Genomic DNA, 72,089 nt, shown 5'->3' on the forward strand with positions numbered 1-72,089 from the left:
CATGAAGAGATGTAGATTCCTATTTCTTTCTCTATAGGAAACCTGTTCATGGTCAGACATAAGCACCTATAATAAGATTCCAAACAACATCCACATCTAGACTGTGGTTAAGCTCATAGAACGGAGAAGCACGGAGTTTTCAGTTAAGCACACTAGAGAAAGAAACAAATCAATCAAATCAGATGAAATCAACACATAACAAGAGTTATTCAAATTAGGGGCTTCATCTCAGCCCTAGATAAAAGATTAGCAATCTATGAATTCAAATAAAAAGAAAGAAAAATAAAATTGATAAAAGGAGAACATCCTTCCCTCTCTTCTTTCTTCCTCTCTCTCTTTCTCTTCTCCTTCTTCTCTCCAAACCGAGCTCTGGATCTCGTTCTCCCTTCTACTGCTCTCCCTTGCTTTGGACGTCTCAAGCCCTTTTATAGATACCAGGGGCGGTGGAGAGCTGTGCATGAAATTAGAAACCAGTGGAGAACTGGACAGCTGTTTACGCAGCAGCAGCGGAAGATCTTTCGCAACAGCGTGCTAAAGGTTTCCGTTTGCATTTGAAATGAGTTTTCGAGATGGTGCATGTTCTAAACTTGATTCAGACACCTAGGATACGGTATTGGCCTCCTGATGAATCTTCTGAACGGTCTGGATCATGCATCCGGTCGTCATTGAGATCACAAAATAGCCCGCAAGAGCTGGTCTGCGTCCGGACGCGAAAACAGGGATTGTGCACTAATCGCGTTGCGATGTTGGTGGGGCCCACTTCGTTGCTAACTTGATAAATCCAAGCCGTCCATTGGATGTAGGACAAAATTTAGGTCGAGCATGGACGGTTTTTACTATCTGTTGATGCGGCCCACGTGATTTCGCTTCTTGCCATCCATTCTGCTTTTGAATGGTTGAAAAATCAATCTTCATTGTCTTTTTCAATTCTGTCACCTAGGCTTGGATGAGAGGGACCTAGGGACTCTGATGGACAATCCGGATTGTCCGTTCGGACAATGTATGGGGCCCACAACTGCGAACTGACAATCTCTTTCTGGACATTGTTTAAAAACAGAAATTTCCATTTTTATTGCTGGAGTTGCGGGTCAAAGTCGGTTTGACCCGACTTTGACTACAGTGCACGACTGATGCATGAGTGTAGTATGCACGCACTGTTCGGGTGGGGTCCATTGCGATGTTTTTGAGCAATCTAATCCATCCATTTTATTTGTCTCCCCATTTAAGGCGTTGAGTCCAAAGTTGAGGCATATCCAAATTGTAGGTGGGCCCCAAATTAATGGTTTAGGGGTTGATCTATTTGTTGGGCCACTTTCTCAGTGACCCAATGTATGAAATTTAATATGTACGGTTAATTTATGGCCCCTAAGCCATGTATGAAGTTTCGGGCTGAATGGATGGTTGGAACCATGTGATCTTACATTCTAGACCTTTTTCGGGCCTCTTTAATGTGAACGACTTGATTTGCTCGGATCCCTGGCGTGTGAATTAGTCAATCTTGGTCCTCTTGAGTCCGTCCCTTGCTTTGGTGACTTCGGAGCATTAATTCGATGCTTGTAGTACTCCTTTTCAGTCCACGCTCCTAATTACTCCCTGTAACAAAAACACAATTAAAATATGATATTAAACATTATCATATATGTAAATTCAAGTAATAACTGGGGTCTGATATGCAATATTCGACCCTCATCACAACCCCCAACCAGCATTTTGCTAGTCCCGAACAAAACATGCGAAAAATAATTTCAGAAATAAAAGACAATTCCTGTAAACTCGAGTGACTTGTGAACAGATAGTCGAGATGTGAGAATTTTAAGATTCATGAATGGTGAGTAGAATTTTCTCCTAGAATCAAGCTTACAGTAAACTTTATAATCAAGTTCAAAATATTAATCCATTAATTAGAACAATTCTAAACATTGAGTTCCATGAGTGTATAGTGTAATCTCAGCTTACAATCATTAAGAGATCCAATTGTTAATTTCATATTATCATTGGTAATTAACAACAGAATTCATGACAAACAATCCTGAAACCAACACTTGCCTTACATATTAATTTTTCATTCTACCAGCCTTTGATTTTCTTTATGAATAGTAACGCCAAGGAGGGGAATCAAATCCTCACCTATAGGGAGCAAACTTATGGTGAAAACTTGTCGCCTAACTTTTTCTAAATGTCAATCATGGGGGATTGAATCTACACCTATAGGGAGCAAACCTATGGTGAAGATTATGCGACTTACCCTTTCAATTCTTCTTACTGAACATGATAAAAATTTTTTTTATCAGGTTGGTTCCTTTCACGCTTAGTGATTACCAAGTTAATCATTTAATATCGAATCAGAAGCTTCATGTGTAAGCGAGATGTGATATGTGAAATCATGACTCAATCAATGTTTACAACTTCTAATCATGGATTAATAACTCAAACTTAATGGTGAAATCTAACAGACAACTGAATCCAAGAGTCATAAATTACCAACATCATGTATCTTTTAATTCTAAATCCAAGATGGCCATTAAAATCACTTCAAATTCACAAGAAATTCCAGAAAAATTTAAAAATTTTCACAATTTTTTTGCTCAAGACCAAGAAAATACTGATTAGGTAACCTAATCTCCCACCCCCAACCTAAAATCTACATTGTCCTCAATGTAAAAGAAATAAGCATGCAATGCACACGGGACAACAAAAATAAAAGAGTGATGGAAAGATAGCACCTGGACGGAGAATCAAGATGCTTTTCCAAAAATATCAACGTAAAAGCGAGTCAGCACAAGAGAGAAATTAACAAAAGCAAAATAACAAAAATAAAATCATGAAAAGAAGATCCTACGTATACCACTTTTACAGGTGCTCTCGATTGCATTTAGCGTATGCAACAAGCCTTTAAACCCCTAGGTTGCCCATAGTAGATGAGTTGTAGTCTCGTGAGGGTTTGCAGCAATGTTACCCACAAACATTGAACTAGGAAAATGAAATGGAATGAAAAGTTGGGTTACCTCCCAGGAGCGCTAAGTTTAACGTCTTCAGCCAGACAAGAATGGACCATGAATTAATCAATCTTGATAACCTGGGTCCGCCAACTAAATTTCCTCAACACCTTGATTAACCAATCCCAGACTTTGTGGGAACAATTTGAACCATGCTATCTGAAATAGGGTAAATAATACCATCGTCTAATAATTTAAGCACTTCCGCTCGAACAACTTCTTCCATGATAGGGTTAAGCCTCCTTTGCATTTCACGCGACGTTTCCGCATTTTCTTCAAGATCATTATGATGCATACACACAGTGGGGCATACTCCCTTTATGTCTGCTATCGTCCACCCAATTCTGCCTTATATTCTTTAAGAACATTAAGCAACCTGTTCTCCTGTTCCTTCTCAAGGTTAGAAGCTATGATGACAGGCAGAGTCTCAGAAGGACCTAAAAATGCATACTCGAGATTTGTAGGTAATTGTTTAAGGTCAAGGTCGGGTGGTTTCTCAATAAATGGGACCAGTTTAGACTCAGAGGGTGGAAGAAGTTCCACTTTAGCTTTCCATTTTGTAGTCTCCATTATAGGAGTAGAGTCAAGCAATGCATTGACGTCTTGGATGGAACTTTCTATGTCAAAATCCATGCCAAAATGTGATAAGCAAGTCTCAAGTGCATCTTCAGAAGATTGAAGGAAAGATTCATGCACTAGACTCTCAATCATGTCCACTTCAAATATATCATCCGAGTCTGCTGGTTGTTGTCCAGCATTGAAAACATTGAGTTTAATCTTCATGTTACCAAAAGATAACTTCATAACTCCATTCCTGCAATTTATAATAGCATTGGATGTGGTTAAGAATGGACGCCCTAGAATAATCGAGATTTGACTAGTAGGATTCTGGACAGGCTGAGTATCTAGAACGATGAAATCTACTGGAAAATAAAACTTATCAACCTGGATTAGCACATCCTCAATAATACCACGGGGCACCTTAACAGATCTATCAGCTATTTGTAGTGTTATTTTAGTTGGTTTCAGCTCACCAAGTCCTAGTTGCTCATATACAGAATATGGTAACAAATTAACACTGGCCCCTAAATCAAGCAATGCCTTCTCAACCTTATGATCTCATATGACGCAAGAAATGGTAGGAGCTCCTGGATCCCTAAATTTAGGAGGGATGTTGTTTTGAATCATGGAGCTGAGTTACTCTGCAAGGAAGACCTTCTTATGAACATTCATCTTACGCTTTTGGTACATAAATGTTTAAGAAACTTAGCGTAAGCAGGGACTTGCTTGATAGCATCAAGCAATGAAATGTTAATTTGCACTTGCTTAAACATGTCCAATATCTCATTAAAGTTGTTTCCTTTCTTAACTGGTGGCAGACGTTGAGGAAAAGGTGCTTTAGGCACATAGGATGGCACATGAATGGTACCTGGTGAGTCAGAGTGCTTTTGGGCTTTCGATGCATTAGTATGTCTCTCTGCTTCATTTTGATCTTCTGATTTGGAATTTGATTCTTCCTTAGGCATCTCTACCTTGTTCTCGATCTGTTTACCAGACCTAAGGGTAATGATTGATTTGGCTTGCTCATGATATTGTTCTTGGTTTGAATTAGAGCCAATCTCATACTGTCCTTTTGAATTTGCCACAGGTTGGTTAGGCAACTTGCCTTTCTCTCTCTCACTCAATGTGGCAGCAAGTTGACCCAACTGTACTTCCAGCTTGGCAATAGATTGCGCATTTGCATGTAAGCTTTACTGGTTAGCTTGTAAAGTTTGTTGGGTGTCTTTTTGAAATTGAAGAGAACTCTGCATAAACAGATTGAGTGTATCTTTAAGAGATGGTTTCCTTGATTGTGTAGGAAGTTGTTGATATTGCGGAAACTGTTGAAGCTGTTGACTACTAACTTGTGAGAAAGGTTGTATAGGAGGATTTCCAGATGGTCCTCCTTGTTGTGGTTCTTTTGCCCAAGAAAAACTTGGATGTCTAGCCCACCCTGGGTTGTAGGTGTCTGAGTAAGGATCATACCCGGTCTCCAAAAGGTGTTCATAGCATGCTCTTGTTTAGAGGGAAATTCTGGAAATGCTGCACCAGATGGACAAGATTGCATAGGATGGGAGGGACTGGAACATATGGCACATTACTCAATTTGAGTTGTTTGTGGAGGTCCATTATTCAACATCAAAGCATCAACTTTCTTTGTCAGGCTATCAATCTTGGCATAAAGATTTGGTGTGACTCCTATCTCATATATGCCACCTTTCTTCTGTGGTTGAGTACTTCTTTCACCTCTATTTGAATAGTCCCATTGCTGGGAGTTTTCACACAAGGTTTCAAAGAAATTCCATGCTTCGACATCACTTTTAGTCATGAATGACCCTCCACTGGTGGCATCAACCATACGACGGTTTTGGGGTGTCAAACCATCATAGAAGTATTGAACCTATTGCCACTTCTCAAAACCATGGTGTGGACACTTAAGAAGTAAGTCCTTCCATCTTTCCCAACATTCATGAAAGTGCTCACCCTCTTTTTGTGTGAAATTAGTAATTTCTCTATGGAGAGTGAACAGGGAAGAACTTGTTTAAGAACTTCTTAAATAGTTGGTCCCATGTAGTGATAGACCCAACTTCCAGAGAATTCAACCATGCTTTCGCTTTATCCTTTAAAGAAAATGGAAAAAGGCACAAATGGATCGAATCATCTGAAAAGTTTTGGAACCTAAATGTAGAGCAAATGTCTAGAAATTCTTTCACATGATGATATGGATCTTCCTTATCTAAACCATAGAAGGAGGGCAACAATTGTATGACTCCAGGTTTAAGTTCAAAGTGTGCTGCCATGGTGGCTGGAAACACTATGCATGAAGGCGCATTGAATTGGATAGGAGCTGAATAATCTCTAAGAGCTTTAATTCCATTCTCGTCCGCCATTTCAAATAGAATGTTTCTAAATCTTCTACGAAATGTTCTTTCTATTTCAGGATCAAAAGGTGCTAGTTTTATGTTCAGAGATCTACGCCCTAGCATAAACTATGTTATTACAATGTAAGAAAGAAAACTAAACTAAGATGTAACCTACGAGAAATAAAACTGAAACTAAAAATTATGAATTCTTAAAAACAAGATAAAACTATGTAGATAAGAATTAGAAGAAAGAACCCGGAAAAGGAGAAACTTGATTTTCGAAGAATTTGGGAGCTCCTCCTTCACTTTGAAGACAATTTTTCCTTTTTCAGCTTCCTTCCTCAAGTCCTGTAGAAAATAAAAACAAAAATAAATTAAGTTTCCTAAAATGATGCGAGAAAATCCTAGGGCTACGAATTATGATAAGAGAGAATCCTAAATCGAATTGGACTGAAACAATCCCCGGCAACAACGCCAAAAACTTAATGTTTTATTTAAACCAATCTGATTTAAATGATTTTAAACTCACAAATATACAAATCAGATGTAGATATGGTACGTATTATGAGATCGTTCCCACCAGGACTGGTTGTTACAATTCGAAATTTACGACTCTTCTTAACTAATCTAACAAAGGGTTTAGCGAACTATTAAGTAAACTGTCACAAATCTATGAAAAATAACCGAGAGCAATAAGAAAAATTCAATTAAGGAGAACACTAGGACTTTCGAATCCACCCCTAATTATCCTAACCCTTATTTTACCTATTGATTCACCCTAATTTAGATTGATGTAAATAAATAAAGCACACTCTATGTCCTTGGTCGGACACACAAAATGTATAATCCCTTAAAGCATAAGGATCACATCTTTCCATCCATGGTCAGGCATGAAGAGATGTAGATTCCTATTTCTTTCTCTATAGGAAACCTGTTTATGGTCAGACACAAGCACCTAGAATAAGATTCCAAACAACATTCACATCTAGACTTTGGGTAAGCTCATAGAATGGAGAAGCATGGAGTTTTTACTTAAGCACACTAGAGAAAGAAACAAATCAATCAAATCAAATGAAATCAACACATAACAAGAGTTATTCAAATTAGGGGTTTCATCTCAGCCCTAGCTAAAAGATTAGCAATCCATGAATTCAAATAAAAAGAAAGAAAAATAAAATTGATAAAAGGAGAACATCCTTCTCTCTCTTTTTTCTTCCTCTCTCTCTTTCTCTTCTCTTTCTTCTCTCCAAACCGAGCTCTGAATCTCGTTCTCCCTTCTGCTGCTCTCCCTTACTTTGGACATCTCAGGCCCTTTTATAGATTCCAGGGGTGGTGGAGAGAGCTGTGCATGAAAATAGAAACCGGTGGAGAACTGGACAGCTGTTTACGTAGCAACAACGGAAGATCTTCCGCAACAGCGTGCGAAAGGTTTCCATTTGCGTTTGAAATGAGTTTTCGAGATGGTGCACGTTCCGAACTTGATTCAGACACCTAGGATATGGTATTGGCCTCCTGATGAATCTTCTGAATGGTCTGGATCATGCATCCGGTCGTCATTGAGATCACAAAATAGCCCGCAAGAGCCGGTCTGCGTCTGGACATGAAAACAGGGATTGTGCACTGATCGCGCTGCGATGTTGGTGGGCCCCACTTCATTGCTATCTTGATAATTCCAAGCCATCCATTGGATGCAGGATGAAATTTCGGTCAAGTATGGACGGTTTTTATTGTCTGTTGATGCGACCCACGTGATTTCGCTTCTTGCCATCCATTCTGCTTTTGAACGGTTGAAAAACCAATCTTCATTGTCTTTTTCAATTCTGTCACCTAGGCTTGGATGAGAGGGACCCAGGGACTCTGATGGACGGTCCGGATTGTCCGTTCGGACAATGTATGGGGCCCACAACTGCGAACCGACAATCTCTTTCCAGACATTGTTTAAAAATAGAAATTTCCATTTTTGTTACTGGAGTTGCTAGTTAAAGTCGGTTTGACCCGACTTTGACTACAGTGCACGGCTGATGCATGAGTGTAGTATGCACGCACTATTTGGGAGGGGTCCACTACGATGTTTCTGAGCAATCTAATCCATCCATTTAATTTGTCTCCCCATTTAAGGCGTTGAGTCCAAAGTTGAGGCATATCCAGATTGTAGGTGGGCCCCAAATTAATGGTTTAGGGGCTGATCTGTCTGTTAGGCCACTTCCTCAGTGATCCAATGGATGAAATTTAATATGTACGGTTAATTTATGGCCCCCAGGCCATGTATGAAGTTTTGGGCCAAATGGATGGTTGGAACCATGTGATCTTGCATTTTAGACCTTTTTCGGGCCTCTTTAATGTGAACGGCTTGATTTACTCGGATTCCTGGCGTGTGAATCAGTCAATCTTAGTCCTCTGGAGTCCGTCCCTTACTTTGGTGACTTCGGAGCATTAATTCGATGCTTGTAGTACTCTTTTTCAGTCCACGCTCCTAATTACTCCCTGCAACAAAAACATAATTAAAATATGACATTAAACATTATCATGTACGTAAATTCAGGTAATAACTGAGGTCTGATATGCAATATTCGACCCTCATCAGAACACCATCACAAAAATCCACTATAATTAAAACTTGAGTACAATGCGCATAAAGAGAAATACAAGGATAATAATAACAAAACTCCAGAAGCTCTGTGGTATGCTCCTGCTCCTGCTCAGCTACGGTCTAGCATCACCTGCACGCATCAATCGTGCATAAGCTTATAAAAAGCTTAGAGGGTGGTGAAAGTGTGTATGCAATATGAGCATGCTCAGAACGTAATATCAGAGTAATGTGGAATATACTGGTAAGTCCATGAATACAATCAGCTGTACCAAGGCTATGTGATGCAAGGCATGAATGCTATCGGCCATATCAAGGCTATGTCGGTCATACCAAGGCCATACGATGCAAGATGCAACTCAAACATATCAATCCTCATCTGAATCCACATCTCAATGCAGCTCACCACTGGATCATCAAATATCAATACAGTTCTCACTCTGGATAATCACCGGGGTCTAGTACACTCCAAATGACACTATCCCTTCCCTAGGCGTGTAGTCTAAGTGAGAGTAAGAAACCTCACTATCCGTCTGGCCAATAGTATCCCAATACCTATCCGACACGTCAATAGCGGACCCATTTATGAGCTGGTCAAACTTAGCCTAGCAATTGCCCCTATCCTCGGATGGGTAAGGCCACACTCCCTTCCAATCGACCGCGATACAGTAGGAGATGCGATCTCCTGGTATTCGACGCTCGTGCGCTCATGTATCCACTTAGTCTCGACATTGGAGTCATCCTCTAGTACCGTCGGGTTTAGGGATTTTCACCCAAGAAAATCTATGGCGCCTCGATGCTAGTGACAGTATTTTTAGTGTCTAATCCTGCCATCCATGACATACTTGTGGAGGCTATGGCCTTGATGTCGCTAGGGGGTACAGAAATCATATCACACAAATTCGAGATGCATGAATCATACTATCCAGACATGCAGCAATCCTGCGTGTATTGCGCGCTCATGTAGGGCAACTCCGCCTATCAGGGAGTCCCATAATAATTTGCCCAATGGCATATGCGATGATCAATCACTCCTCATATCAAGCATACATATGATGCGCATGGACATGGATCATGAAGCTATATTAAACACGTTATATGATGATGATGTACTCTCCACATATCAAGGATGGGCCTAAACGGCCAACTAGTATCAAGAATGGGCCTAACGATCATGGGGGCCCAACGGTTTGGGTTAACCCACTAAGGGGAGGTGAGAATGGGCCTAACAATGGGCCATAGGGAGAGTTACAATGTGGCCATTTAACCATCATTGCTCTTACAATGTGGACATCAAACCATCATTACTCTTACAATGTGGACATCAAACCATCATTGCTCCCAAGGCATGACCCATCATAAACATCATTACATATATCATGGTGGAATCACACATCACATCGGTCCTCATATACATCGCTTTGGGCCTCACACAAGGGTCTCACATACATTGCATTGGGCCTCACTCATGAGTCTCACATACATCACATTGGGCCTCATATACATCGCATTGGGCCACATCCCATCGGCCTCAAATATATCACAATGGGCTTCTCACCTAGGCCTTAAATACATCTCAATAGACCTCATGCCTAGGCCCAAATTACATCACATCGGGCCTCATCAAATGGGCTGCACATACAACACATTAAGGTGGGCCCTACACATTCAAAATGGGCCCCATCAGATGGATATTTTGGGTTAAACACGTACATCTCGTGGGGCTCACGTCCCATGTGGACGGTGTGGATTACATCATATGGTCCTCACGGATGCATGGTGTGGATTTAACACATACATCACGATGGTCCGCGGACGGACAACGTGTATATAAAATACATATATTAAGGTGGACCACACACAGATGGATGGCGTGGTATACAACACATCATCAAGGCAGGGATCCACACAGTCCAAAACGGACAAACAGCGTGGATGTAAGCCACATACATCACGGTCGGTTCCATATAGTACCGTCCAAATGGATGATGTGAATATAGAAAGCATACATCAAGGTGGGCCCCACCCCACGCTTGCAGCACGTGTGGTTGGGTCCCACCGTCCTGCCAAAAAATAGACGGATGGTGTGGATTAAATTCATACATCACAGTGCGTCCCATAGCAGCACCGTCCAAATGGACGGTGTGGATATAAAATATATACAGTAAGGTGGGTCCCACCGTCTTGGACAGATGGACGGCTGGGAGAAACACACATCTTGGTGCGCCCACACCGTACCATCCAGATGGACAGTGTGTATTCATAATACATACATCAATGTCGGCCCCGCCTGTCCAGAATGGACGGATGGCTAGGATAAAACTCATATATAATGGTGGGTCCCACCATCCAGTAGCCTGGACGGTGCTGGACACGTGCAGGGTGGGACCCCTGCTGATGGATGGTATTACACATACCTCGAAATGGGACCCAGAACTTGCAGATGTCAATACAGCGGCTATATAGCTACTATAGGCACACCAACCAATCTCCTTCCTCAACATGTGGGTCTCACGTAGGGCCCACCATAATATTTTATTATATATATATATATATATATTAGGAGCTGCTACTGGACAGCAGTTCGTCCAGTAAAACATGGTCCATCTAGCCCATTTCTTAGACGGTTGGGGCTGGACGGTGGAGATAAAACCCATACTACAGAGTGGGGTCCATGAAAATGGGAAAGATAGAGAGAGAGAGAGAGATAAAAAGGGTGAGAGAAACATGTGAAGGGGAGGGACCCCGCCACTATGGGCCCTCCCTTTACTCAATACAATGCATACATCAAGTGGGTCCCATCACAAGTGGGCCCTCAAATAAAAATCAACGATGAAAATCTTAAGATCACCCATCGATTACACTCCTTATAGGCTCCTTGGAATCCTAGCTCCTAAGATTCTCCTTTGATGGAAGATGATGAAAGTTAAAGGGTTGAGATGAATGATTGGGTGGTAGGGAGTGGACCTTCTCTTAGCTCTCTTGGAAGAGCTTAGATGGTGACTCCTATGGGTTGCTTGCAAATGGTAAGGAGAATGAGAGGGAGAGAGAGAGAGATGATGGGATGAAAAGGGATGGGTGAGTGATATGTGAGTGATGGCTGGAGTGGTGTTGCGTAAGAGATGAGATGGAAAAGTATGGGTGGAGAGAGAGAGTTGACTTTGGGGATGGGTTGAGTACTTGCTTGTACTTGATTGATTGATGTGATGGGTTGTAGAGATTCTCTTGGGATTCGCAACGCGCAGTGTTTTCTTCAAAATAAACGCGGGCCCACAACTTCTGCCCTGGATATCGCATCGGTGCGCAAGATGCAGTGTTGAAACCACAGCGATGACGTGGTCGCTAGGGTACAAGTCTCGAGTTGAGTAGACTGAGATATACGGGATGTAACTTAGGGTCGTGAGCAAACACCGGTTATAGGTCGCGGGTCACCAAAATTCTACCGGTAGGACCACGGGAGTTTAAGGAACGGTACAGACTAGGATACGAGCTTTACAGCTTTGCCCTCTTAATAAAAATTTTATCCTTGAAATTTAAACACTAATAACACAATTAGACAAGACTCATAAGGAAAATGAAAATATATCATCATTATATAAAATCAAAGACAACATACAAGATACAACATATAATCAATCATAAAAAAGATGGTGATAGTACTCTTGAATCTCAACCTCGTGCTCCTAAAACGCCTCATTAATAGAATGGTGACCCCACTGCACCTTCACCAAGGGAATGATCTTGGTCCGGAGGATCTGCTCCTTCCGATTAAGGATACGGACTAGCTGCTCAATGTAAGAAGCGTCCTCATGAACCTCTAACAACTGCCAATCGATAAAAGGAACGATGTCTGACCCACACTTCCTCAACATAGAGACATGAAAAATGTTGTGAATATCAGACAACTGAGATGGTAAGACAAGCCGATAAGCCACGGTGCCAATGTGCCCTGTGATCTCAAAAAGTTCTATAAATCTTGGGGCAAGCTTGCACTTCGCTCTAAATCAAACTACGCTCTTCATGGGCGAGACCTTGAGATATACTCTATCCCCCACTATAAACTCCAAGGGACGATGCCAACGATTAGCAAAACTCTTCTTTCGGCTCTGAGCTGTGCGCATCCTTTGTCTGATGATATCGATAACCTCTGACGTCTACTGCACAAGCTCAGGACCTAGGAGACGCCACTCCCCAACCTCAGTCCAACAATTAGGAGATCTACACAGTCTGCCATATAGTGCCTCAAAAGGAGCCATACCAATGTTCACTTGATAGTTGTTATTCTATGCGAATTCAACCAATCGTAGATGCTCATCCTAACTACCCTCGAAGTCAATCACGCAAGCCCGAAGTATATCCTCAATGATTTAGTTGACCCTCTCAATTTGCCCATTGGTCTGCGGATGATACACAGTGTTAAGCTGTAAAACAGTCCCCATCGCTCTTTGAAAGCTCCTCTAAAACTGAGACGTGAACCTCGGGTCTCTGTCAGAAATAATCGAAACTGAAACGCCATGCAGTCTCACAATCTCCTCGATGAATAATCTAGCAAGCTGATCCAAAGGTCAGGTGCACGAATCGCAAGAAAATGTGTCGACTTCGTCAAACGATCAACGACAACCTAAATGGTGTTATGACTACTCTGAGTCCTTGGCAAGCCTATAATGAAATCAGTCGATACGTGCTCCTACTTCCACGTCGAGATGCTCAACGACTGCAATGGACCGGGGGGTCTTTGATGATCGACCTTGACATGCTGGCATGTGTCATACTCGGCCACAAAACTGGCGATCTAGTGCTTCATCCCTACCCAAAAATATTATCGCCTCATATCACGGTACATCTTCATTTACCCAGTGTGCATAAAACATTGTGATCGATGTGCCTCGGTTATAAGATCTCTGCGCAACTCTGGAATATTCGGGACACATAATCAGTCTCTGAAGCAAAGTCCACCATCAAAATCAATCTGCCAATCTGACTGACTCTCAGATGTTGACTCTACTATATAACTCCGCAATAACCATTTGTCTGCTGAGCCTCGATCACCCTTGTGACAAGAGAGGGTTGAATCGACAGTCTCATGTGAGGGTCAAATATTGCATATCAGACCCCAGTTATTGCCTGAATTTATGAACATGGTACTGTTTAACGGCCCGATTTAATCGTGTTTGTGATGCAGGGCGTATTTACGAGCCTGGACTGGAAAAGGGTACTAAAAGCATGAATTTAATGCTCTGAAGTCACCAAGGTAAGCGATAGACTCCAGGGGACCGAGATCGGTTGATTTACACGCCAGAGATTCGAGAAAATCGAGAAAATGAAGCTCAAGTAGTCCGAAATTGGTCCAGAATGCAAGATCACAGGGTTCTCACCATCCGATTGGCTTAAAACTTTATATATAGCCCGAAGACCATAAATTAACCGTACACGTCAAATTTCAGCTCTTGGATCCCCGTGAAAGTGGCCCACGGACACTTCATCCCATGAATTATCAAATTGGGGCCCACCTGACATCTAGATATGATTCACTTTCGGTCTCAACCCATATAATGAGATAGAAAACAAATGGATGGAGCAGATTTACCAAAAACTTCACTGTGGGACCTATCCACGTGATGTATGTGCACTGCATACGCACGGTCGTGCCACACCGAAGAAACCAGGTCAGTCAGCGTGCGCTGAACCGACCTGTATTCGGATTTCAAATCCCGCCCATGGGGATTGCGAAACAGGGACCTGCGGTCCTTTCTTGTGGGCCACCATCACAATTCAAAGGACCAATCTGAACCATCAGTTAGAATCCCAAGGTCTATATTACTAGGGCCTAGGTGTCGAAACATCAAGAAGATAGCAAGAACGGTGTCCAAACCATTACAACGTAGGATTAACATCTGTAAGATGAATCATATGGGCCGCTTCAACGGACAGTCAAAACCATCCCTCTCGAGCTAAAAATTCAACGTCCATGGTCCCACCGTCAGCCAGCGCAAGATGCGCCATCTCTGTTACGCAGAGTCCGAAAGAACCGGACATTCTGGAGAGGTGGTGGCCCACCACCGTTGATCGGACCAAAGATCCGAACCATCTAGAAGGAGCCCAGGTGGATTCTAACCGCCCAAAAGATATCAAATGATCGAAACTGGTTGGTTGTTCCCACCGAAGATGGGTTGAGCGCAAACTATTTCGCAGGTGCAAGGAAATCCCTATTGCGTATGTGTGTGGCGATGGGCTGCGCAAAATATTTCTAATTTCGCAGAGGATTCCAACGCAAACCGGTTGACTCTACGACAGCATCCTTGTTATAAAAGAAAGAGAAAAAAAAAGCCGAAGGAGAATTTTTTTCCACTGCTCTCGGTTAGACGTGCATCACAAGGAGGAGAGAGAGTAGAGGAGTTAGAGTTTATTTCTTATTTTTTTATTTTGTTTTTGTTCAAGTTCTAGCCCATTCATGGCTGGCTAAACCTCTTAGCTAGGGCTAAGAGGTGAAGCTTGTGGCATGATGGGAAGACTCTATGGCTTTGATTCATTACTAAACTGATGCTGATATTGGTTTGATTTTAAGGAATACCTTTAGTTTTTAATGGTTTGTTGTGACTGAAATTACAATAGATCTGCAATGGCTTTGAGTATTTCCTTTTCATTATTGTGATTATGCAGTTAGGAAACCTTGTTGTTCACCATCGCCCCTTGGACATGGTTGGATGATGGAACCCTTCCTAACATTCATACCTCACTCAGATTGGCTGTGGATTGGTTTAATTCTGTTGTTTGCTTTGTCTCATGGGCATGGTTTTGTGATGGAATCCATTCTAATTTACATCCGTCTTGTCTCTTGAAAACTAGATCAACAACAGTTCAGATTTGATTCTAGTGATATATCTTCCAACTGGATGAAGATGGGACTCGAAGTCCAGTTGAGTTCGTGAATCAAGCATAGACTGCCCTGATCTCTACTAGTAGATCCTCTGAATCCCTAATTCCTTTCCTAAATTATTTAAGTTTTACATTAATACTTCACCATTATTCCTCAATTTATAATCAATTTAGATTTCATCTTAGTCTAGTTCTAACTCTACCTAGTTTCAGATAACGTACAGGTTTCAGTCCCTTGGGATTCGACCTCGGTCTCACCGAGTTTATTACTACATCACAACCCTATACTTGGGGAGTGAACAAGTTTTTGGCGCCGTTGCTGGGGACTGACAGCTATGATTCTCTGAAATTAATTGGTTTTAAGATTAGTTTAAGATTATGATTTTTCTAATTTTAGGTTAGAATTTTTTTGGTTTGATTTCTAGAAACTAACCTGTTTTTCTGTTTTGTAGGATCCTCACATAAACTTCTACTTTGGTAATCCCTTTCTAATTCCTCTACTTTTTCTATTTTTAGAATTAGGGTTTGAGTTTTAGAAATTTTCTAATTCTAGTATTTCCCTATTTTTAGGAAATAGTTTATTTTTAGAAACATTCCTCTTTTGTTTTTAGAAACTAGGTTAGTTATTTCCCTTTTTAGAAATTCTTTCTAATTTTAGAAACTAACTCATCTTTCCTTTATTTTATTTTTAGAAACTTTCTAATTTTAGGTTTGGATTTTCTATTTTAGAAACTTTCTAATTCTGGGTCTTCTTTTTAGAAACTGACTTTCTATTTTTAGTAACTTTCTAATTCTAACTCTTTTAGAATCTAACTTTGTTTCCTCATTTATTTTTAGAAATTTTCTACTTGTAGACTTTTTGTTTAAAAACTAACTTTCCAATTTTGTAGGCTTTTAAGATAGAAATTTCTAATTCGGTAAGCTCCTTCTCTACTTTTTATTTTCCAGATCTCTTTTAGTAACCTACGTTCTAGTTTAGGACTTTCCTAATTTATTTTAGAAAATTTCACTTTCCTTTAGGAATTTCTTCTTTTAGAAACTAGTTTACTTCTATCTTTCTTTTTAAGGATTTTCTAATTTTAGATCTTCTCTTTAGAAACTAACTTATTTTATTTTCTTTTGTAGGTTTTTTTACTTAGGGCTTCCAATTTGGTAACTTCTTTCCAACCCTCTCTTTCTTTCTAGATTTTCTTTTCCTTTCTTAGGATTAGGCTTCAAATTTGATTAAGGGCTATGAGTGTTTCATGCCCAAGTGGGCCCGTGACAACACTCGACATCTCCTGACTGAAGGAGGATTGGTTGAGGGGTTAACTATCCATCGCAGGACTAGACACCACTCGAAATTCCCTGAGTTAATTGAAGTGATGATTGAAAACCAACCTCTTCTACCCCAACCTAGGGTGGAAGACATTCAAGATGAGAATAAGATGCATGAAGCACCCCCGCCTCGTACTTTACGAGATTATTTACAACCACCGGGGGTGAGTACGCCCTCATGCATGATTTTTTCTGAAAATGCAGGACATATGGACATTAAGCCAGGGGTTATCCAACTCCTTCCTAAGTTTCATGGGCTTGAATCTGAAGAACCATATCTACATTTGAAAGAGTTTGATGAGATCATAGCCACTTTATATTTTCAAAATGTGTCTAAGGACACAGTCAGGCTGAGACTCTTTCCTTTTTCCTTAAAGGAGAAGGCTAAGTCGTGGTTACATTCACTGCGTCCTAGATCCATTGGCACATGGAATGATATGTAGAGGAAATTTATAAAGAAATTTTTTCCACATCATAAAACGATTACCCTTAGAAAAGCAATCATGAACTTCACCTAAAAGGAGGATAAAACATTTGACCAATGTTGGGAAAGGTTCAAGGATTTGGTCAGTTCATGCCCACAACACGGCTTTGAAACGTGGCGCATCACAAATTTTTTCTACGATGGACTGACATCTTCGGTGCACTAAATGGTCGAGACAATGTGTAATGGAGAATTCATTAATAAAAATGTCGACGAGGTATGGGATTACCTCGATAGTCTTGCTGAAAAAACACAATCATGGGACTATTACCCAAAATCAAACACCACGTTTAGGCCGACTCAATTTAAGGAGAAAGGTGGATTGTATCTCTTGAAAGAAGAGGATGATCTCAAGTATAAAGTGACTATGCTCATAAGAAAAGTTGAGGCCATGGAAGGAAAGAAGGATAAGGTTAATGAAAGTGTTTGCGGCATCTGTGATTGCAACATTCATACAACTGAAAATTGTCCTATAATACCCGCCTTTCGAGAAGTGTTGAATGAACAATCCAATGCCGTAAATAATTATCAAAGACCTTTCAATGGACCAACCTCTAATACATACAATCCTGGTTGAAAAAATCATCCAAACTTTAGTTGGAGAAATGGACAAACTGCTACCCATCAAGGTTTCTTCAATCAAAATCCAAATCAGGGGAAACCTCAAGAAGAACTGGTTCAAAATTTCATGCAAGAGCTGACCCAAGCAATGCGAGATTTTATGCAAAAGATGGATTCACGTATGATGGTTATAGAAAAGGGGATGCTCCCTGCACAACCGCTCCTCAATCCTAAACCGCAATACGAGATAAGTGATCTCAGCTCTTCAAATCAAATGAGGCACGCTAAATCCATCACCACTCTTAAGAGTGGGAAGATCATTGATAAAACCATTCTAGTTAGGCCCGAAAAGCCTCAAGAACTAGAAGAGGACAACAATAATAGATCTAGTGAGGCCCCATAAAAATTAGAACCGAAACTTCTAGAAAAGCCAGTTGCTTCATTTCTCCAACGGTTGGTCACACCAAAACCTCTCTTTAACTCTCAAGATATCCTAGGGGTGTTGAAACAAGTGAAAGTCAACATTCCTCTACTTGATGTCGTAAAACAAATACCTTCATATGCCAAATTCCTGAAAGATTTATGCATGACCAAACGACGGCAGAGTATTCAAAAGAAGATCTTCTTGACCGAGAAAGTGAGTGTCATCCTAAAGCAAGACGTGCCACATAAATTCAAAGGTAGCCCAACCATATCATGTGTAATTGGGACCATCGAATTTATCATGCACTTCTTGACTTAGGAGCAAGCGTTAATCTAATTCCCTACTCGGTATAAAAACAGTTAGGTTTGGGTGAATTAAAACCCACCCTAACCACACTACAACTTCTGATCGCTTTGTTCGTGTACCAAGAGGGATAATTGAGGATGTGTTAGTCTAAGTTGATAGATTTTACTACCCTTTAGATTTTATCATCCTGGACACCGAACCCATCAATAACATGAGCACTCAGATTCCCGTCATTCTTGGTCGCCCATTCCTTGCCACTTCAAACGTAATTATCAATTGCAGGAATGGTGTCATGATTATGTCCTTTGGGAATATGATATTGGAGTCAAACATCTTTTCAATAACGGCAGAAACTTAGAGGATGATAATGATTTCCACGACATTAACATGATTGACTCTTTAGTGGAAGATACGACACATTTGACCTTATCCTCTGACTCTTTAGAGACATGCCTGGCCCACTCCCATGATTTTGATGATGACATGATTAGGGAGACGTGTGCCTTGCTTGATACTGCACCGGTACTTGAAGTTAACCGGTTGAGGCCATAATTTGAAGACTTGCCCCAAACTGATGTAGTGCCTCTACCATCTAACCTCAAGCCACCGAAGCTTGACCTAAAACCTTTGCCCTCTGATTTGAAATATGTCTATTTAAGTCAAGATGAGACATACCCGGTGGTGATCTCTGCCCACCTGGAGAAAGAACAGAAGAGTATGCTCATATCTACTCTCATTGAGTATAAGGGGGCCCTTGGATGGACGATAGCGGACCTCAAGGGAATCAACCCCTCGATTTGCACTCACCACATTTATCTTGAGGATAATGCTAAGACCGCTCGGCAATTACAACGTAGACTAAATCCAAACATGAGGGAAGTGGTTAAGCCGAGGTTCTTAAACTATTAGATGTGGGTATCATATACCCCATATCCGATAGTCAATGGGTGAGTCCAACTCAGGTGGTTCCTAAGAAGTCTGGGATCACCATCGTAGCCAATGCCAATAATGAACTCGTGCCAACTAGAGTTACTACTGGTTGGAGAATGTGCATTGACTACAGGAAGCTGAATACCGTCACGAGGAAGGACCACTTTCCTTTGCCCTTCATTGATCAAATCTTAGAAAGGCTAGTTGGTCATTCCTATTATTGTTTCCTTGACGGGTATTCGGGATACAATCAGATTGAAATCGCCCCTGAGGACTAGGAAAAGACTACATTTACATGTCCCTACGACACCTTTGCCTACAGAAGGATGTCATTCGGATTATGTAATGCCCCTGCCACCTTTCAGCGATGTATGATGAGTATCTTTTCTGACATAGTGGGAAAATATCCAGAGGTCTTCATAGATAATTTCTCTATTTTCGATTCATCTTTCTGCGAGTGCTTGGAGAGTCTTAAATGTGTGCTGAGAAGATGTGAAGAAAAGAACTTGGTACTTAATTGGGAGAAGTGTCATTTCATGGTTCATAAGGGAATTGTCCTTGAACATATTATCTCGTCCAAAGGAATCGAGGTGGATAAGGCAAAAATCGATCTTATCTCTAACCTATCTCCACCCAAGAACATTAGAGACGTGCGATCCTTCTTAGGACACGTAGGATTTTACAGGCGATTCATAAAGGACTTTAGTCTCCTCTCTCGTCCTTTGTGTAATCTACTTCAAAAGAATGCACCATACGAGTGGACTGAGACATGTCAGGAAGCTTTCACTAAGCTTAAGGGCATGTTGACTAGTGCACCCATCATACAACCACCCGACTGGAGCATTCCTTTTGAACTTATGTGTGACGCTTCTGATTATGCTCTTAGAGTGGTTCTAGGTTAGAGAAAAGATAAGAGGCCCTACATCATTCATTACACGAGTAGGACTTTAAATCCTGCCCAAGTGAACTACTCGACTACGGAAAAGGAACTCTTAGCCGTAGTGTTTGCCTTGGACAAATTTAGGTCCTACTTGATCGGATCCAAGATCATTATCTACACAGATTATGCGGCACTTAAGTATCTTCTTTCTAAGAATGATTCTAAGCCCCGCCTGATATGATGGATCCTTCTACTCCAAGAGTTTGATTTGGAAATTAAAGATAAAAAAGGAGTAGAGAACGTAGTGGCCGATCACCTTTCTTGCCTTAATACCTCTGATTTCCTTAAGGCAACCCATATCAATGATATGTTCCCTGATGAACAATTGTTCAGAGTCTCCCATTCACCTTGGTTTGTTGATATCGCTAATTATCTTGCCACAGGTTCCATGCCGACACATTGGACTGCACAAGATAAGAAGAAATTCTTTACTAAGGTACGCAACTTTTTCTGGGATAACCCATATTTGTTTAAATATTGCCCAGACCAAATCCTGAGGAGATGTGTGCCAGACGATAAACATCAGAGTGTCATCTCTTTTTGTCACTCACAGGCCTGTGGTGGTCACTTTTCTGCGAAAAAGACCACGGCCAAGATTTTACAGTGTAGCTTTTACTGGCCCACTATGTTCAGGGACACTCATGAGTTTTGCAAGGCTTGTGAGCGTTGTCAAAATTTGAGAGCATTGTCCCGTCGAAATATGATGCCTTTGAATCCCATCCTTATCATAGAAGCATTTGACTGTTGGGGCATCGATTTTATGGAACCATTCCCCCAATCATTTGGAAATTTATATATTTTGCTCGCCATAGATTATGTCACTAAATGGGTCGAAGCAATCCCGTGCCGGAATAATGACCATCGCACGGTCATTAAATTCTTAAAAGAGAACATCCTTTCGCAGTTCGGGACGCCTCGAGCCATCTTTAGTGATGGGGGCTCACACTTTTGTAATAGACCATTCGAGAGCTTAATGAAGAAATATGGTATCTCTCATAAGGTGAGCACCCCATATCACCCATAGACAAGTGGGCAAGTTAAGATTTCTAGTAAGGAGATCAAACACATTTTGGAGAAAACGGTTAACCCTGACCGTAAGGATTGGTCAATCCGATTGACCGATGCCTTATGGGCTTACCGTACTGCGTTTAAAACCCCTATTAGAATGTCTCCCTTTAGACTTGTCTATGGGAAGGCTTGTCACTTGCCTGTGGAGTTGGAACATAAAGTCTACTGGGCAATCAAAAAATTGAATTTCAATTTGGACAACGCTAGCTCGCTACGCAAACTTCAGTGAACTCGAAGAAATTCGAAATGACGCATACGAGAACTCGAGAATTTACAAGGATAGAATGAAGGCGTTTCATGACCAACGTATTCTAAGGAAATCATTCACACCTGGTCAGAAAGTCCTTTTGTATAATTCTCGATTACATCTCTTTCCAGGTAAGCTTCGATCTCGTTGGACTGGCCCTTACATTGTGGTCACTGCGTATCCTCATGGGGCCATTGAGATAAGAGATCCTGACAATGGCAAGGAGTTTAAAGTAAATGGACATCGCTTAAATCCATTTGTCGAGAAATTTGATTCAGAGGACATATCTATACCTCTGACTGATCCTGTTTACCAGGATTGATCTCCTAGTCTGATGGAGGTATAGGTAGGTTTCCTGTTTTCATAGGACTAGGATAGTTTCCTTTATGCTGCTTTAGGATAGATGTTAAACTTAGCGCTCCTGGGAGGCAACCTAGTTTTTAATTCCATTTCATTTTCCTAGTTAGTTAGTTCATTGTTTGTGGGAAACATTACTACAAACCCTCACGAGACTACAACTCATCCACTAGGGGCAACCTAGGGGTTTAAAGGCTTGTTGCATACGCTAAATGTAATCGAGAGTACCTGCGAAAGTGGTGTAGTTAGGATCTTCTTTTTATGATTTTATTTTTGTTATTTTGTTTTTGTTGATTTCTCTCTTGTGCTAACTTGCTTTTACGTTGATATTTGTGAGAAAGCTTCTTGATTCTCCGTTCAGGTACTATCTTTCCATCACTCCTCTTTTATTTTCGTTGTCCCATGTGCATTGCATGATTATTTCTTTTACATTGAGGACAATGTAGATTTTAGGTTGGGAGTGGAAAATTAGGTTACCTAATCAGTATTTTCTTGGTCTTGAGCAAAAATTGTGAAAATTTTTAATTTTTCTAGAATTTCTTGTGAATTCAGAGTGATTTTGACAGCCATCTAAGGGCACTTAGAATTTTAAGATACGTGATGTTGGCAATTTATGACTCTTGAATTCAGTATCTGTTAGATTTCACAGATTTTACAATTAAGTTTGAATTGTTAATCCAGAATTAGAAGTTGTAAACATTGATTAAGTTATGATTTCACATGTCACATTTCGCTTTCACATTAAGGTTTCAGTTTGATATTGAAGGGTTAACTTAGTAATCATTAAGCATGAAAGGAACCAATCTAAGAAATTGAAAGGATTGGGTGAATGGTCTACACCATAGGTTTACTCCCTATAGGTGTGGATTTAATTCCCCATGGATGATATGTGAAAAAAAAGTTGGGTGTACAGTCTTCACCATAGGTTTGCTCCCTATACGTGAGGATCTGATTCCCCTTCTTGGCATTACTTTTACTAGAAAAATCAAAAGCTAAAAAAAAAAATTGATTTGTGAAGCAAGTTTTGGTTTAAGTCTTGGCTATCATGAATTTTCTTATTGGTTACCAATGATATCCTGAAATAGAGAAGTGAATTTTAATGATGATAAGCCAAGATTAGTTTATACACTCATGGATCCTAATGTTTAGAATTTTTCTGATGGATGGATTAATGCTTTGAACTTGACGATAAAGTTTACCATGCGTTTGAGTCTAAGAGAGAGTAATGCTAACAATCATGAATCTTAGACTTCTAGTATTTAGATTGTCTTCCAAAAATCACTCGAGTTCATAAGAATTGTCTTGTAATTCTCAACTTATTTTTCGCATACCTTGCTCGGGACTAGCAAGATGCTGGTTGGGGGTTGTGTGAGGGTCAAATATTGCATATCAGACCCTAGTTATTGCCTGGATTTACGAACATGGTACTGTTTAACGGCCCGATTTAATCGTGTTTGTGATGCAAGGCGTATTTACGAGCCTGGATTGGAAAAGGGTACTAAAAGCATAGATTTAATGCTCTGAAGTCACCAAGGCAAGCGATAGACTCCAGGGGACTGAGATCGGTGGATTTACACGCTAGAGATTCGAGAAAATCGAGAAAATGAAGCTCAAGTGGCCTGAAATTGGTCCAGAATGCAAGATCACAGGGTTCTCACCATCCGATTAGCTTAAAACTTTATATATAGCCCGAAGACCATAAATTAACCGTACACGTCAAATGTCAGCTCTTGGATCCCCGTGAAAGTGGCCCAACAGACACTTCATCCCATGAATTATCAAACTGGGGCCCACCTGATATCCGTATATGATTCACTTTCGGTCTCAACCCATATAATGAGATAGAAAACAAATGGATGGAGTGGATTTACCAAGAACTTCACTGTGGGACCTATCCACGTGATGCATGTGCACTGCATACGCACGGTCGAGCCACACCGAAGAAACCAGGTCAGTCAGCGTGCGCTGAACCGACCTGTATTCGGATTTCAAATCCCGCCCGCGGGGATTGCGAAACAGGGACCTGCGGTCCTTTCTTGTGGGCCACCATCACAATTCAAAGGACTAATCCGAACCGTCAGTTAGAATCCCAGGGTCTATATTACTAAGGCCTAGGTGTCGAAACATCAAGAAGATAGCAAGAACGGTGTCCCAACCATTACAACGCAGGATTAACGTCTCTAAGATGAATCATATGGGCCGCTTCAACGGACAGTCAAAACCATCCCTCTCGAGCTAAAAATCCGACGTCCATTTAATGAACGGTCTGGATTTCTCATAAGATCTCCTTCATGGGCCCCACCGTCAGCAAGCGCAAGATGCGCCATCTCTGTTACGCAGAGTCCGGAAGAACCGGACGTTCTGGAGAGGTGGTGGCCCACCACCGTTGATCAGACCAAAGATCCGAACCGTCTAGAAGGAGCCCAGGTGGATTCTGACCGCCCAAAAGATATCAGATGATCGGAACTGGTCGGTTGTTCGCACCGAAGATGGGTCGAGAGCAAACTGTTTCGCAGGTGCAAGGAAATCCCTGTTGCGTATGCGTGTGGCGATGGGCTGCGCGAAATATTTCTAATTTCGCAGAGGATTCCAACGCAAACCGGCCGACTCCATGACAACATCCTTGTTATAAAAGAAAGAGAAAAAAAAAAGCCGGAGGAGAATTTTTTTTCCATAGCTCTCGGTTAGACGTGCATCACAAGGAGGAGAGAGAGTAGAGGAGTTAGAGTTTATTTCTTATTTTTTTATTTTGTTTTTGTTCAAGTTCTAGCCCATTCATAGTTGGCTAAACCTCTTAGCTAGGGTTAAGAGGTGAAGCTTGTGGCATGATGGGAAGACTCTATGGCTTTGATTCATTACTAAACTGATGCTGATATTGGTTTGATTTTAAGGAATACCTTTAGTTTTTAATGGTTTGTTGTGACTGAAATTACAATAGATCTGCAATGGCTTTGAGTATTTCCTTTTCATTACTGTGATTATGCAGTTAGGAAACCTTATTGTTCACCATCGTCCCTTGGACATGGTTGGATGATAGAACCCTTCCTAACATTCATACCTCACTCAGATTGGCTGTGGATTGGTTTAATTCTGTTGTTTGCTTTGTCTCATGGGCATGGTTTTGTAATGGAATCCATTCTAATTTACATCCATCTTGTCTCTTGAAAATTAGATCAACAACAGTTCAGATTCGATTTTAGTGATATATCTTCCAACTGGATGAAGATGGGACTCGAAGTCCAGTTGAGTTCGTGAATCAAGTGTAGACTGTCCTGATCTCTATAAGTAGATCCTCTGAATCCCTAGTTCCTTTCCTTGAATTATTTAAGTTTTAGATTAATACTTCACCATTATTCCTCAATTTATAATCAATTTAGATTTCATCTTAGTCTAGTTCTAACTCTACCTAGTTTCAGATAACGTACAGGTTTCAGTCCCTTGGGATTCGACCTCGGTCTCACCGAGTTTATTACTACATCACAACCCTATACTTGGGGAGTAAACAGCTCGATAATTGCACAATAGAAGACTAAAGACCGATCTCGAAGTCATATGCTACCACAACCTTAAGCATCTTCCACTCCTGAATCTCATATGCGCCACCAGGCCCCGTGGCTGACGGTTAAGGGCATTCGCCACCACGTTTGCCTTGCCTAGGTGGTATTGGAGATCAAAATCATAGTCCTTCAGGAGATCCAGCCAATATCTCTGCCTCATATTCATCTCGGACTGAGAGAATATATACTTAAAGCTCTTATGGTCGGAGAAGAGCTCGAACCTAACCCCATAGAAATAGTGCCTCCACACCTCCAATGTGAAGACGACTACTGCTAGCTCCAAATCATGCATGAGGTAGTTTACCTCATGGACATTAAGATGGCAAGACGTGAAGGCTACCAATTTCCTATGTTGCATCAGGACAGCACCCAAATAAATATACGAGGTATCGGTAAAAACCACGAACCCATCACTCTTAGAGGGAAGAGTGAGGACAGGTGCGGATGTCAGACGGTCCTTTGGCTCTGCGAATGCCTACTCACATATGTCACTCCAAACAAACTCTACGCCTTTCTGAGTTAACCTGGTCAATGAGGCTACAATATGGGAGAAGCCCTCAATGAAATGCCAGTAGTAGCCCACCAAACTAAGGAAACTGCAGATCTCGGATGCGTTCGTGGACTGACCCCACTGACGCACTGCCTCAACTTTCGAGGGGTCCACTGCAATGCCCTCTCTCATCACCACGTGACTGAGGAACTTCACCTCTTCCTACCAGAGCTCGCACTTCTCCAGCTTCGCATAGAGCTGATGTGCATGGAGGGTCTGCAAGGAAATCTCCAGATGCTACTCATGCTCCTCACGGGTCCTCAAATATATCAGAATGTTGTCGATGAACACCACAATATACTGATCGAGCTACAAATGGAAGACCTCGTTCATCAACCGCATGAATACCGCGGGCACATTGGTCAGTCTGAAGGACATGACCTGAAACTCAAAATGACCATAGCGTGTCCTAAAAGCCGTCTTCGGAATGTCCTCCTCTCGGGCCTGAATCTGATGATAACCGGAACGTAGGTCAATCTTTGAAAAAAACTGAGCACCCTGAAGCTGATCAAATAAATCATCAATCCTCGGGAGCAGATACTTGTTCTTGATCGTGACCAGGTTGAGCTCGCTGTAATATACGCAGAGCCTCAACGAGCCATCCTTCTTCCTGACGAAAAGTACTAGCGCTCGCCACGGTGAACTGATCGGACGAATGAAGCCTAACTCTCGTAACTCGTCCAATTGCCACTGCAGCTCCCACAACTCCATCTGTGTCATACAATACGGGTCCTTCGAAATAGGCGCGGTACCGGGCATGATATCAATATGAAACTCAATATGCCGGTGCGGCGGTAACCCCAAAATCTCCTGAAATACATCGAAAAAATCACAAACCACAGGTAACTGATCGACGCTCACTGCTATGAGTTCCTCTATGACACATGACATTAAACAAGACAATGACTCTCATTTGAGCTCGGCAATGAACTGAAATTGTGTTAAGCCTGGTATATAGAATGTGACTATCCTCGTAGAGCAGTCCAAGATGGTGTGATACTCGGCAAGCCAATCCATGCCTAGGATAATGTTAAAATCTGACATCGGTAGCATAAATAAGTCGGCAGGCAAGAAAATCTCTCCCACCAACATGGGGCAAGACGAACAGAAACGGCCTAACATAGTAGTCTTCCCTAAGGGCGTCGATACGGTCAACCCCTTACTAGCAGACTTTATTGGAAAGCTAGTCGAATGATAAAAATCCTCAGACATGAACGAGTGTGAAGCACTGGAATCAAACAAATCTCGGGCGATGCATGCAGAGAATGGAAGTATACCCTCAATGACTCTTCCGGAGGACTGTGTCCTACTGAGATGCATAGAACCTTGCCTGAGCTGGTTGGGGAGGTGCCTTTCCCCTCTGAGGTCCCTACTGCTATTGTTACCATTGTGGCAGCATATACTGTTATCTCGGTTGCGGTTGGGGCCTCTGTGGCAGAGGTGGCTTCGGTCGCTGCTGCTACTGTGGAGGTTACTGAGGTGCTCTCTCCTACTGCTGCTGCTACTGGGGGCGAGGACACTCATGCCTGCGGTGCCCTGTCCCACCATATCCAAAACAAGTCCCTATAAACAACCTCTGGGGTGGCGCTGGAGGTACCACTAGTGCTCTAGCGGATGGGTGGCTCCTGTGCCTCTGCTGCCGCCGATGCTAGTGAGAGCTACTAGAGGGGGCTTGCCTATTCCGGACTCTCCTCTGATCTGGATCGCTCTACATGCCAGCCCACTCAGCCTCATAAATCTTGACCCTCCATATTACCAGCTCAAAAGTCGGAAGCTCATGCCCAACAACACGACCTCGGAGACTGTAATGTAAGCTGTTCTCGAAACGGCGGGTTTTTAGCTCCTCATCATCTACCATGTACAACGCAAATCTAGACAGCGCTATAAAACGAGCTGCATACTGAGCCACCGTCATATCCCCCTATACTAGAGTCTCGAACTTTATCGCACGCTGTCATCGAATGTGGTTAGGAAAATACTGCCGGTCAAATTGGTCTATGAAATCCTCCTATGTCTAGATGAAACCAGGCCCTACAGCACAGGTAACGGAGGTTAACTAGTGCGCGACCTCACCCTGGAGAAGAAATACAGCTAACCGGACCCGCTGCTGGGCCGTACACCCCATCGTGTCAAAAATCTTCTCTACATTGGAGTGTCATCTCTCTGCTACAGACGAGTCTGGTTCGCCCTGGAAGCACTGGGGATCAAGCTATCGGAAGTCTCGAAGGAGGGCGCTCACGCGCTCCTGCTCTGCCTGGGCTGGTGTAACAGTAGGGTGCTTACAGGCTTACCCCTGAAGGGCAGCTATGACAGCCTGCAACATCTGTTGTAGCTGGGCGGCACTCACGGGTACGGTCGGATCCACACCGGTCTCGAGTGGAGGAGTGGAATCCTCAGGTGGGGGAGCAGGAATCTCCGGTGGTGGAGTGGGAGTTGTAGGTGGTAGAGCGGGAGTCGCTCGGGTCATTTTCCTGGGCAGCATGTCCTATAAGAAAGAATAAAGTGCCTATCAACCTTGTGAACTCTCGAAGGCACGTATGTTAAGGGTCTATAGAAAATGGCTAAGTTATTCGAATTCGGGACCTAATTATTCTAAGTTCATAATAGACATGTGATGTTGTTCTTAGTTATTCCCAAGTTATGCTCTGATACCAACTTCTGTCACGCCCCAAACTTAGAAACCGGGCTCATAAAATTCCCGATCGCTGAATCTGGCACCGACAGCCTCCGTAGTACCCCATTCTCGGCTCTCAACACCCATATACCAGGTTCTGATCCTGAGATCCTACAAGGAGGATTATGAACATGAATTTGATTCGTAATAAGCATAACTATAAGCATAACCCACGAACAATAATGAGAACACCATCACAAAAATCCACTATGATCAAAACTTGAGTACAATGTGCATAAAGAGAAATACAATGATAATAATAACAAAACTCCAGAAGCTCTACGGTACGCTTCTTCTCCTGCTCAGCTATAGTTTAGTGTCACCTGCACGCATCAATCGTGCATAAGCTTATAGAAAGCTTAGAGGGTGGTGAAAGTGTGTACGCAATATAAGCATGCTCAGAATGCAATATCAGAGTAATGCGAAATATACTGGTAGGTCTATGAATGCAATCAACCATACCAAGGCTATGCAATGTAAGACATGAATGCTATCGGCCATATCAAGGCCATGCGATGCAAGGCATGAATGATGTCGGCCATACCAAGGTCATGCGATGCAAGGCATGAATGATGTCGGCCATACCAAGGCCATGCGATGCGAGATGCAACTCAAACATATCAATCCTCATCCAAATCCACATATCAATGCAGCTCATCACTGGAGCATCAAATATCAATACAATTCTCACTCTAGATAATCACCGGAGTCTAGTACACTCCAAATGACATTGCCCCTTTCCCATGCACGCAATCCAAGTGAGCGTAAGAAACTTCACTATCTGCCTAGCCAATAGTCTGCCAATACTTATCTGGCACGTCGATAGCGGACCCATTTATGAACTGTTCAAACTCAGCCTAGCAATTGCCCCCTACCTTTAGGAGGGTAAGGCCACACCCCCTTCTAACCGACCACTACATAGTGGGAGACACGACCTCCTGGTATTCGGCCCTCATACGCTCATGTATCCACTTGGTCTCGACGTTGGAGTCATCCTCTAATACCGTCGGGTTTAGGAATTTTCACCCAAGGACATCTATGATGCCCCGATGCTAGTAACATTATTTCTGGTGTCCAATCCTGCCATCCACAATATGCATGTGGAGGCTATGGCCCTGTGATCAGAGTCAAATATTGCATATCAGACCCCAGTAATTGCCTAAATTTACGTACATGATAAGGTTTAATGCCATATTTTAATCGTGTTTTTATTACAGGATGAAATCAGGAGTGTGTACTGAAAGATGATGTTAAGAACATGGATTTGGTGCTCCAAAATTACCAGAGCACGGGATGGACTCCAGAAAACCAATAGTGAAGATTTTACACACCCGGGATTGAGGAAAGCAAGGCAAAGGGGCTCGAAAAGGGTCCAAAATGTAAGATCACATGTTTCCCGCCATCCGATCAACTCAAAACTTCATACACGTGATGGGGACCATAAATGAACCATACATATTAAATTTCAGCCATTGACAATCTCGGGAAGTGGTCTAACGGCCAGATAAGCCCCTTAATTCATTAAGTGGGGCCCGCTGGATATCTGGATATACATCAATTTTGGTCCTGACGGTGGAAATAATATGAGAAAAAGGATGGACGGTGCAGATTTCTTAAAAGTATCACAGTGGACCCCATATGTATAACGTGTGTACATAGTGCACATGTGCACCCCCCGTACACCGAACGACCTAAGTCGGTAACGGACGACCGCTGGCTGTTTTTGCGAAGGATTGTGGGCCCCGTACGTCACCCGTACGGCCGATCCGAGCCGTCCATCGTGTAGATGGGTTCGAGAACTACAAAACCATGCGATATTCCACTCCCATGCGGACACACGTGTGCGGTACAGAGGACACAAGCAAGCTGCCCCATGACGTCCAGAATGAAAACAGCATGATTCCTTCTTTGGGCCGCGTCCACGCAAGTTCAAAACCATCCATCTTTGAACGAAATTTCGTCCTCTATCCAATGGACTGGGTGGATTTCCACGAAAACGCTTATGTGGGGCCCACCGAGCATCGCAGCGCCGGACGTGCGAAGGCTTACGCACGTCAGCGAAGAGCTGACTTCCGGGCGGTTGTGGCCCACCATCTTCGATCAGATGGAAGATCTGATCCGTCCATCGTGTAGAGGGCGTCGAGAGCTTCAAAACCATGTTGATATTCCTCGCCCATGCGTACACACGTGTGCGGTGCAGAGGCCAAAAGTAGACTGCCCCGGGACGTTCAAAACTGATCTTTTTGTATTTTCTTCTCTGGGCCGCACTAATGGACCTTCAAAACCACCTATTCTTGACTGAAATTTCATCCTGAATCTAATGGACGGGGTAGATTTTTCAGAAAATGCCTCTGTGGGGCCCACCGATCACGGCTGCGAAAAATTACACTTCGAGTCCTTCTACGACTCTGCCACCGACCCCAGCCATCCAGCAGCTATAAAAGGGGAGTTTTGGACGTGGGAAAGTCATGGAGAACCAGGGGATTCGAGATCTGGAGCAAGGAAGAGAAGAAAGAGAAGAAAGAGAAGAAAGAAGAGAGAGATCGATTGGTTTGGTGTTTAATTTTTATGAATTTTATTTAATATTTTTCATGGATTTTATGGGTCACTAATCTCTCAGCTAGGGCTGAGATGAAGCCCCTAATTTGATTAGCTCTTGTATTGGTTGATTTACTTTGAATTTCAATTAATTTGTTTCTTTCTTTAAGTGGGCTTTATGGGTTTAAATTCTATACTTCTCCATCTATGAACTTGACCAAAGTATATATATGGATGTTGTTTGGATGCTTATTATAGGTGCTTGTGTCTGATCAAGAACAAGTTTCCTATAGAGGAAGAAACAGGATGCTTTAATGAATTGTACATCCCTTATGCCCGACCAAGGATATGGGATATGTCATTCATGGCATTGCTTAAAGGAATTAGACAGTCTGTATGCCCGATTAAGGACACAGATTGTGCTTTCTCTATTTAAGTGGTATCAATCTAGATCAAGGTGAATCAACAGACAAAACAAGGGTTAGGATAATTAGGGGTGGATTCGAAAGTCCTAGTGCTCTCTCTCTGATTGAATTTTCTTCCCTGTTCTTAATTAATTATTTTTCATAAAATTGTGCTTAGTAATTCATTCCATTATTTGTTGGATTAGTTAAGGAGAATCATAGATTTGAATTGTGACGACCAGTCCTCGTGGGAACGATCTCGTAATACGTACCGTATCTACATCTGATTCGTATACTTGCGAGTTTAAAAATCATTTAAATCATGTTGGTTTAAATAAAACATCAAGTTTTTGTCGCCGTTGCCGGGGACTGTTTCGGTCCAATTGGATTTAAGATTCTCTCTTATCATAATTCATAGTCTTAGTTTTTTTTTTTTTTTTTTTTTTTTTTTTTTATTTTTTTTAGAAACTAACCTATTTCCTGTTTTGTAGGGACCTGACATAAACTACTAATTTGGTAATCTCTTTCCAAATTTTCTATTTTTTTTCTAATTTCTATTTTTAGAATTAAGGTTTTATTTTTTTTAGAAAGTTTCTATTTCTAGGCTAATTTATTTTATTTTTAGAAATTTCCTATTTTCTAATTCTAGATTCTGATTCTTCTTTCAAGTAACTTTCTATTTTCTAGTTTTAGAAATTTTTCCCTTTTTAGAAACTAACTTAGTTTTTATTTCTAAGATTACAAACTTTTTTTTTTTTGAAATTAACCGTTGCTTAGGATTTTTTTTTCTAGCATTATTTTAGTAAATTTAATTTATTTTTGTTTTCTTTTTAACAGGAATTAAGGAAGGAAGCTGCTAAATAACATTGTCTTCAAAAGGAGGAGCTCTCAAATCTTCAGACATTCATCATCTCCTTTTCTCGGGTTCTTCTTTCCAATTCTCGTTTACATAGCTTTCTCTTGTTTTTAGGAATTATTAACTTTTTCCTTTAGTTTTATTCATCTTAGGTTGCATTTTAGTTTAGTTTTCTTTCTTATATTGATAACATAGTTTATGCTAGGACGTAGATCTCTGAACATAGAACTAGCACCGTTTGATCCTGAGATTGAAAGAACAATTCGTGAAAGATTGAGAAATAATCCTGTTGAAATGGCGAATGAAACTGAAGTTAAAGCTCTCAAAGATTATTCAGCTCCTGTCCAATTTAATGCGCCTTCATGCATAGTGTTGCCAACCACTACGGCAGCACACTTTGAACTTAAACCTGGAGTCATACAATTGTTGCCATCCTTTTATGGATTGGACAAGGAGGACCCATATCATCATGTGAAAGAATTCTTAAACATTTGCTCCACCTTTAAGTTTCAAAACTTCTCAGACGATTCGATCCGCCTACGCCTGTTTCCTTTTTCTTTGAAGGATAAGGCGAAAGCATGGTTAAATTCTCTAGAAGTTGGATCTATCACTACATGGGACCAACTGTCTAAGAAGTTCTTAAACAAGTTCTTCCCCGTTCACAAAACCAATGCCCTCCGTAGAGAAATTACTAACTTCAACAAAAAGAGGGCGAACACTTTCATGAATGTTGGGAAAGATGGAAGGACTTGCTTCTTAAATGTCCTCACCATGGTTTTGAGAAGTGGCAACAAGTTCAATACTTCTATGACGGTCTGACACCACAGAACCGTCGCATGGTTGATGCCACCAGTGGAGGGTCATTCATGACCAAAAGTGATGTCGAAGCGTGGAACTTCTTTAAAACCTTGTGCAAAAATTCTCAGCAATGGGATTATTCAAATAGAGGTGACAGAAGTCCCCAACCACAAAAGAGAGGTGGTATATATGAGATAGGAGTCATGCCAGAGCTGAGCGCCAAGCTTGATAACCTGACAAAGAAAGTTGATGCTCTGGTATTAAATAATGGACCACTACAAACAGCTCAAGTCGAGGCATATGCCACATGTTCTAGTCCTGCCCATCCTATGCAGTCTTGTCCATCTGGTGCAGCATTCCTAGAACTTCTCTCTGAACAAGTTCATGCTATGAACACTTTTCAAAAATCTGGGAATGATCCTTACTCGAACACATACAACCTAGGGTGGGCTAGACATCCAAATTTCTCTTGGGCAAAAGGACCACAACAAGGAGGACCATCTGGAAATCCTCCCATGCAACCGCACCTCCAAGTTGGCAGTCAACAACCTCAACAATTTCCACAATATCAACAACTGCCTACACAATCAAGGAAACCATCTCTTGAGGATACGCTCCATCTTTTCATGCAGAGTTCTCTCCAATTCCAAAAAGACACCCAACAAACCTTACTGGCCAACCAGCAAAGCTTACATGCAAATGCACAATCCATTGCCAAGCTGGAAGTACAAATGGGTCAACTAGCTGCCACATTAAGTGAGAGAGAGAAGGGCAAGTTCCCTAGCCAACCTGAGGCTAATCCAAAGGGACAGTATGAGATTGGCTCTAATTCCAACCAAGGGCAATATCATGAGCAGGCTAAATCGATCACTACCCTTAGGTCAGGCAAGCAGATTGATAACAGAATAGAGATGCCTGGGGATGAATCAAATTCTAAAACAGAAGATCAAGATGAAGCAGAGAGCCATACCAATGCATCCGAAGTCCAAAAGCTCTCTGACTCTCCAAGAGCCACGAATGTGCCACCTTATGTGCCCAAAGCACCCTTTCCTCAACGTCTGGCACCAATAAAGAAAAGAAATAACTTTGATGAAATCTTGGATGTGTTTCAAAAAGTGCAAGTCAACATCCCGTTGCTTGACGCTATCAAGCAAGTCCCTGCTTACGCTAAGTTTCTTAAAGATTTATGCACTCAAAAGCGTAAGCAGAGAATGTTCATAAGAAAGTCTTCCTTGCAGAGCAGCTCAGCTCCATGATTCAACATAACACCCCTCCTAAATTTAGGGATCCAGGAGCTCCCACCATTTCTTGCGGCATAGGAGATCATAAGATCGGGAAGGCATTACTTGATTTAGGGGCGAGTGTCAATTTGTTACCATATTCGGTCTATGAGCGCTAGGACTTGGTGAGTTGAAACCAACTAAGGTAACATTACAACTAGCCGATAGATCTGTCAAGGTGCCCCGGGGTATTATTGAAGATGTGTTAATCCAGGTTGATAAATTTTATTTTCCAGTGGATTTCATAGTTATAGATACTCAGCCTGTCCAGAATCTTCATAGTCAGATCCCAGTCATTTTGGGTCGTCCATTTTTGGCCACATCTAATGCTATTATCAATTGCAGGAATGGAGTTATGAAATTGTCCTTTGGTAACATGAATATTAAACTCAATGTTTTTAATGCAGGACAACAATCCTCAGATTTGGATGACATATTTGAAGTGGACATGATCGAGAGCCTTGTGCAGGACTCCTTCCGTACATCTTTTGAAGATCCTCTTGAGACATGCTTAGCACAATCGGGCATGGATTTTGACATTGATAGTCTCATCCATGAAGTCAATGCATTGTTCGACTCTACTCCTATATTGGAGACTGAAATATGGAGAGCGAAAGTGGAACCTCTTCATCCCTCTAAGACTCTTCCTGACAGCACAGTTTGTAACTCTGAGAAGACAAGGGCGAGCAGGCTGCTTAATGTTCTTAGAGCATATAAGGCAACAATTGAACGGAAGATAGAAAAAATCCAGGGAGTATGCCCCCCTACATGGATGGATCATGCTGTGTAATATCGCATAACATGCAAAGGAAGCGTGATCCTAACATAGAAGAAGTCGTTCGAGCAGAAGTCCTTAAATTATTTGACGACAGTGTCAGTTGCCTTATTCTAGATAGCACAGTTCATGGGAACTCACATCACTTGTCTGGGATCGGTTAATGAAAGTGTTGAGGTAATTTCTTTGGCGGACCCTGGTTATAAAGATTATTTCATTCATGGTCCGTTCTTGTCTGGCTGAAGACGTTAAACTTAGCGCTCATGGGAGGCAACCCAGCCTTTTGCTTTATTGTATTGCTTTTTATTTCATTCATTTTCATTTTTCTTAGTTAGTTACTTCAATGTTTGTGGGTAACATTATTGCAAACCCTCATGAGACTACAACTCGTCCACTAGGGGTAACCTAGGGGTTTAAAGGCTTGTTGCATGCGCTAAATGCAATCGAGAGCACCTGCGAAAGTGGTATAGGTAGGATCTTCTTTTGTTTTTCTTTTTGTTATTTTTGCTTATGTTGATTTCTCTCTTGTGCTAACTCGCTTTTACGTTGAATTTTTTCACAAATTTTGAGAAAGCTTCTTGATTCTCCATCCAGGTATTATCTTTTCATCACTCCTCTTTTATTCGCGTTGTCCCATGTGCATTGCTTGTTTATTTCTTTTACATTGAGGACAATGTAGATTTTAGGTTGGGGGTGGGAGATTAGGGTACCTAAGATTAGGGTACCTAATCAGTATTTTCTTGGTCTTGAGGAAAATTTGTGAAAATTTTAAAATTTTTTCTGAATTTCTATTGAATTCAAAGTGATTTTGAAGGATAGTTGTGATTTTAACATTATAAGATACATGATGTTGGTAACTAATGACTCTTGGATTCGGCCATCTGCTTGATTTCACAGTCAATTTTGAATTGTTAATCCATGATTAGACGTTGTAAACATTGATTGAGTCATGATTTCACAAATCACATCTCGCTTGCACATTAAGTTTTGGTTCGATAACTGAATGATTAACTTGGTAAAAAGAAGAATTAAAAGGCTAAGTCACATAATCTTCACCATAGGTTTGCTCCCTATAGGTGTAGATTTGATTCTCCATAGTTGACTTATAAAAAATGAGGCGATGAGTTTTCACCATAGGTTTGCTCCCTGTAGGTGAGGATTTGATTCCCTTCCTTGGCGTACTGTTCATAAAGAAAATCAAAAAAAAAATAATAAATAAATAAAAATAAAAGATAAATTTGAAGGGTTAATCTAAAATGTTGGTGTTGGTTGTCAAGAATTCTGTTGTTAATTACCAATTTTAGCATGAAATTGATTATTGGAACTCTTAATGATTGTAAGCTGAGATTATACTATACACCTGTGGAACTCAATGTTTAGGAATGTTTTAATTAATGGATTAATATGTTGAACTTGATTATGAAGTTTACTGTGAGCTTGATTTCAGGAGAAAATTCTACTTACCATTCATGAATTTTAGAATTTTCACATCTTAGCTATCTGTTCACAAGTCACTTGAGTTTACAGGAATCGTCTTTTATTTCTAAAATTATTTTTCGCATGTTTTGCTCGGGACTAGCAAAATGCTGGTTGGGGGTTGTGATCAGGGTCAAATATTGCATATCAGACCCCAGTAATTGCCTAAATTTACGTACATGATAAGGTTTAATGCCATATTTTAATCGTGTTTTTATTACAGGATGAAATCAGGAGTGTGTACTGAAAGATGATGTTAAGAACATGGATTTGGCGCTCCAAAATTACCAGAGCACGGGATGGACTCCAGAAAACCAATAGTGAAGATTTTACACACCCGGGATTGAGGAAAGCAAGGCAAATGGGCTCGAAAAGGGTCTAAAATGTAAGATCACATGTTTCCCGCCATCCGATCAACTCAAAACTTCATACACGTGATGGGGACCATAAATGAACCATACATATTAAATTTCAGCCATTGACAATCTCGGGAAGTGGTCTAACGGCCAGATAAGCCCCTTAATTCATTAAGTGGGGCCCGCTGGATATCTGGATATACATCAATTTTGGTCCTGACGGTGGAAATAATATGAGAAAAAGGATGGACGGTGCAGATTTCTTAAAAGTATCACAGTGGACCCCATATGTATAACGTGTGTACATAGTGCACATGTGCACCCCCCGTACACCGAACGACCTAAGTCGGTCAGCGCTGCTGACCCGACTTCTGTTTTTCAAAAACGGCAGTTGCCGTTTCTGCACCGCGTAACGGACGGAAAGTCCGTTTTTGCGGACCGCTGTGGGCCTCACCGGTAGCAGGTAAGTCTGATCCAATCCGTCCATCGTGTAGATGGGTTCGAGAACTACAAAACCATGCTGATATTCCACTCCCATGCGGACACACGTGTGCGGTACAGAGGACACAAGCAAGCTGCCCCATGACGTCCAGAATGAAAACAGCATGATTCCTTCTTTGGGCCGCGTCCACGCAAGTTCAAAACCATCCATCTTTGAACGAAATTTCGTCCTCTATCCAATGGACGGGGTGGATTTCCACGAAAACGCTTATGTGGGGCCCACCGAGCATCGCAGCGCCGGACGTGCGAAGGCTTACGCACGTCCGCGAAGAGCTGACTTCCGGGCGGTTGTGGCCCACCATCTTCGATCAGATGGAAGATCTGATCCGTCCATCGTGTAGAGGGCGTCGAGAGCTTCAAAACCATGTTGATATTCCTCGCCCATGCGTACACACGTGTGCGGTGCAGAGGCCAAAAGTAGACTGCCCCGGGACGTTCAAAACTGATCTTTTTGTATTTTCTTCTCTGGGCCGCACTAATGGACCTTCAAAACCACCTATTCTTGACTGAAATTTTGTCCTGAATCCAATGGACGGGGTAGATTTTTCAGAAAATGCCTCTGTGGGGCCCACCGATCACGGCTGCAAAAAATTGCACTTCGAGTCCTTCTACGACTCTGCCACCGACCCCAGCCATCCAGCAGCTATAGAAGGGGAGTTTTGGACGTGGGAAAGTCATTGAGAACCAGGGGATTCCAGATCTGGAGCAAGGAAGAGAAGAAAGAGAAGAAAGAGAAGAAAGAAGAGAGAGATCGATTGGTTTGGTGTTTAATTTTTATGAATTTTATTTAATATTTTTCATGGATTTTATGGGTCACTAATCTCTCAGCTAGGGCTGAGATGAAGCCCCTAATTTGATTAGCTCTTGTATTGGTTGATTTACTTTGAATTTCAATTAATTTGTTTCTTTCTTTAAGTGGGCTTTATGGGTTTAAATTCTATACTTCTCCATCTATGAACTTGACCAAAGTATATATATGGATGTTGTTTGGATGCTTATTATAGGTGCTTGTGTCTGATCAGGAACAGGTTTCCTATAGAGGAAGAAACAGGATGCTTTAATGAATTGTACATCCCTTATGCCCGACCAAGGATATGGGATATGTCATTCATGGCATTGCTTAAAGGAATTAGACAGTCTGTATGCCCGATTAAGGACACAGATTGTGCTTTCTCTATTTAAGTGGTATCAATCTAGATCAAGGTGAATCAACAGACAAAACAAGGGTTAGGATAATTAGGGGTGGATTCGAAAGTCCTAGTGCTCTCTCTCTGATTGAATTTTCTTCCCTGTTCTTAATTAATTATTTTTCATAAAATTGTGCTTAGTAATTCATTCCATTATTTGTTGGATTAGTTAAGGAGAATCATAGATTTGAATTGTGACGACCAGTCCTCGTGGGAATGATCTCGTAATACGTACCGTATCTACATCTGATTCGTATACTTGCGAGTTTAAAAATCATTTAAATCATGTTGGTTTAAATAAAACATCACCCTAATGTCGCTACGGTGTACAGAAATTATATCACACAAATGTGAGATGCATGAATCATACTATCTAGTCATGCAACAATCCTTTGCGTATTGCACGCTCATGTAGGGCAACTCTGCCTATTAGAGAGTCCCGTAATAATTCGCCCATTAGCATGCGTGACGATCAATCACTCCTCATATCAACCATACATATGATGCACATGGGCATGGATCGTGAAGCTATACTAAGCATGTTATATGATGATGATGTACTCTCCACATATCAAGGATGGGCCTAGACGGCCTACTGGTATCAAGAATGGGCCTAACAATCATGGGGGCCCAATGATTTGGGTTAGCCCACTAAGGAGAGGTGAGAATAGGCCCGACAATGGGCCCTAAGAAGAGTTACAATGTGGACATTTAACCATCATTGCTCTTACAATGTGGACATCAAACCATCATTGCTCCCAAGGCATGACCCATCATAAACATCATTACATACATCATGGTGGAATCACACATCACATCGGTCCTCATATACATCGCTTTGGGCCTCACATAAGGGTATCACATACATTGCATTGAGCCTCACTCATGAGTCTCATATACATCACATTGGGCCTCATATTGTAACGCCTTGAAAGTAGGGGGTTGAGCAAAGCTCTACTCCCGAGTTCCAACGCATCACTTATGCAACATGGATAATGATGTTTAGATGTCGTCCATTAGCAATATAGTAAATATGAGTGAGATTATACTAAAACAGTATATCATACTCCAGAGTTAATGTAATTTGGCAAGCAGAAGACTGAAATATATGCATTTAATTATGAAAATATTTCACAAATTTCAGAGTATGAGTATGAAACCGGGCAAATATATACATGTGTTATTTCTAACTATATAAATGCAAAAAGTAAATGTGTTCAACTAAACAAGTATCCCAGTAGTTCCCACGCATCGGTATGCGATCTACATAGATCCGCCCAATAGTTGAACGTAGGAGAACTCTTCCTCCTTGCCTATGAAGTCCAACTCTGCTATATAGATCTTGCCATCACCTGCATCTAAACCAGAGTCTGGGTGGTATTTAAAACAACGACCCAGGTGAGAATGAGTAGCTAATTTAGTGGAACTATAAAGTAAAGGTTAACATGTTATCAATTCAGTCAAGCAGTAATGATAAAGTAGTACAACAATCATGTCCTAAGTACTATTGTTAATGCAGGGATGATATGTTATAATGATGCATGCCCTCGCCTGCACTCCCTCAGTGACATCATCTCTCGGTCGCCCATGCAACACTCCCGCTGTGCTCAACTCCATCACCAAAGGCACATGCAATGCGATGCATGTGTATGTTAGCCAAGTTCTTAATTAAACATATTCATACAGCAGGTTTGGGAAGATAAGGTACCTCCCTTTATATCATTTACCCAAACAATGATCCATTTAGGGTCGTCAATCCTAGTTAATCACATACGATAGGCAAGTTCAAGAGTTTACACTTTAGGTTGCTACGAGAGGCTCGTCACCATCAGCGTAGGCCTATTTGTACTCGAGGTCACACTACCAACGCCCTACCAACTGACAGTCTATTTTTGAAGGCTCGTTACCAACCCGACCGGGGACCACAGTCAACCTGCGCTGGGGTATGCTGACAACTTAAATACAGTGCCCCATACCATCGTACTCAGCTCATGAGTTTTGGGTTGCTCACTAGTCACTACGGGGAAACTCGTCACCCCTGCATAGGCTGACAGCTCGACCATGGTATCTCATACCACCATATCCGGCTCATGAGTCTTAGCAGATTGTGGTACCATGGTTGAAACGGGCTTTTACATTGGTAAGTAGTACCTTAGATTCAAGAAGTAGCGTTCATACATGGTAAACACACAATAGGCCCATCGGTTTATTAGACAAGTTCCACTAGTATGAGCGTATGCTGAATTAATCGACATGGTACTACTGTCAACAATCATCGTACGACTCGGATTCACCGAACACATTAAATGTGGCGAGACTAATTCGGCCACTCAAACAGGAATTGTTACCGATTGCCTAGACTACGTAGTAATACCAATCATACTTAAATGCAACATGTGGATACATGTGATAATCATATAAGAATTTAATAAACACTCCAAGTACAACACTCATTTGAGCATTTCATCAAACATATTGAACATGTTACCTAACATTGCAATTCATCCATAAATTACGTAATTAAAATCAAGGTTACATGAAGGAATTTATACATATGGTTAAAGTAATCGAGAATCCTATCTCAACACCCTTAATAAATTCAAATCATCGGATATTTTCTCATTCAGACATATTATCAAACGCTTAGACTACACATTTCTAAATACATAGACTAAATTAGTTACGACATGAACTATAGCAATTTCTTACACAACATAGATTATAAAACATATAACAAACATGGATCTAAGATTAGAAATCATGACAAACATAATTCACCATTTCATGTTCATTCAAGCGTTTCAGCAAACACATGTAATGCATTCTGTATACAACCTAGTTTACACATATATGATATATTGAAAACGTCGTAACTAAGATCATATGGCAGCAATCAAGTCAGACATAAATCATTAGCTGACATTGAAAGCCTTCAAAAACATAACCTAAACGTTTATAGTCTGCACCTTTCGCCGGTACGCCGATTACGAACTCGGTTCGAACCCTATGTCTTTGTCTACGACACAACAACTACCTAAATCATAAAAGAGGTTAGTTATTTCACTGATTCTTCTACTTGGATTCCTAAAATAAGATTAGGGTTAGGATTCCTTACCCAAATTGAAGTTGGAGACGATCGTGAAGCGATGTGGAAGGATGAATCGAGGCGTGGAGTTGTGGGAGAGAATCCCAGCAATGATCTCCCACTCTTTCTCTTCTCTCCTCACACTTTTCTCCTCTTTTCTCTCTTCTCTCTCCTAGGATTTGGAGAAAATTTGTATGTGAGAGAGAAGGGGTGGGTTAAGGGTCTTATATAGGCCCAGAACTGGTTCAAATAGCCCCAAGGCCATGGTATACTTAGGTTATAGCTAAAGGAAGTCTGTTTCTGATAAACGGGGCCCATTTAGAGGTTCATTACTTACCTACGGCATAGGGTAAGTTCCCTGACAATGGATCTAGGCCAAGTTAAGATTTCGGTCCGATCGGATTTGTGGATCGACCGTGGAGGACTAGTTTCAGTTCAATGGCTATCGTCGCTCGATCAGGGTCACAAGTACACTAACATATGTAGGAAAATTTCCTTGATCCAAGGGTGTAGTTGGGTAAGAATTTGATGGTCTGAAACCTTAAATTTGGCCCGCAAGTGAACGGCCCAAATCACTCAAATCTGAGTTCATTTTCTAAAGATATTTGTGTTTCCCACACACTTCACTTCGGACTCAAGTTGTGCATTTCTAGATACTATTTGGACTCGATTCCCGCTATGGTTGTCAAGCCCAGTAAGATGGTCATAACCCTATAGTTTCGCGGTCATCGGACTTTCGACACGCGATTCAGTTCCAATACGGAGTTCCAATGTGCTCCTGTGAGCAACTAGGTTTTGAGATTGTTTCTAGGTTTTTAAGTAATGTTGAGTTAGTGATTTTAATGGTTTTGAGTCTTGTAGTTTGTATAGAAAGTGGTTCAAGCGAAATCCATCGATTGTTTTGTTTAATACTTAACTACGTGTCACCCAATTACGACATACTAGGTTGCTCTATCAAAATCACCTATTTATTTTTGTCAAATTCCATAAGACTAATGGCCCAAAACCCATTTTTATTTTTATATTTACTATTATAGTATATTTTAAGTTTAAGTATTGTTCTCCATCATTTAAATATTAGGATTAACATCTACTATGAAAGTACTTAGAAAAATGTGAAGAATAAGGTGGTAAAAGGTGAGATTTGTAAAGGAAATTGGTTGAAAAGGGATTTTAAACTTTGGGATTGAGTTCTGAGAAGTCAATAAGGTGTTTGATCGATCCATTGCCTAAGGACGTCTAACTCCAAGTTGGCAAAAATTTGGGACGTTACACATATACATCGCATTGGGCCACATCCCATGGGCCTCAAATATATCACAATGAGCCTCTCACCTGGGCCTCAAATACATCTCAATGAGCCTCATGCCTAAGCCCCAATTACATTACATCGGGCCTCATCAAATGGCCACACATACAACACATTAAGGTGGGTCCTGCACATTCCAAATGGGCCCCATCAGATGGCCAGTTTGGGTCAAACGCGTACATCTCATGGGGCCCACATCCCATGTGGACTGTGGATATACATCATATGGTTCTCGCGGATGCACGGTGTGGATTTAACACATATATCACGGTGGGCCGCGGACGGACAACGTGTATATAAAATACATATATCAAGGTGGACCACACACAGATGGATGGCGTGGTATACAACACATCATTAAGGCAGGGGTCCACACAGTCCAAAACAGATGGATAGCGTTGATGTAAGCCACATACATCACGGTCGGCTCCATATAGCACCATCCAAATGGATGGTGTGAATATAGAATGCATACATCAAGGTGGGCCCCACCCCACACGTGCAGCACGTGTGGGTGGGTCCCACCGTCCTGCCAAAAAAAAAAAGACGGACGATGTGGATTAAATCCATATATCACGATGCGTCCCATAGTAGCACCGTCCAAATGGATGGTGTGTATATAAAATATATACAGCAAGGTGGGTCCCACTGTCCTGGACAGATGGACGGCTGGGAGAAACACATACATCTTGGTGTGCCCACACCGCACCGTCCAGATGGACAGTGTGGATTCATAATACATACATCAATGCGGGCCCCGCCCGTCTAGAACAGATGGACGGCTAGGATAAAACTCATATATAATGGTGGGTCCCACCATCCAGTAGCCTCGACGGTTCTAGACACATGTGCAGGGTGGGACCCCTGCTGATAGACAGTATAACACATACCTTGAAATGGGACCTAGAGCTTTTAGACGTCAATACAGCAGCTATATAGCTGTTGTAGGCACACCGGTCAATCTCCTTCCTCAACAGGTGTGTCCCACGTGGGGCCCACCATAATATTTTATTATTTATATATTTTTCTTAGGAGTTGCTGTTAGACAGCAGCCCGTCCAGCAAAACATGGTCCATCCAGCCCATTTCTTGGACGGTTGGGGCTGAACGGTGGAGATAAAACCCATACTACATAGTGGGGTCCACGAAAATGGGAGAGAGAGAGAGAGAAGCGTCTGAAGGGGAGGGACCCCGCCACTATGTGCCTCCCTTTACTCAATACAATGCATACATCAAGTGGGTCCCATCATAAGTGGGCCCTTAAATAAAAATCAACGGTGGAAATCCTAAGATCACCCACTGATTGCACTCCTTCTAGGCTCCTTGGAATTCGTAGCTCCTAAGCTTCTCCTTTGATGGAAGATGATGAAAGTTGAAGGGTTGATATGAATGATTGGGTGGTAGGGAGTAGACCTTCTTTTGGCTCTCTTGGAAGAGCTTGGATGGTCACTCCTATGGGTTGCTTGCAAATGGTAAGGAGAATGATAGGGAGAGAGACGTGATGGGATGAAAAGGGATGGGTGAGTGATGCGTGAGTGATAGGTGGAGTGGTGTTGTGTAAGAGATGGGATGGAAAGGTATGGGTGGAGAGAGAGAGAGAGAGAGAGAGAGAGAGAGAGAGAGAGAGTTGACTTTGGGGATGGGTTGAGTACTTGCTTGTACTTGATTGGTTGATGTAATGGGTTGTAGAGATTCTTTTGGAATTCACAACACGTGACGTTTTCTTCAAAATAAACGCAGGCCCACGACTCCTAGCCTGAGTATCACATCGGTGCACAAGACGTGATGTTCGAACTGTGGCGACGGCGAGGTCGCTAGGGTACAAGTCTCGGGTCGAGTCGACTTAGATATACGGGATGCAACTTAGGGTCGCGCACAAACACCGGTTACAGGTCGCGTGTCGTCAAAATTCTACCGGGAGGACCGTAAGAGTCTAAGGAATGGTACAGACTAGGATATGGACCTTACACTAGGGGTAGCCCCTTCTTTGGGAATCCACCATATCATTGAAGATAAAAACTAGGTACGCCCTAAACCACCTCCAATGGAAGAATCACACCATTCGAATTGTGATCAAATTATTCAAATGGTTCAAGAAGTAATAGGCTAAGTTCTTGACCGTATTACTATATCGGTTGACCATAAGCCTTATTCAGAATAGATTGATCGACAGTCTTCATTGTCACACCGATTTTGCTAATTTTCAATTAAGATAGCCGAATTTGACTAAAACGAGCAATTTTGACATTTTTCGATTAAGATGATTAAGTTCGACTAAAATGACCGAATTTACCTTTTTTCAATTAAAAAAAGGCCAATTTTGCCGTTTTTTCGACCAAGATGGCCAAGTTCGGCCAAATCGGCTAACTTTGATATTCTACGAATAAGATAGTTGAGTTCGACTATGATAGTTGAGTTCAACGAAGATGGTCGAAATTGATGTTTTTACATGGTTGATCAATCACATTTATTGCGCTAAATAACTAATTAACATTGCATTCACTTTTTAACCAAATGTGAAGCGATGTGGGGGGGTAATGTTATAACATATTTCTAGCTATTCACGGAAAACCCAATTGAAAATGACATGTGTTATAATAAGGAAAGATATATAATGCTAAAGATATTTAAGGATGCTTGGAGTGCATTTTACATAATCACAATTAACGAGATGACAAGATAGGAAGCAATTAAAAGAAATTCAAAAGCAAACTAAGTGGCCGAGAGTCATCCAGGAAGTCAACTAAGTGGAATGTGATTGAGTTAACAAGGATGCCTGAAGTGGTTATTAGGACATGTGACAAGTTTAGAAAGAAGTCTTTAGAAAGTCCTGTAGTGTTTAAATGGTTACAACAACCATCAGAACATAGGAAGCATCCAGAAGGTCAGTAATGCAGAAACGGTTATAGTAACCATTAGAATGTGGAAAGAATCTAGATGGCTAGGTTAAAACTATAAATAGCAAAGAAAGTCACTAGGAGAAGTCGTTTCATACCAACCAAACCAAACTAAATCTATCTTTCAATTATTCATACAATTATCAGTTATTTACATTCCTTAGTGTAATATTTATCTTTATCAATAATTTACATTCCTTAGTGTAATCTTTACCTTTACCTACTATTTTACATTCCTTAGTGTATTCCGTAGTAATAATCAAGTAGTTGTTAGCTTTAGGTGTAATTTAAATCTACGCTCATATGCTGGATTTATTTCGAGTATCAAGCGAAGTTCCCCATCTAGAAAGGTGTTCTACAGTTGTTCTATGTGGCTAATTGTAAGAAATTTTCTTTTGTTTTGTTTATATTGAAGAGAAAAAAAAGTCCTTTCATATATAAGGCGGAGATGTGACCCATTTTCAAAGGACAAGCCCCACCTTTTAACTATCGCGTGATCATCTTAAGCAACATTGTGCAAGTAGCTAAGTAAGCAATCAATCTTATTAGAACTCGATCATGTATTATTGATTTCTGTTATATTAGCTCATCTTGACACTTCGGGTCATAATTGTTCAGTTTGAATTGAGACGCACGTTCAATTCTGATATCCCCTCACTAATCAGGTGACCAAATTTAAAATTGAACCACAGCAGCAATGACGTTGTGTTCTAGAATTTTATTTATTCGTAACATTGTTTTCCACCGATCCTGACATAGATTTTTGTCTTTTTAATTAAAATCATGTGACCACCTCTTTAATGGCTCGGATGTTTTAAAAATTTAATTTGTTGGGTAAATAAACGGAGCTGTATATGGAGGTTCAGATGCAGTACTCTGGTATCTTTACCTCTCTTGTAATTAGTTCGATAATTGACCCAATAAGTAAGGATCACACAGCCCTTCTAATTACGGGATTCACTTATCACGCGTGTGAGATCCAGACTATTCATCTCGTGTGGCCCACCATATGCATGCTCTGAGCCGAAAATCAGGCAGTAAGATCCGTCGAGTGGGTCACCAATATTAATGTACGAAAAAAAAAAAGAGCGGTTTGAAAATATGACCAATGGTGCATGTATACATACATACGGCATGGTTGGCGACCGGCGCGATTTTGACTTAAGGACATTTTCACTATGGGCCCGCCTAATAAACGGTTGGAAGTGCAACACGTGCCACTTGTGGACCTTAATTGACACGAGCTTTTTGTAACTCAACAATCAGTTGATCAGTGGCTAGAATTGACTTCAAGTTTTCCATGCCAAAAACTTTGGGATATGATAAGGGCAGTCCATGGCCGGGCCTCTAACAGCCGTTGATAGGATATGATCAGCTGATTCTAGCCACACAATTGCTTTTTTTTTTTTTTCTTTTTAGTGGACAGCCAGAAATGATTGATCTCACGGCACCAAAGCCACCCTTGATAAAATAGTGATTTCTTGACCACCAACCATCGATTATGAAGCTCGTAAATGACGGTCCAAATAATCCAGGTGCTGCCACATGGTAAATGAAATTAATAGGATACAACGACCAGTGTTTACAGTGGTGTAGTCTACTTGATATTTGGATCTACTTCATTTTTGGGCTCATGACCTAAAATGAGCTGTAATAACGGAAGAATGGTGTGGATATACAATACATACATCAAGGTGGCCCCTACTGACAGGAGCCACATACAGCAAGAATCCGCTCCCCCTAATGTCATGTCTCTGCACTTAACTACTGTGTTTGTGGGCCACTGATTGCATATCCACTGATGGTTTGGATAATTAGAAATGGCCCAAAAAATCCAACGGCTACAGTTCTGACGTTTAATGAGGAAGAAAAAAAAGGCAAAAGCGCCTAGACGCGCTGCAGGCTTATAGAAAATCTATAAATGCATGCATATGGCAAGACGTGCTGCAGCCGGTAAAAATGAGGGTTGCCGGTCATTTAATGCAAACGACAAACATCCACTGCGGGTTAACGGCCACCTGCACCTGGATGATTAATATATATACTCACGAAAACGCTTGCGTCACTTTCGTAGGCAGACGGTAGGAGTGACTTTCACTGACGTGGATAAACATCCACCCCATCCATTAGGTGCTACACCTTATCTTTGGACCCTAGTCCAAAAATCAGGCCGATTGAAAAGTCAGGTGGGCTACACCGTACGAAGCAGTTGAGATGAAAAGTCCGCTATATCTCATCCAAGCCATATATCTAATGTATCACACCAGGGTGGATGGATTTTTAGAAAATCAGAACATTCCAAAACTCATGTGGACCACGGCTCGTGAATTTAGTGGTCTTAGGTATGATTTTACATCATTTCCTATGTTGTTGCTCGATATAAGTTATATTCTTAGCGTAGAATGACTTTTAGAATCAGTGGCGAGACTATGCCGGCCCAGATGATGGATGTTGTGGATACGATGCATGTTTCTCCCATATGTGGCCACGTAATAATAGTAAGTCAAAGCGTCGGCGTGCGGAATCGGATTGGCTACTCCCCCTGACACCAGCCATTGGCTGATGGTCGGTGCTGTGTGGGCCTCACAATGATGTATCTGTTTCATCCATGCCGTCCATCTATTTTTATAGATCATTTTATGACATGAAAGAAAAAATGAGGTATATATAAATCTCAACTGGACCACATTACAAGAAAGAGTGTTGAATGAATGTTGACCATTAAAAATGTTTTGGTGTTCATAAAAGTTTTGGATCAAGCTGATATTTATTTTTTCTCTTCATCTTGGTCTTTATGACCTAATCAACAGATTGGATGTCAAATAAACAGTACAGTGGGCCTTAGGAGGATTTTAATGGTGGATATCCAATCATTATTGTTTTCCTGTGGTGTGGTCCACTTAAGATTTATATCCCTATCATTTTTTGTATCAATCACTAAAATGATCTTTAAAAATGGATGAACGGAATGGATGAAATACATATATCATAGTGGGGCCCACATAGCACTGACCACCCGTCACGGGGCTGGTGTCAGGAGTAGCAGCCAATCCGTCTCCTCGGCGTGCCTACTCAGGTAAGGGTTGCGTAGCCCCATGCTCAGCAAGGATACGAATGGCCCGGCTATTGCCGGTAACCCGGTTAATCGCTGCAAAAGCACACTCCAGTGGTACCGGGACCACCGTAAGCTAATGTAATTCTGGGAAGATGTGGGGACCACGTGACGTATAAAAAAAAATAAAATCTAAGCCGTCCATCATGTGCTTCAACGCATGTTTCTAACAGTGCAATAAATTCAGACTGATACGTGAATAAGGTGGGCTAAACAACAAGGAACAAGTTGAAAGGGAACTTGATTTACATGAAAGGCCTACCCTGTTGTATATATGAAATCCAGGCCATTCAGACCGGATGAACAGTCTGGAAAACATCAGACTGTTTCGAAATTCAGATAGGCCCTTTTGTAAATTAAGGTTGGGCATCTGATCTTACATTTTAAACTCTAATGCGGCTCACTTGAGAGTTGGATCATATGATTTATAAGTGGCTGGTGGTGGTGCTCGATTACCTGTCCTAGTAAGGTGCATGTTAGAATTGTCCGCAGCTCAATTCAAATAGAACAACTATAACCTCATTTGTTGAGATAGGAAGATACATAGTATTTGATTGAGATCGATTGATATCGGTCACCTATTCAGCCACTTGCTCAGTATGTAAATAGGATTATATGATATTTAGAGGGTAGAGTTCGTTATTTGATAATAGGTTATACATTTGATTTCATATGAAATAACTTTTCAATACAAATAAAAGAAAATCAAGAAAGGAAACCTTTCAGTCGTAGTGAGAAGCTACAAAACACCTTCCTAGATGGAGAAATGAATTTAGTGTATGAGCTTTGATCCAAATCATAGCTAAGATCATTAGCCACTTAATTATCGCTACACATTACACTATGAAATGTGTTTACAAGTGTAGGGTTGTGATGTAATAAACATCTTGGTGAGACCGAGGTCGAATCCATAGGGATTAATCTCGTACGTTTCTGAAAGTAACTAGAACTAGAAATAGAAGAAGATGTAAATCTAAATCTGAATAATTCGAAAGAGTAATTGTGAATGATGTAATTGAAACTTGTGAATTTAAATGTGAGAACTAGGGTGCCAAGGATTTACTTGTAACTATTAAGATGCTACCTTATTTGATTCAAGTAATACAATTAGAATTGAAGTCCTATCCTATTCAATTGGAAAAATATAACAATCAAATCAAATCTGAACTTTCATTGACTTAATTCTCAATGGATGAGGATTGTGAGGATTGGAAGGGATTCCATCACCCTACCATGCCCAGGAGATGATGGTGAACAACAGGATTTACCAATCCCACAATCTCAAATAGGAAAAGAAGATATTCAAAGCTATCGTAGCGTCTATTATAATTTGAGTCACAACAATCATAGAAAACTGAAAACATTCCTTAAAATCAAACTAGAAATTAATTAAGTTCAACATAAATAAGAATAAAAGCAAAGTAAACATCTCAATCATGCTACAAGCTTCACCTCTTAGCCCTAGGTAAGAAGTTTAGTTAACCACAGATATGATTAAATCAAAATCTCTTAAATAAAACAAGAAAACAACCAAGGAAGAAGAAAAATTCTTGACAGTGGTACTCCACCCTTTTTCTTCTCTCTTCAAACCCTAAAAGGTCCTTTGAAGCATCCTAGGAACTCCTATTTATAGTTGGGGAACTCCAACTTTCGCACCGAGTTGGAAAAATCTGAAAACTGTCTCAAATTTACGCAGTCCGTGCAAAATCTACAGAACCTTCAACTAGTCGAGTGCTATCTTCGACTGGTCGAGCGTCATATTCAACTATTCGAGAGTAATCTCTGACTAGTCGAACTTCGTGCGAATTTAAAAGATAATGTTGCTAGAGTTTCAGCTGAATTTTCTCGGGTTAGTCGAACTAGAACTCGGGCTAGTCGAATTTCACATGAATTCTTTTTCTTCACTTCAAATCTTCGATTATCTTCATTCCTCACTTGGTTTTCTTGGATCTTTGGCATGTGAATTCTTCAATCTTAGTCTTCTAAGATCCATCCTTTGCCTTGGTGATTCTTGAGTACCAAATCCATGCTTTTAACATTCTTTTCAATTCAAGCACTTAGATTCACCTTGCAATACAAATATATATAAAATATACCCATTAAGTATTATCATGTTCATACAACTAAGATATAAATAGGGGGAAATATGCAATATTTGACACTCAACAAAATGTAAACAACAAGTAAGAAGTAAAGGATTACACTAATAAATGTAATTAATTTGCAGAAGGGTAGAAAGATTATACTAAGGAATGTAAATGACGGGTAATTAAAAGTATAATTGAGATATATATTGGGTTTGATTTGGTTGTTATTAGAAAAATCTTTTTATTGAATTCCTTTACTATTTATAGCCCTAAGCTAAAAATCTAGATGCTTCCCATGTTCTGACAATTTCTATAATCGTTTAACACGTCTTAACCCTTCTTGCTTCTACTCTTTCCATTTATCCTAATAACCACTTCTGCACAATCGTTCATCAATCAACCATTTAGTGGATAACGTGGCATCGCTCGATGCACTTCAACCGTATTATTGTAGAAACCTCTTCATATATCCCCAAAGATCTCCAAATACACCACACAAATCCAACAGATCAACACAATGTGCTCTGATTGGCTTTCATAGGAATTAGGAACATTGATGATGAACATTGCCCCCCACATCACTTCTATCACACCCCGAACTTGGAAACCGGACTCACAAAATTCTCGATCGCCAAATCCGGCACCGACAACCTCCGTAGTACCCCATTCTCGGCTCCCGGCATCTATACACCGGGTTCCGATCCTGGGGATCCTACAAGGAGGATTTCAAATATGATTTTGATTCGGTATAAGCATAACCATAAGCATAACCCACGAACAATAAGCACAAGAACACCATCACAAAATTTACTATGATAAAAAACTTTAAGTACAAGGCGTATGAAATGGGAAATACAATATAATGAAAGTAACAAAAATTTCAGAAGCATGGCTGCACGCTCCAACCACGGCGAGAGTATGGCTGCGTCCTGGCGTCACCTGCATGCATCAATCATGCATAAGCTTATAGAAAGCTTAGAGGGTGGTGTAAGTGTGTGTGCAATATGAACATACTCAGAATGCAAGGTCAGAGTAATGCGGAATCATGCTGATGAGTACATGAATGCAAACACCCGTACCAAGGCTATGCGGTGCAAGATATGAATGCTATCAGCCATATCAAAACCATGCAATGCGAGATGCAACTCAAGCATGCCAACACTCACCTAGAACCTCATACAGCTCATCAAATATTAGTACAGTTCTCATTCTGGATAATCACCGGGGTCTAGTACACTCTACGCCAGCTTGCCGCCCTATCCGGACGCACAACTGGGAGAGTGGAAGAGACCTCACTATTCGCCTGCCAATATCGGGTCTGGCTCGTCGATAGCGGACCGATTCCTCAAGCTGGTTAAACTCAACTTAGAAATTGCCCCCTCACTCAGGTGGGTAAGGTCACACCCCTTTCCAACCGACCACGGCACAGTGAGAGACGCGGCCTACTGGTATACGGCCCTCGCGCGCTCATGTATCCACTTGGTCTCGACGTTGGAGTCATCCTCTAGTACCATCGGGTTTAGAAATTTTCACCAAGGGACATCTATGGCCCCTCGATGATAGAAACAGTATTTTTGGTATCCAATCTACTCATCCACGATGTGTCTGTGGAGGCTATGGCCCTGATGTCGCTAGGGCATACAATAATCATAATTACACAAATGCAAGTACATGAATCACTCTACCAGACATGCAATAAATCCTTCGCATACCGGGCACTCATGAAGGGCAACTCCACATATCAGGGAGCCCATAAACAATCTGCCCGAGGGCATATGCTATGATCAGTCACTCCTCACATCAAGCATACATATGATGCCTATGATCATGAATCATGGATCTATACTAAGCATGTTATATAGTGATGGGTTCTGTGTATAACGAAGATGAGCCTAGATGGCCTACACACTACAAGTATGGGCCTAACCATGGGCCTTAGGGAGAGTGACAATGTGGACATTTAACCAACAATATCCTTACAATGTAGACATTAAACCATCATTGCTCCTAAGGCATAGCCCGCTATAAAGGTCAACACATAAACCATGGTGAAATCACGTTATAATCGGCCTCATGTACATCCCAATGGGCCTCGACCCATGGGCCTCCAATACATCAAATGGGCCTCATGTACATGGGTCTTATATATATATATCAAGATGGGCCCCAACGGATGAGCCACAACTACATCAAGATGGGCCTAATCACATGGGCCTTATATTTGTCAAGTGGGTCGTATCAATGGGCCACGCCAATGGCCTTACGTACATTGCAATGGGCGATAACCCATGGGCCTTGCATACATCACAATGAGCCTTATATAATTCAAGGTGGGCCTCAACAATGGGCCTTATACAAATCAAGGTGGGCCTCAATAACGGGCCATGCGTATATCAATGGGCCACACCCAAATATAAGAGGTGATAAGGATTTTCACTATTAAAATTTCTAAGGGTTTAGTGGTGGACTTTCGAACCCACTATTTTCTATAATGTGGTCGGCCTAATCCTAGGTCTATCTTGTATATATATTTTTTCATCGCAGGCCTTAAGATAATCTTCAAAATGGTTGGACGGTTTGGATGAACATATGCATCATGGTAGGTCCCATAGGGATGGAAGGCATAGATAAATCACATACTTCATGGTGGAGGTCCACACTAATGAAAGGTGTGGACACAATACATACATAAGTGGGTCCCAAGTAGGACCCACCATAATGTTTATTTTCCATCCGGCCGTTGACAAGTCACAGAAACATGGGGCCCACTGTAATGTTTATTTTCCTCCTAACCTGTTGATGAGGTCACGTGGACCTGGGGCCCACCATAATGTTTGTTTTCCATCTGACCTGTTGATAAGGTCATTTAGACCTGGGAGCCCACCGTAATATTTATTTGCACCCAACCTGTTGATAAGGCCACTCACACCTGGGGCCCACTGTACTGTTTATATGCCATCCAAACCATTGAAAAGGTCATAGGGACCTGGTGAAGAGTTAAAACAAATATCATATCTGATCCAAAACTTTTGTAACCTAAGAAAGGGTTTCAATGGCAGACGTTTAATCCTCACTGCTTCCAGCCATGTGGGCCACCTGAGAGCTCCGTATGCAGCCGATTTTGGTGCAGCCCACAGTTAGAAGGGGACCCATCAATGGACGGTATTGATGTTTCACACACATCATGGTGGGGCCCATGGCTGGGACCGTGGGTCCCTGTCTTTCTGGCGTCCACGGCAGAGGACGTTGTTGCGTCCGCTGTCAGCGGCAGCAGCAGGCGCTATTGCCTAATGTGTTGTTTTTTTTATTTTTTTCATAAATCTTATGGTTTTGGTAGGTGGGGCCCACCTCAGACAAAATCCAACCCATCCATTGGTCCCTATGGCTCAATACAAACCTATCAAGTCCAATATTGGATGGGTTTTGATGAATAGAAACATCACGGAGTATTTCAATAGTAGGAACATGTTTTCTATACTATGGCCTGCCAGGAAACCAGATTAGCCTCATTTTTTGGCTCAACGCCTAAAATGATCTGAGGAAAAGGATGGACAGCTTGGATTAAGTACATACATCAAGATGAGGCCTGTAGGAGCAGCCCACCTCAAAATTTTAAAAGGGCTATATTATTTTTTATTTTTTTATTTTTCGCTGTAGTACACGCACATGTCAGTACACGCACTCCATGTTATCCACCCCTATTTCGTCCAGTGTCCAGAGATGTCGGACGGCATGGGCATCATGGTGCGTCCCACATGCACGTGGCCCACCTGATGAGTGTGATATTTGTGTTTTTCCATCATCCAGGTCAGGCCCACTGGATGGCATGGATAAAGTAGATGGACGGCATCGATAGAATACATCCATCATGGTGGGTCCACCATCGGTGTGGATCTAGTGGACCACACCCATAACAAGAGAGAGAGAGAGAGAGAGAGAGAGAGAGAGAGATACGGTGAGATAGAGGGACCCTGCCACTATGGGCCCCTCTTGATTAAATCACATACATTAAAATGGGTCCCACCAACAAGTGGGCCCTAAGATAAAATGTAACACCCTGAAATTCGGGGGTCGAGCATAACTCAGCTCCCGATTTCAGGGTCATTCCATAAAAAATAACGGTGGATTACCCACCTCTAGGCCTTCTCCTTGATCCCTTGGACTCCTTAGCTCCTTACCTTCACTTTTGATGGTGGTTGATGGGATTTTGATGGTGGGGATGAGAGATGAGATGGTGGGGAAAGTGGGCCACACTTATTGAGAGAAGAGAGGTTGGACGTGGGATGCTTGGGAGTGAAGAGATGGAATGAGAGAGAGAGAGAGAGAGAGAGAGAGTTATGGTGGAAAGGGATGGGATGATGTGTGATGGGTGATGGGTGGAGTGATGTGTTGTAAGAAAGGGATGGGTGGAGAGAGAGGGAGAGTTGACTTTAGGAATGGGAAGGGATGGGTTGTTGTACTTGGGGTATGGAGTGACTAAACTTATACTTGACATGAGTGAGTGATTGATTGATGGGACATATTGTAGAGATTCTCTCGAAATTCATAACGCGTGGCGTTTTCTTCGAATTGAACGCGGGCCCACATCTTCTGACCTGGGTATCTGTTGGGTGCGCAAGTCGCGGCGTTAAAACCTCGGCGACGGTGCGGTCGCTAAGGTAGAAGTTTCGAATCGAGCCAACGTTGGTATGTGGGACCCAACTTAGGGTCGCGCACAAACTTCGGATACGGGTCGAGGGTTGCCGAAATTCGACCGGGAGGACCAAGGAAGTCCATGGAATGGTATGGACTATGATCTGGTCTTACAACTCTCCCCTCTAAATAAAAATTTCATCCTCAAAATTTGCATAGTCATCAAAAGAAAACATAACTCATAATAGAAGAGGAAATAAGGCATCGTCATATAAAATCGAAGACAGTATATAAAACACAATATACAATCAATCATCAAAGAGATGGGGATAGCGCTCTCGAATTTCGGCCTCGCACTCCCAAGACGCCTCATCAACAGAATGTTGATCCCACTGAACCTTCACCAAAGGAATGACCTTAGTTCGGAGGACCTGCTCCTTCCGATCAAGGATACAGACTGGCTGCTCAACGTAAGAAGCATCCTCACGAACCTCCAACGGCTGCCAATCGATAACAGGAATTACGTCTGACCCACACTTTCTCAACATAGAGACGTGGAAAACGTTGTGGACGCTAGACAACTGAGATGGTAAGGCAAGTCGATAGGCCACGGTGCCAATGCGTTCAGTGATCTCAAAAGGTCCTATGAATCTCGGGGTAAGCTTACCCTTCGCTTCAAATCGAACTATGCCCTTCATGGGCAAGACCTTGAGATACACGTGGTCCCCTACATTAAACTCTAAGGGAAGACACCGGCGATCAGCAAAAATCTTTTGCTGGATCTGAGCTGTGCGCATCCTCTGCCTGATGATATCGATAACTTCTGATGTCTGCTACACAAGCTCGGGACCTAGGAGACGCCGCTCTCCAACCTCAGTCCAACAACTCAGAGATCTGTACGGTCTGCCATATAATGCCTCAAAAGGAGCCATACTAACGGTCGCCTGATAACTGTTGTTGTATGCATACTCAGCCAATCGCAAATGCTCATCCCAGCTACCCTCGAAGTCAATCACGCAGGCCCGAAGCATGTCCTCAAGGATTTGATTGACCATCTCGGTTTAGCCATCAATCTGTGGGTGATACGTGGTGCTGAGCTGCAAATCAGTGCCCATCACTCTCTAAAAGCTCCTCCAACACTGAGACGTGAACCTCGGATCTCTGTCAGAAACAATCGAGACTGGAACACCGTGCAGTCTCACAATCTCCTCAATAAATAACCTCGCAAGCCAGTCCAAAGGCCAAGTCGCACGGATCGCAAGAAAATGTGCCGACTTCATCAGACGATCAATGACAACCCAGATGGCATCATGACCGCGCTGAGTCCTTGACAAGCCCATGATAAAATCTGTCGACACGTGCTCCCACTTCCACACTGGGACACTCAACAGCTGCAATAGACCAAGGGGTATCTGATGATCGGCCTTGATACATTGGCATGTGTCACACTCAGCCACAAAACTGACGATTTGACGCTTCATCCCTACCCAAAAATACTATCTTCTCATATCACGATACATCTTCGTCAAGGCAGGGTGGATAGAAAACCGCGATCGATGTGCCTCGGTCATAAGATCTTTGCACAACTCAGGAATATCTAGGATACATAATCGACCTCTGAAGCGAAGTCCACCATCAGAACCAATCTGCCCATCTGTCTGACTCTCAGATGCTGCCTCTGCTCGGTAATCCTATAACGACTCATCTGTCTGTTGAGCCTCGATCACCCTTACGGCAAGAGAGGGTTGAATCGACAAGCTCGATAGCTGAATGAGAGAAGAATACAGACCAAAATCAAAGTCGTACTCTGTTATATCCTTGAGCATCCTTCACTTCTTCATCATCATATGTGCCACGAGGTCTCGTGGCTGACAGTTGAGGGCATCCGCCACCACATTCTTCTTGCCTGGGTGGTACTGGAGGTCAAAATCACAGTCCTTTAGAAGCTCCATCCATCGTCTCTGTCTCATGTTCAGCTCAGACAGAGAGAATAGATGCTTCAAGCTCTTATGGTCGGAGAAGTGCTCGAACCTGACCTCATAGAGATAGTGTCTCCACACCTTAGTGCGAAGACGACTGCAGCTAGTTCCAAACCGTACGTGGGGTAGTTCAGCTCATGGACCTTGAGCTGACGAGATGCATAAGCCACCGGTCTCCCATGCTGCATCAGGACAGCACCCAAACCAATACGTGAGGCATCGGTAAATACAACAAATCCATCACTCCCAGAGAAAAGAGTGAGGACAGGAGCAGACGTCAGACGGTCCTTCAGCTCCAGAATCCCCGCTCACATGCATCAGTCTAAACAAAATCTGCGCCCTTCCGAGTCAACCTAGTCAACGGTGCACTGTAATACAGGAGAAGCCCACAATGAAACGCCGATAGTATCTCGCTAAACCAAGGAAACTGCGGATCTCGGATGTAGTCGTGGGATGGCCCCACTGACGCACTGCCTCAACCTTCCCTCGTCACCACGTGACCGAAGAATCTCACCTCCTCCTGCCAGAACTCGCACTTCTCCAGCTTCGCATATAGCTGGTGGGCACGGAGGGTCTACAACGTAATCTTCATATGTTGCATATGGTCCTCACGAGTCCTCAAATATATCAAAATGTCATCGATGAAGACCACAACAAACTGTTCGAGATATAGACGGAAGACCTCGTTCATCAACTGCATGAAGACTGCGGGTGCATTGGTCAGTCCGAAGGACATGACCTAAAACTTAAAATGAGCATAGCGCGTCCTGAAAGCCGTCTTCAGGATGTCCTCCTCTCGGACACGAATCTGATGATAACTAGAATGCAGGTCAATCTTCTAAAAGAACTGTGCACCCTGCACCTGATGAAACAAATCATCTATTCTCGGGAGTGGATACTTGTTCTTAATCGTGACCCGGTTGAGCTCGCGATAATCGACATAGAGCCTCAACAAGCCATCATTCTTCCTGACGAAGAGTACCGGCGCTCCCCAATGTGAACTACTCGAATGAATAAATCCCAACTCATGCAACTCGTCCAACTGTCGCTGGAGCTCATGTAACTCCATTAGTGTCATGCGGTATCGGGCACAAGATTAATCTAGAACTCAATATGCCGGCGTGGCGACAATCCTGGAATCTCCTGGAACACATCGGGAAAATCACAAACCATTGGCAAACAATCGATACACAAGGCAACAGGCTCCTCGACTGCACAGGACGTCAAATAAGACAATAGCTCTCCTCTAAGCTCAGCGACAAACTGAAACTGCGACAAGCCTGGTATGGAGAACGTGACTGTCCTCGCGGAAGAGTCCAAAATAGCGTAATACTCGGCAAGCCAATCCACGCCCAAGATAACGTCAAAATCTATCAACGGTAGCACAAATAAGTCAGTGGGTAAGAAAATCTCTGCTACTAACACGGGGTAAAACGAACAGAAGCAGCCTAAAACAGTGGTCTTCCGGAAGGGCGTCGATACGGTCAATCCCTCACTGGCAGACTCTATTGGCAATCCAGTCGATCGGTAAAAATCCTCAAACATGAATGAGTGCGAAGCACCGGAATCAAATAATACTCGGGCGATGCATGAAGAGACTGGAAGTAAACCCTCAACGACTCCTCCGGAGGTCTGCTGGTCCTGCTGAGCCACACAGAATCTAGCCTGAGCTGGCTGGGGAGGTGCCTGTCCCCTCGGAGGATGCTGATGCTGCTGGTGTCGCTGAGGTGCTCGAAACTGCTGCCTTTGCTACTGTGGTCTCGGAGGCAGGTGGTGGTGCTCCTGCTACTGAGGGGGCCCCGGTGGTGGAATCTGTTGTCGCTGCTATTGCGGAGCTCTTGACTGTTGCTGTGAAGGCTACTATGGTGCTCTCGACTACTGCTACTGAGGTCGGGGACACTCCCACCTATGATGTCCTATCCCATCGCATCGATAACAGGTATCAGAAAGCTGCCATTAAGGTGGTGCGGCTGGAGGTGCCGATGGTGCTGCCGGTGCTCGGGCGGATGGGTGGCTCCAGTACCTCTGCGGTCATCGATACCGCTGGGAGCTACTAGAGGGGGCCTGCCTCTTCCGACCTCTCCTCTGATCTCGATCACTCTGTATGCTGGCCCACTCTGTCTTACAAATTTGAGCCCTCTGCAGTACTGCCTGAAAAGTCAGGAGCTCGTCATACGGCCTCGAAGATCGTAATGTAAGACGTTCTCAAAACGTCGGGCCTTTCGCCCCTCATCATCAACTAAATATGGCGCGAACCTCAATAGTGCCATAAAATGGGCCGCGTACTACGCCACAGTCATGTCTCCTTGCACCAGAGTCTCGAACTCCAGTGCTCTCTGACGTCGAATGAGGTCAGGGAAGTACTGCTCCACGAATCGGTTGATAAAGTCCTTCTATGTCCAGACACAGGTAACAAAGGTCCACTAGTGCTCTGTCTCACCCTGGAGAAGGAATACAACCAACTAAACTCACTGCTGGGTCGTACATGCCATAGTATTCAAAGATTTTCTCCACATCAGAGCGCCACCTCTCAGCTGCTGTCAGATCTGGCTTGCCCTGGAAACACGGAGGATCGAGCTGTTGGAACTCACGAAGAAGGGCGCTAGCGCGCTCCTGCTCTACCTGTGCGGGCGAAACAACTGGATGTCTGCCCTGTCCCTGAAGTGCAGCCGTCACAGCCTGCAACATCTGCTATAACTGAGAGGCACTCACAGGCACGGTCAGATCTGCATCGGTCTCAGGTGGAGGAACGACATCCTCAGGCTGAGGAGCAGGGATCTCTGGAGGTGGTATGGGAGCCACAGGTGGTAAAGTGGGAGCATTGGGTGGTGGAGCGGGAGTCGATCGGGTCACTCTCCTACGCGGCATGTCCTATAGAAAAGAACAAAGGCGCCTATCAATCCTTGAAAACTCCCAAAGGCATGTTAAGGGATTCAATCGGAAGGTTACGCACTCGGAACCTAATCGTCCTAAACTCATAGCAAACATGTAATGTTGTCCTCGGTTATTCCCAAGTTATGCTCTAATACCAACTTTTGCCATGCCCCGAACTAAGAAACCGGGCTCATAAAATTCCAGATCGCCGAATCCGACGCCGACTGCCTCCGTAGTACCCCATTCTCGGCTCCCGGCATCTATACACCAGGTTTCGATCCTGGGGATCCTACAAGGAGGATTTCAAATATGATTTTGATTCAGTATAAGCATAACCATAAGCATAACCCATGAACAATAACCACAAGAACACCATTACAAAATCCACTATGATAAAAAACTTTAAGTACAAGGCGTATGAAAGGGGAAATACAATATAATAAAGTAACAAAAACTCTAAAAGCTCAGCTGTACGCTCCAACCACGGCGAGACTATGGCTGCGTCCTACGTCACTTGCACGCATCAATTGTGGATAAGCTTATAGAAAGCTTAGAGGGTAGTGTAAGTATGTGTGCAATATGAGCGTGCTCAGAATGTAAGGTCAGAGTAATACGGAATCATGCTGATGAGCACATGAATGCAAATAGCCATACTTAGGTTATGTGGTGTAAGATATGAATGTTATCGGCCATATCAAGACCATGCAATGTGAGATGCAACTCAAGCATGCCAACCCTCATCCAGAACTTCATACAACTCATCAAATATCAGTACAGTTCTCATTCTGGATAATCACTGGGGTCTAGTACACTCTACGCTAGCTTGCTGCCCCTATCTGGACGCACAACTGGGAGAGTGGAAGAGACCTCACTATCCGCCTGTCAATATTGAGCCCGGCTAGCTGATAGGGACCGATTCCTCAAGTTGGTCAAACTCAAGCTAGAAATTGCTCCCTCACTCAAGCGGGTAAGGTCACACCCCTTTCCAACTGACCACGACACAGTGGGAGACGCGGCATACTGGTATACGGACCTCACCCGCTCATGTATCCACTCAGTCTCGACGTTGGAGTCATCCTCTAGTACCATCGGGTTTAGGGATTTTCACCCAAGGACATCTATGGTGCCCCGATGCTAGAAACAGTATTTTTGGTATCCAATCCAGTCATCCATGATGTGTCTGTGGAGGCCATGGCCCTGATGTCGCTAGGGCATACAATAATCATAATCACACAAATACAAGTACATGAATCACTCTACCAGACATGTAACAAATCCTGCGTATACCGCGTGCTCATGAAGGGCAACTTCACATATCAGGGAGCCCATAAACAATCTGCCCGAGGGCATATACTATGATCAGTTACTCCTCACATCAACCATACATATGATGCGTATGATCATGAATCATGGATCTATACTAAGCATGTTATATAGTGATGGGTTTTGTGTATAACGAAGATGGGCCTAGAAGGCCTACACACTACTAGTATGGGCCTAACCATGGGCCTTAAGGAGACATTTAACCAGCCTTATCCTTACAATGTGGATGTCAAACCATCATTGCTCCTAAGGCATAGCCCGCTATAAAGGTCAACACATAAACCATGGTGAAATCACGTTATAATGGGCCTCATGTACATCCCACTGGGCCTCGACCCATGGGCCTCCAATACATCAAATGAGCCTCATGTACATGGGTCTTATATATATCAAGATGGGCCCCAACGGATGAGCCACAACTACATCAAGATGGGCCTAATCACATGGGACTTATATTTGTCAAGTGGGCCGTATCAATGGGCCATGCGAATGGCCTTACGTACATTGCAATGGGTGATAACCCATGAGCCTTGCAAACATCACAATGGGCCTTATACAATTCAAGGTGGGCCTCAACAATGGGCCTTATACAAATCAAGGTGGGCCTCAACAACGGGCCACGCGTATATCAAATGGGCCACACCCAAATATAAGAGGTGATAAGGATTTTCACTATTAAAATTTCTAAGGGTTTAATGGTGGGCGTTCGAACCCACTATTTTCTATAATGTGGTCTGCCTAATCCTAAGTCTATCTTGTATATATATATTTCCATCGCAAGCCTTAAGATAATCTCCAAAATGGTTGGACGGTTTGGATGAACATATGCATCATGGTAGGTCCCATAGGGATGGAAGGCATAGATAAATCACATACTTCATGGTGGAGGTCCACACTGATGAAAGGTGTGGACACAATACATACATAAGTGGGTCCCAAGTAGGACCCACCATAATGTTTATTTTCCATCCGGCCGTTGACAATGTCACAAAAACATGGGGCCCACTGTAATGTTTATTTTCCTCCTAACCTGTTGATGAGGTCACGTGGACCTGGGGCCCACCATAATGTTTGTTTTCCATCCGACCCGTTGATAAGGTCATTCAGACCTGGGGGCCCACCGTAATGTTTATTTGCACCTAACCTGTTGATAAGGCCACTCACACCTGGGCCCCATCGTACTGTTTATATGCCATCCAAACTGTTGAAAAGGTCATAGGGACCTGGTGAAGAATAAAAACAAATATCATATCTGATCCAAAACTTCTGTAACCCAAGAAAGGGTTTCAATGGCAGACGTTTAATCCTCACTGCTTCCAGCCATGTGAGCCACCTGAGCGCTCCATATGCGGCTGATTTTGGGGCAGCCCACAGTTAGAAGGGGATTCATCAATGGACGGTGTTGATGTTCCACACACATCATGGTGGGGCCCACGGCTAGGACTGTGTGTCCCTGTATATCCGATGTCCATGGCAGAGGACACTGTTGCGTTCACTGTCAGCGGCAGCAGTAGGTGTTGTTGCCTAATGTGTTGTTTTTTTATTTTTCACAAATCTTGTGGTTTTAGTAGGTGGGGCCCACCTCAGACAAAATCTAACCTAGCCATTGGTCCTTGTGGCTCAATACAAACCTATCAAGTCCAATATTAAATGGGTTTTGATGTACAGAAACATTAGGGAGTATTTCAATGGTAGGAACACTGTTTTCTATAGTTTGGCCTGCCAGGAAACCAGATCAGCCTCATTTTTCGGCTCAATGCCTAAAATGATCTAAGAAAAAGGATGGACAACTTGGATTAAGTACATACATCAAGTTGAGGCCTGTAGGAGCAGCCCACCTCAAAATTTTAAAAGGGTTAGATTATTTTTTATTTTTTTATTTTTTGTTGTAGTACACGCACATGTCAGTACACGCACTCCATGTTATCCACCGCTATTTCGTCCAGCGTCCAGAGATGCTGGACGGCATGGACATCATGGTGGGTCCCACATGCACGCGGTCCACCTGATGGGTCTAATATTTGTGTCTTTCCACCATCCAGGTTAGGCCCATTGGATGGCATGGATAAAGCAGATGGATGGCGTCGATAGAATACATCCATCATGGTGGGTCCACGATCAGTGTGGATCTAGTGGACCACACCCATAACAAAAGAGAGAGAGAGGGAGAGAGAGAGAGAGAGAGAGAGAGAGAGAGAGAGAGAGAGAGAGAGAGAGAGAGATATGGTGAGATAGAGGGACCCTGCCACTATGGGCCCCTCTTGATTAAATCACATACATTAAAATGGGTCCCACCAACAAGTGGGCCCTAAGATGAGAAATAACAGTGGATTACCCACCTCTAGGCCTTCTCCTTGATCCCTTGGACTTCTTAGCTCCTTACCTTCACTTTTGATGGTGGTTGATGGGATTTTGATGGTGGGGATAAGAGATGAGAGGGTGGGGAAAGTGGGCCACACTTACTGTTGTTGTTTGGGAGAGAAGAGAGGTTGGACGTGGGATGCTTGGGAGTGAAGAGATGGAATGAGAGAGAGAGAAGTTATGGTGGAAAGGGATGGGATGATGTGTGATGGGTGATGGGTGGAGTGATGTGTTGTAAGAAAGGGATGGGTAGAGAGAGAGGTAGAGTTGACTTTGGGAATGGGAAGGGATGGGTTGTAGTACTTGGGGTATGGAGTGACTTAACTTGTACTTGAAATGAGTGTGTGATTGATTGATGGGACATGTTATAGACATTCCCTCAAAATTCGCAACGCGCGACGTTTTCTTTGAATTGAACATGGTCCCACATCTTCTGACTTGGGTATCGGTTCAGTGCGTAAGTCATGGCGTTAGAACCGCGGCGACGGCGCGGTCGCTAAGGTACAAGTTTCGAATCGAGCCGACATTGGTATGTGGGACCCGGCTTAGGGTCACGCACAAACGTCGGATACGGGTCGAGGGTTGCTAGAATTCGACCGGGAGGACCGCGGAAGTCCACAGAATGGTATGGACTATGATTCGGGTCTTACATCTTCGCCTTTGGGAAAAGGTGAAAGTGACATGTGACTCCTCCTTAATGTAGTAGTCCTTCGGTACATGTGGCAATTCCATAATAACTGCCTCTAACAGATATAGCCCTACACGTTAGCTCTAACCACCCTTTTTCGAAATAAGTGCGATGTGTGTACTTGTATCATACAAAACAAAATTTAATGATGCCCTAATAACTGTTCCATTTTGTGGTCGATATAAGCGTTGTTTCAACATTCTTTTCACTCCATAATTCCGTCTTCATCATTCTTCCTCCAAAATTCTAATTCCTTCATTCTCTTTCCAACCTTAGAAATGGCTGCCTCATCATCATCTTCCCTATCTTTCCAACAAGATGACTTAGTCATTGTAATGGATGCTCTTTTCCTAGAAGCATTCTAACAAAATAATCTTCAAATTGCCAATTGGAGACTATTATTGTATGAGACCGGCATTCTTTCCTAGGTTGATACTGATGAAGTTAGTATGATGGAGTCTTTGTTTCTTATCTGTCCAGGAGAAACTTTACCGATTCAATCCGAATTTATCTAAAACCGTCTAACAATGTAAAGAAGCCTCGATCTTGGTCGAAACCACTACCAGAATGGGATGTTTGGTTCACTCGCATTTCTTCTCAATATGAAGCGATATGGAGGAACTCTGGCATTTACGAATGCATCAAACTCTCCATATATGATTATCCGTCATACTCTGCTCTTCTTACAATGACGTCCACATTCTAGAGCCCATCCACCAACATATTCTTCTTTAGATGCGGCCCCATGAGTCCAACAATTTTGGACATTACAACTTTAGCCCAATTCCTTCCCTTCGGTGAGGAAGTCTTATTAGGCTTCACTTACAAGGAAACAAGACATTTTGCAAATAAGGCCAACAAGGCCTATTCACACTTCATGCAAATGTACTATAAACATAAAGGTCTGATTGATTACGAAGAACATACGACCATCCTGCTACTCTAGATCTGCCAACATTTACTCTGCATGAATGCTCTTTAGATCACAGATGAGTATGTTCAATTGGCTAAGGTGCTTGCGCATGGCCGAAAACTTGCTCTAGCACCTTTTGTACTCAACCACCTGTATAGAGATATTTTTGAAATTACCACTAAAGGTCTGTATCTTAGAAGATGATCATTGTGGCTTCTTCATATGTGGATTTATGAGTATTTTTATCCTTCCATTGTATATGCCCCTATTCATTTCAATATTATTTATTCTTCCTACGGTCAGTGCATCATCCATTCTCCCCAGGAGTTCCATACATTTTCCATTTATATGGACTCATTATGTTCTCTAAATAAAAGTAAACAGAGTCAGTTGTTCACTGATTTTTATGATAAAAAGTTTGCTCTAGCTTGATTTATCGAACGATATGAGAATGAGGACAGTCAAGAACCATCTCAGATGCATTTCGCTTGGTAGAGCTACCTCATTTACATATCTCCCCTATGGCAGCACAAAAGACATTAGTAAGAATGCCAAGGCTAGAATTAAGCAATACTGTCCAAACTTGCTCACCCATCAGTTTAGTCTTATTCAGTGCATTCCTTGTCCATTCATTTAAAAATCCTACAACCAACCTCCCTTCACTTGGCCGATCACCGATCGAATTGACCTCTATCATTCTCTTAATTCTACTTTTTAGTTGACGAGTCTGACTCTCAATCTTCCCATCTATCCGAATTAGCCTCAAGTAATGGACACCTTCACTGATTGGTAGGAGAACCACTATAAAAAGGTGGTCAATGAATCTCCTCAAGTTCCCATAGCTCGACTGTTCTCTGCTATGGAACTGCAAGGAAAGAAATGATTAGTATCTCAATTGGCTGCAACTCCTAGTTAAAAATTGAATAAGTCGAAAATCAAATCGACTGCCACTACTATTTTGAAAGCTCTGTTGACCGAGACATTTCCTTAACTGAAGTGCCAAAAATCTTTGGTGAAAGAATCTGTTCCTCCAAAATCTCCATTGAGTCAACCATCTCCGTTGGTCCTAAAAAGGATCCTTAATTTAGGAGCTCCTCTTGGCCTAACTCCACAACCTCCTACTCTATTCTTCACGTGCGCCGATTCGCCTTCTCAGTTGATAATAGAAAATTGGTCATTGTCGACCTCAACCAAAGGATGACGACAATCAGGTACTTCCTCGGCTGAAGCTATGTCTTCATTTGAAAAATACTTCAAGACCGAATATTGTCTACGACTCTCCGTTGAAGACTATTCCAAAGAAATTGAAGAAGGTCTGAAATGTCACCAAGAAGCTTACTATAATAAATGCTAGAATAAATGGTGGTAGGATAGGGAAAGATTAAATAACCTCGATCTTCCATTAGATGAGAAATACCTTACTCCTTATCACCCTAATCCACCACTATTCTCAACTTTTACATGAGCAATGATGATGGTTATAAAAAATCCTTAATATTTGGACAGATGATTCGTCACCCTCGCTATCCATTCTGATTTAGGTGGAGACTATTTTCACTTATATAATTGCTCTAAGCCCTTCACCTCATTTTTTTTATACTAATTCTGACCTTTTTATAGTTACTTGAGAAGTATCAATCACAGAAAAGTAAATCATTGTGGTGCAACCGCTACAACAACGTCAGCCTGTGACCAATATTCTTAAAATAACTTAAGTGCAAATTGTTGACTCTAAAGGAATTGTCAGCAATGAAGCTCCTCATTCTTATACTTCTCATGAAGCTACAATTGTCGTCAAAGAGTCTGAATACATAGTCGACATGTCTTAAATACCAACCATTGTTGTCGACATAGAAGATGAAGAAGAAGATGAGCATCTCTTAAGCGTCACTCCTCAGAGCTCCAAAAAAGGATCATCCTCTCGACCTATTCCTCCACACGTTCAGTACCTTCCTTCGATCACAGAGTCTCTTCCTACGAAAGTTGAAGGCCTCTTTAACCAAGTGTAGCACGTGAGGTAATTATCTTTGATCAGGCAATGAAGGAGGTCCCTATGACCAATGTCTCTCTGCCTCGCTCGGCCCTAATTCCAACATTGGCACCGATGCTGACCGAGGATGCCTCGACTCCTACTACAATGACTAAAGACTAGCTCCCGGTTGAGGACATCATCTCTTCCCTCCAACAAGCTCTTATCAACGATGTTACTATGGCTGAGTCTCTTATCCCTTTCACTGAGCTATAACATCTCAAGGAAGAGATCCAAACCCTTATACATTCAGGGTTGTCAAGGACTGTATCGATCGAGATGATTGATAGGTTTACCGAGCTGATCGATTGATATTGAATCTTCTCTCACTTAGATGAGCATCTGTTAGCCAAACTGCCAACACTTAGGGATTTCTTAGAATACATCAGAGAAAAATACGAGCTCTGTACCATAATTGGATGCTTCGAGGCTAAGCATGTAACCACAAAATCCTAAGTAGTTATGGCTAGTGATATTGTTGATAAGCTATCGACCAACCACACAAAATTGAAGAAAACAGATGCTGAGTTAGAGGACATGAGCGTACAGATTGTTGCTCTGGAGGCACAACTGATGAGAGAAGAATGTTGAACATGATCAAAAGAGGAAAACGATCAAGCACTTGATCACATTTGCTAAGGCTCAAACAGAAGCTATCGGCTAGGTTTGACAAGCGGTCTTCAAACATGAGGCTATTTTGTGCAAGATGAGGGCTTAATTGGAGAAAATTGAAGTTATGATTCAATAATTTTGTTACTTTGATTTGTAGCTTTTCTTTCTTTGGTACTATAATAATTGATCAATAAAATCAGTTAGCAAGCCTTCTTTTATCATTGGTCACTTTACTTAACACTTTCCTTCTTCTTTTATTTTTTAAATAACTAACTGATGATGTGGCACCCATAATACAAGGAGTCATGCATGATCTTTTGAAATAATAGCCATGACGGCTGCACTCCTTAGTTTATAGGGACACAAAGCATCTTCGCCCTTTATAATTGCATCGAACGTAAGTTTTGTAATCGCCTATTTAAACCACCCTAGACCCCATTTTGAACTCACTCTGAAATCCAATAAACCTTGTAGCTCTCTGACTCTGCAGCCATGGCTTCCAACCCAAGCACCCCCTCCTTGATGGCACAAAGAGTTATCTGAAAGTGACCCTTGACTGGAGTCTCATCGACTTTAGCCAATCCTCACTGCTTTTGGACACCAATTTCTTCATCAAGGAGGCCTCAAAGGTCGCTAAATTAGATGTCGCATTTGGAGAACTTTTGAAAGTACTAAGGACTTATACTTTCTTCAAAACCACTACTCCAACTCATCTTCAAGTCCGAGAAACTTGCCAAACACTTGAGGCAGCAAGCCTTGGCTCAGGAGGACTCTTTGTTAGTGAACGAAGCTTACGAACTAGCATGGAACAATTGATTGCGGTGGAATTAGATTCACCAGTTCAATCGTACCCTACTCTCTATGCTGTAAACATCGCGCACCAAGCTACTAGAGGATATAAGGAGGAGTGTTCCTATTTCCCTAAGGACCCTGCTGTCCCAAAGTATCTTCTCTCTTTCATCGACTCACAAATCATCGATTACCAGGCTCAATCAAAAGAAAGCCTAGCTAGGAAGAGGGAGGTTAAGTGTTAACAATCCCAAGTGTAGGGTTGCGATGTAGTAATAACTCAGTGAGAACGAGGTTGAATCCACAGGGAATTGGGAACACGGTCTAGAACTAATTTAAGTCTAACTTGGTTTGTCTGGATTTTTAATCCAGCGATTTAGAAAAAGGTTTTGAAATAATAAAGATAAAAGACTAAGGATCTAGGAATCCACTAAAATGGCCTAGCTATATGTCTTAGAGGGGGGGTGAATAGGACTATGCCAAATAAAAATTTTAACAGTAGAATTTAAATAAAGGAATGATAGCACTTTAAACAAATCACAATATGAAAATGTAAAGTAAACTCAAATAAAGAGATTGATACCAATGTTGTTCTAAGGACAACCTTGCAACATAAAAACCAAGGGTTTATGGTAGGACAACTTTACTATAACAAATTGAATATTAAAAACTCAAACTGAAAGAAAATAAAGGAAATAGTAAGAAATAAATTCTAAACTATTACAACATTCCCACAATGCTTGAAATGTATATATTACAACATTCACATCCACACATATATCCCACAAATCTGAATGATAAAAGATATAGAAATTAAATGAACATTCAAACCACAAGACACAAAGAATTATAGTGGTTCACTTGTGTGTACACCAACTGTTCAACAATAGCCACAAAACTACTCTACTCCTAATATCCTCACACAGGGGATATCAGCGTTCACTATCAAAATAGGTTTCACAGGTTCACTTAAAACCTTTACAATTGTGTCTTTTTAACTTGGGCTTACACAATCCAAAAACCCACTTTCTGAGTTTTCTGGCTCTCCTCAGATAACCAACACAATGAGATTTTTCTAGCGAATATCAAAAGAAAATAAAAAAGAATAGAAGATTTACACAAATGTAAAATACCTGGATTTATCCTTATGTAACAGCCCGGTAGAACCAATCGCAGTAGAAGTTCGAATATAGAAGTTCAATGTCCAATACTCACTTTAAAATGGTTTTAGGTTCTAATTGATTTTAAATTAAACCAAATTGGGCATAGCTCTATTTGATTTTGATTCTAAGAAGACGGAATACAACAATTCCTCTTTTTAAACAAGATTGGAATATATGAACAAAATCAGATAAGAAAAGCTAACAAAAGAGAATATTAAATATGCACAATGTAGCTTAAAATGAACACAAACTTATCTCAGAGTGGAGCCTTGAATTTTCTTGAATTGAGTTATGAAACTCTGAAAGTCGTGTTCAATTTATAGATGCAAAAATCTCATCTAGGACTGGTCTTGGCAACCCTTCGACTGGTTGTAGAACCAATGACATTTTGAATTTTTGAGCGCGATCTTAAAAAACCGTTCTACGACTAGTCTTAGGATTTCTATGAGTGGTCTTAAACCACCTACGACCGGTCGTATCTGACCCAGGACTGGTCGTAGGAAACCAGGATTGGTTGCTGTAGTTCGAGTTGTAGATCTAGGACTGGTCGAAGGACGAGTCGTGACCATTCCTATGACTGGTCAAACAGTCTCCAGGACTGGTCATAGAATAACCAAAAAATTTTGAAAAATTGTAACAACTTAGGACTAGTCGTGGAATTTCTTGGACTGGTCGAACCAGTGCTAGGACTAGTCGAACAAGGTCCAGGACTAGTCTTAGAACAGACCAAATTCATATAAAAAGATTCAGTTTGAATTATGTATACAAAATGACCTACCCTAAGGTCAATCTATGGTTATTCATACCTGGGACATGAAGTATGAACATTGAAACTTCATTCTTTCAGATGAAGGTTGACCTTTGAACCTTATGAAGCTTGAGATTTCTACTTGATGTAGCTTGATCTTGAGATCTTCTACAGCTTGAAATTAAACTTCATCTTGAGTTGCACTTGGGTCTTGAAATGCACTTGAGTCTTGAACAAACACTCTTCTTATCGATGTAGCTCTGAACATTGATGCTTATAGAAGAGGACAAAATACATGACCTTGCATTTCTTGAAGTCGATCACCATACTTGACTTGAAACATTGTGATGTTGTGTCTTGAACACACACACACACACACATATATATATATATATATATATCAACATACAAACACAAGACACAGATAGAGGTTTTGGCACAATAAAATTTGACAACCAAAGGAGCATGAGACCATAGCACTTACATCCACCTATAACAATCTTAATATTCAATTTACTTGATTCAATGATAACTCAATTAA

The 72,089-nt window shown here is 42.0% G+C and overlaps 2 non-coding genes across 2 annotated transcripts; one reads left to right on the forward strand and one right to left on the reverse strand.

Annotated features, from left to right (window-relative positions):
• Positions 1–5,452: 5,452 nt before the first annotated feature.
• Positions 5,453–5,559, forward strand: LOC131247767 (small nucleolar RNA R71). The gene has a single exon (XR_009172037.1). It is a non-coding gene; the product is annotated as a small nucleolar RNA R71 (small nucleolar RNA).
• A 27,688-nt stretch (positions 5,560–33,247) lies between these two features.
• LOC131247544 (small nucleolar RNA R71) lies at positions 33,248–33,353 on the reverse strand. Its single transcript, XR_009171827.1, has one exon. It is a non-coding gene; the product is annotated as a small nucleolar RNA R71 (small nucleolar RNA).
• Positions 33,354–72,089: the final 38,736 nt, after the last annotated feature.

Source organism: Magnolia sinica, chromosome 5 (genome assembly GCF_029962835.1).
Source record: "Magnolia sinica isolate HGM2019 chromosome 5, MsV1, whole genome shotgun sequence".
NCBI classification, from domain to species: domain Eukaryota; kingdom Viridiplantae; phylum Streptophyta; class Magnoliopsida; order Magnoliales; family Magnoliaceae; genus Magnolia; species Magnolia sinica.